The 72,089-nt window shown below is 33.1% G+C and overlaps 4 protein-coding genes across 5 annotated transcripts; 2 read left to right on the top strand and 2 right to left on the bottom strand.

The window, feature by feature from the left end:
- Positions 1-11,238: 11,238 nt before the first annotated feature.
- Positions 11,239-13,608, bottom strand: LOC112695706 (ADP-ribosylation factor). Of its 2 annotated transcripts, XM_025748160.1 has the most exons (7): positions 13,480-13,608; positions 13,079-13,226; positions 12,845-12,915; positions 12,075-12,194; positions 11,831-11,949; positions 11,654-11,735; positions 11,239-11,538 (listed from the first exon to the last, which is right to left on the bottom strand). In XM_025748160.1, exons 2-7 carry the CDS (start codon positions 13,224-13,226, stop codon positions 11,533-11,535), a joined length of 546 nt encoding a protein of 181 aa, XP_025603945.1. In that variant the 5' UTR covers positions 13,480-13,608; the 3' UTR covers positions 11,239-11,532. The 2 variants fall into 2 exon arrangements, with proteins under 2 accessions (XP_025603945.1, XP_025603944.1); XM_025748159.2 differs by lacking the exon at positions 11,239-11,538 and having other exon boundaries at positions 11,642-11,735.
- Positions 13,609-22,402: 8,794 nt separating this feature from the next.
- On the bottom strand, positions 22,403-25,580 carry LOC112695704 (nitrogen regulatory protein P-II homolog). Its single transcript, XM_025748157.3, has 7 exons — positions 25,353-25,580; positions 25,182-25,233; positions 25,019-25,046; positions 23,976-24,063; positions 23,671-23,738; positions 22,903-22,972; positions 22,403-22,736 (listed from the first exon to the last, which is right to left on the bottom strand). The coding sequence occupies exons 1-7, from the start codon at positions 25,540-25,542 to the stop codon at positions 22,636-22,638; spliced, it is 597 nt and encodes a 198-aa protein (XP_025603942.1). The 5' UTR covers positions 25,543-25,580; the 3' UTR covers positions 22,403-22,635.
- Positions 25,581-25,783: 203 nt separating this feature from the next.
- Positions 25,784-26,706, top strand: LOC112695705 (uncharacterized). Its single transcript, XM_025748158.2, has 3 exons — positions 25,784-25,979; positions 26,060-26,134; positions 26,431-26,706. Exons 1-3 carry the CDS (start codon positions 25,851-25,853, stop codon positions 26,590-26,592), a joined length of 366 nt encoding a protein of 121 aa, XP_025603943.1. The 5' UTR covers positions 25,784-25,850; the 3' UTR covers positions 26,593-26,706.
- A 26,019-nt stretch (positions 26,707-52,725) lies between these two features.
- On the top strand, positions 52,726-56,501 carry LOC112695703 (boron transporter 1). The gene is made up of 11 exons (XM_025748156.3): positions 52,726-53,158; positions 53,247-53,329; positions 53,419-53,750; positions 53,864-54,029; positions 54,124-54,290; positions 54,384-54,557; positions 54,656-54,751; positions 54,849-54,986; positions 55,079-55,404; positions 55,480-55,747; positions 55,831-56,501. Exons 1-11 carry the CDS (start codon positions 53,055-53,057, stop codon positions 56,146-56,148), a joined length of 2,172 nt encoding a protein of 723 aa, XP_025603941.1. The 5' UTR covers positions 52,726-53,054; the 3' UTR covers positions 56,149-56,501.
- Positions 56,502-72,089: the final 15,588 nt, after the last annotated feature.

The following is a 72,089-nucleotide window of genomic DNA, read 5'->3' as shown; positions in this document are numbered from 1 at the left end:
TGCTATCAATCTTACATCGTGCAAGATATCAAGCATTTGATTCAAACTCTCAATCTCCCATTGGCGAAGTTCTCTCCTCCATTGGAAGTTCTACACCTACTCTATCCCATCCCAAAACCCACAGTCCCCAATTACGGATCCTTTGTTATTTGAAACCAAGAAAAGTCTCGGAAAGGAGTCTTTCAACTTCTCCGACTGTAGCCATCTATCCTTCCAGAATCTAGTTAGTCTACCATCTCCTACTTCCATAGCAAGTCCATCAATCATCTTCTGTCTGTCATTGTGCTCTTTTATTTGGAGGTTACATATGCCTTTCCACGGGCCCTCTTTTGACGGTAAAACTTGAGTAGATAGCAACTGTCTCGGGTTCAGATTATTGCACGAGCACACAACCTTCTTCCATAATGGGCAGTCTTCCTTAGAGAATCTCCACCACGACTTGAACAATAAGGCGGTGTTGCGAATCATGGCATCTCCCACTCCTAGCCCTCCTAGTTTCTTTGGTGCTTGGATCAACTCCAACTTAACAAGTGCTAACCCAGCTCTTCCATCGTCCTTCCCCCAAAAGAACCTCCGTTGCAATGAAATTAATTTCTCCGCTATCGCAACTGCCATTTTATACAAATTCGGATAGTAGACAGGCAGGCTATTGATAACAGACTTAATGAGGACCAACTTCTCCCTTTGCTGAGAATCTTTGCTTTCCACAAACTAAGTTTCTCCTCTACTTTATCGATAACTGGCATCCATATTTTTACCATTCTTGGATTTGCTCCTAGGTTAATATCTAGATACTTTACCGATAGAGCTGCCGCTTGGCATCCTAGTAATCCGCACATCCGATCCACCTACTCCTGACTGTAATTTACCGGAATCAAGCTGGACTTCTTAAAATTAATACTCAAACCAAACATTACTTCAAAGCACCTCAATAGTCTCTTGTAATTTCTCACTATTTTCTCCTCCGGTGGATAGAACAATATAGTGTCATCAGCAAATTGCAGATGCGATAACTCTATATTATCCTTTTCGACTAGAAGAGGAGAGATTCTCCTATTTCTTACCGCCTCCCTAATCAACCTATTCAATACAACTACAACAAGAACAAATAAGAAGGGTGATAAATGATCACCTTTTCGCAGCCCCCTTTCCATCTTGAATGATTTCGACAGTGACCTGTTTACCATTATGGAGATAGATGCTGTCCTCATACACTCTGTAACTCATGCTCTCCATCTTCTGTCGAACCTTATCTTTTCTAATACAATATCAACAAAGTTCCACTTGATTCAGTCATAGACTTTTTGGAAGTTCAATTTGATGATTGTTAACGCCCTTCATTTCAATTTTAACCACGGTACAGTTTCACATGTTATTAACACTCCATCGTGTATTTTCCTGTTCTTGACAAAAGCACTCTGTGATTCTCCAACTAATTCTGGCATTACACTCTTTATTCTTTTTGCCAACACTTTTGATATCACCTAATAAATGCATCTGTTAAGAGTCAATTAGGATTGACATATTTTTTTGGTTGAGAATCTTGTTTTTTGAAAATTATTATCAAAGTTTTTTTATATTTTATTATTTTTAAATAAATTAGTTAAATTTATTATATTTAAAACTGAGAAATAGTAGTAATTTTAAATTGTTTTTACTTACAAAAATTAAATAAAAAATTTATTAGTGATTAAACGTATTACATAAGTATATTCCGAAGAAAAATCATTAAAGGAGAGATTAATCAGCGTCACAAAATTAAATATCAAGGATAAAAAATGTATATTTTTTATTGGAGACCTCATGATTCTTAAAAAAAAATTATCAACAGCCGCATATTTACGGTTTTTTATTTAAATAAATAAATAAAATGATTAATTTCTAAAATACCCAAAATAAGTAGACAATGAAAATACGTATGACCACCTCACCTAAAACGCATGTAAAATGAAAAAACACATCAATTTAAGAATGGCGCCAGCAAAATGGGGGCTGAGATGGAAGAAGAGTAGATAGAAAACGAAACCTGACTTCTCAATACATTTATTATATTACAGCTTAACTTTAACATTGAATTGAATTAAAATGAATTGAATCGTAGTTGAATTGAAACTGGTGATGACATAACTAGTGTCCAAAGTCCTAGGGCTTTTTCATTGTTGAGATCATCCATAAAGTATTGTTTGAATTAAAAGTAAGTTTGTGTTAACATGATTTATATTTGACAATTTTATACTAAACTTGATTTTGATAAAATAAATATTGTTTAGATAATATTAGTTAAAATAATTTTTAGATAGATAATTATTAAAAAAATATGATATTAAATTATAACGTTATCTTTTGAAGTATATTTAATCTTTTTTTAGTATATCTTTTATATAGTATTTTTTTAGTATTTTATTTTAGTATGTTATAATTTTTTACTATTATAATAAAAATTAATATTTATTTATTAAATTAAAAATAATATGTAAAAATAGACAACTTTTTAAGTATTTTTTATAATAAAAATTAATATTTATTTACTAAATTAAAAATAACATATTGTATTACTCTTTTTAAGTATTCTTAATAATTTTTTTTGTACTGTTTTGGATTCCAATTTTTATTAGTAATGCTTTTATTATTATGTATAGTTAACTTTTTATTTAATTTATCATTTATAATAAGATCAATAATGCATATTATAAAAAATTAGAATACCATTGAAACCAATAAAGACCATATCATAAGTCAAATGACCGTAAAAGTTATAACTTTTTGTTTCAGGTGAACGCACTCTTAAAATGGAGAATCATGTTTGCGTTTTGAGTAGAAGAAGTTACCAAACATAAAAAATAACATTAAAAAAACTTAAACGCATTTTTATTCTTTCTAACAAATTTGTCAAACACACCTAAATTTGACCGAAAAATAAAACACAAAAAATTGAATTGATATATAAGTATACGTTATATTCTAATTTTAATAATAAGTTTTGATTATGGCAAAACTCAAATTCGCTGTATATGCAAAAATATAATGGTCAATAATAAATACTTAAATAGAATTAGATTAACTAATTTTTTTTAGATAAAAAAATATAGAATATGATTTGCAATATAATTAGTTGGCGTCGCCAATGTGTTAGCCCAATTCCTATCTGCCACAGCTAATGTGCTCTAATCTGCAGATGCTGACCAGAAATGGCCATTTTGCGATCGCAAATCTTGTATTGGGAAGTCAAGCTTCATCTTCTATGCGCCGCCTACTCTTTTTTTATGTCAGCCTCCATTTTGCGGTGTTATCCTTTAATTGATGTGTTTCTTTATTTCGTATGCACTGCAAGTGAGGTGGTTATGCGTATTGTTATTCTAATTTTATTTCGTACGTATTTTAGAAATTAATTATTTTTATTTATTACACAAAATCATATGTTGGCATTTAGTAATGATTACTGTGGTTAAGGTTACGAGAGTACAATGAAAGTACGAGAGTACGAGAGGGGGAAAACACTAGGCGGGATAGGTTTAGAGTTTGGCAATCACGTTCAAAGGATCTTAGAGTTTGGAATTGAGAGGAATATCATCGCTTTTTCTGTGAATAATTTATTAGAAGATATTTCGAAGAAGGAATTATATCACTTGTTTAATTGTACAGGAAGGATTAACGATATCTATCTTTTTCGAAAACAAAAAAATGGAAGAATTTATCTGTTTGCGTTTGTGCGGTACATGATAAAAGGGGGGCGCTCTGAAGGAAATTGTGGAGATGAATCACATGAGCCTCTGAAGGAAGATCTTATCCGTAGATGAAGCTAAATTTAGAAGGCATACACAAGAGAATGAACGAGCGGTACTTGGAGAGCCGAGAGTCCAGCATGGGAGTGAGCCTAAGAAATCTCATGGTGGGACAGAAGTGGGTAATGATCAAGGGGCAGGGGTGAAGTTGAGTACGCATGACTCGGACAAACATGGGTGGAAAGGGAGAATTGACGTGCCAGTAGTGGAAGAGAATATGGATTGGTTGGCGAGGAGCTTGATAGGAAGCGCTCAGAAATCCATACATATCCAATCGTTGAAAAGAGCAGTTTGCAAAAATATGCTTCAGATAGTGGAAGTGACATAGGTGCGTTTAAAGTCTCATTGATGTCTGATACTGTGCAGCATGTTGAGGAAGCTTTTACGTTCATATTGGATAGCCTGTTGCAATTTGATCATATGGTCTGGGGGTGGGATGAGTCTCTATGTTGTGCCACCCGAAAAGTTTAGTTGGAGTGCTGTGGGGTGCCTCTACATGCGTGGTCTCCAGAAATATTTAAAACAATAGGTGGGTAATGGGGCAGTGACGGAGCTTAGTTCAGACAAGGGGTGGCCACGGCCTCCAAACTTTTATTAAAAAAATTAGTAATATTATTTCAAAAAATAAAAAATAGTTCAGTTGGCTCAAATATTTTATTATGACTTAAAATACTAAAGTTCAATCTTTATTTCTTGTTTTTATTGCACAATAGTTTTAGTTTTAAACATTCAAAACATATCGAATTTGGACTGAATTGAGTGTATTCGCATTTTGCAGCTCTCTATTCAATAAGCAACACTACTCCTTCTACCTTTGAGTTCAAATATAAAAAATTAGGTATTTTTTATTTATGTAATTTAATATTATTTTATATTTTACTATTTATTTAATTTAATTTTTTTATATGATAAAAAATATTAAAATATTCAATAAGTATTGATATTATTGTATTTGTATAAATTGATAAAAAATTTAATAAATATTATAAATTTTAATATTTGTCCTTCTAATTTTTTTATATATTTTATTGGATATATATTCAAATTTTTATATAAAATAATTATAAAAAATCAAAAAGTTGATGATGCATTTTTTAAGAGGAAGGCTAATATTTAAGAAGGAAAACATATAACTTTTATAATATCAACATCTGTAGATAGTTCTTCTACTTCAATGAATCACGAAAAAAGTAAGATACAACCTTCAAAAGTTTAAAGAGTTACATCTGATGAGTTTGACCTTAATTCTTTGGAACGATACTCTGAAAAACGGCTTCAAATTTGGGAATATCACCCAAATTAGAGAGATGAGGTTAGATGAGCTTATCTTAAACAGGGTCTATATTAAAAGTATCTTGTTCTATCTGGCCCCCCCAAAATTTCGTTTCAAACTCCGCCACTGCAATGGGGTGATGTGATTAATTGTGACGTAATGACGGAAGCAGGTTCATCTTTCACAGCTAGTAGAGTCCTAGTTGAGACGTGTGTTTTTGAAGTCATCAGAGATTGGGTTTACGTCACTGTTGGTAGTCGGGAGTTTCATGTCTTTGTGAAAGAGATCGATTTAGTGCTAGGTGGTGAAATGTTTGCAGAGAGAGGACACAAAGACTATTTTATGATCAGAAATCCTGGTTCATGTAGCAGAGGCATGTTGAACGAAGCAGTGCCGTGGGATCCGGCAGCGGACCTGATGGAACTGGATACAAGGATCACCGATGAAGTGAAGGGTATAATGGTCATTCAGGATGACTTTTTGAATGATTTAAATTCGGATTATTCATTTTTGAATTTTGGAAATAACAACATTGATTCTGTTAGCGGTTCGGAGGTTAATGGTAGGGCGGGTTCTACGGATTTGGGTTTGAATGAGGAAGTGGGGTCCGAAAGAACATTAACGCAAGTATTTGAATTGGGTCAAGGTGGGGGACTAAATAGGGGTTTGAGGTCTTGTGGCTGTAATCAATTGTGCTCCCATTTTCATTACCCATCTAATTGCTATTTTGCTGAGGATGGTGCAGTGGGCTTGAGGACGCAGGGTCTAGTGGGTATGGATGATGGAGTAAATGGTCGTCTATTTGGTGAAAACTACTCGAAGGACAAGGCACAAGTAGATGGGAAGGAAAGTGCCTTGGAACCAGCCAAAAGGGTAGGTACTGGGGTACACCAAAGAGCCAAGGATGCGACAAGGTTGATGGAAGATGCAGGGACGGTATTGGAGACAGACAGTGGGAATACGACAGTTGAAGACAGGCTAACAAAAGAAGAACAGATGAAGGAAAATGAGGCTACTTGGGCTTTGGCGGTGGAGTCGGGTGTTGTTCTACATGATGAAGAAGTGGATATTACGAAAATGTTGCAACCTCAGAATGAAAAATTAGCGGTGAAGAAGAAGATGGCAAAACATAAAGAAAAAGTGCGAAGGAGTCGGCCAAAAAATCACAGTAAGGTGAGTAAAAATTTGTTTAAATGATTGTGAGCTGTTAGAATATTCGGGAGTTGAGGGAGATGGTAAATTGAGCATGGTGAAATCTTTGAAGAGAAATTATAAACTAAACATGTTAGGCTTGATTGAAAAAAAAGGGAGGTGATCTCTAAGTTTGATGTTGCTCGAATTTGGGGGTACAGTACTGTCGGGTGGGAGTATGTGGAGTCCAGAGGGGCTTCGAGGGGCTTGCTCTTAATGTGGGATGATGCGATATTTAAATCTAGCAATTGTTATAAAGGGGAGAGATGGCTCTGCGTTGAAGCTGTGTTGACAAAAAGTAATTTTAATTGTGCATTTTGTTTGGTGTACGGAGCGTTAGGGAGGGAGGATAAGCGGGTGGTATGGGAGGAGTTGAGCTATATTGTGGGTTTGTGTCAGGTCCCCTTCTGCTTGTTTGGGAATTTTAATGAGATATTGCATATCGAAGATCGCAAAGGGGCGATTAATCTACTTGCGTCAGCAGAAGAGTTTAAGGATTGGGTACATGATACGCAATTGGTGGACTTACCTCTTAATGACCGAAAGTTCACGTGGTTTAGGGATCGTTCTTGCAGTAGAATTGATAGGGTTCTGGTCAATATTGAGTGGTTTGAGGAATTTTCTGACATCCGAATTAAAGGTGGACCAAGAGGGTTGTCAGATTACTGCCCGTTGATTGTGGAAGTGTTAAGAGTTAGCAGGGGCCTCTGACCATTCAGAAGTCTGGATTCCTGGTTTACGCATGAGGGCTTTCTGAGGATGGTTAAAAATGAATGGAGAAATTTGAGGGATGCTCAGTTTACTTGTAAGCTGAAGGCCTTGACGGTACCGTTGTGGAAATGGCACAAGGATAACTTTGGTGACATGGATAGGAGATTACTGTTACTGGAGGAGGAGATTAATAGGGTTGATAACCAAGTGAGTGATGGCACGTATGATGGAACAACGGAAGCTAGAAGGAAGACATTGGTGAGCTTTTGTGAGAAGTGGTATGTTCGGAAGGAGATTCACTGGAAGCAGATGTCTAGGTCGCAGCATGCAAGAAACATGGATAGGAATACTAGGTACTTCCATCACATCGTTTCGGCAAGAAGAAGGAACAACAGGATCGACGCTCTAAGGATTAATGGCTGGATTGTGCAGAATCAAGCGAGGATAAAGGTTGCTATTAGAGGGTTCTATAAGGACTTGTATCGGCAAGAATATGCTCCGAGGATTGGGTTTCGGGAGGGTTTGGTGAGGCAGATTGATGGGGCTGAGGTTGAGGCCTTGGAAGCTATGCCGTTAGTGGAGGAAATTAGGGAAGCAGTTTCGGACTGTGAATCTTCTAAAGCCCCAGGTAGTGATGGATACAATATGAACTTCATTAAACAATGTTGGGAAGGGATTGATCAGGAGTTAACTGCAACGGTGATAGGGTTCTTCCAAAATGCGAAGATACCAACTGATGCGAATGTCACGTGGGTGACGCTAGCTCCAAAATTTGTAGGTGCCAATGAGATCAAGGACTTTCGGCCGATTAGTATGGTGGGGTGTGTCTATAAGGTGATTTCTAAGGTATTGGTGTTTGGTGAGGAGGTTGAGAACAGTTATGCCTGGGTTGGTAGTTGAGACACATACTACTTTTGTGAAGGGTAGAAAGATTCATGATGGCGCCCTAATTGCCTGTGAGACGGTGCAATGGCTTAAGACACATAGAAAGAAGGCGGAAATTATAAAACTAGATTTTCAGAAAGCATATGATAGAGTTAGGTTGAGCTTTGTGAATATTGTATTACAGAAGATGGGATTCAGGCAAAGATTGAGGGGTTGGGTAAAGGAGTGTGTTAGTACGGCCACTATGTCAGTCCTAGTGAATGGTTCTCCATCCAAGCCGTTTAAGATGGAGAGGGGCCTAAGACAAGGAGATCCACTATCTCCTCTTTTGTTTGTTCTTGTCGTGGATGTGTTGCACATGATGCTGGGGGAAGCTGTAAGGAATGGGCGTATTAATCCGTTATTGGTTGGGAGAGATCACATTGAACTGTCACATCTCCAATTCACGGATGACACTATCTTGTTTTGCCTTTCGGAGACAGAGACAATTGTGAATTATAAGAGGTTGTTGCGCTGTTTTGAGCTGATGTCGGTTTTGTGCATCAACTTTGATAAGTCGAATCTGATCTCAGTTAACTGTGAGCAGGAGTGAGTGGAGCATGTGTGTGGCCTCCTAGAGTGCAAGCAAGCTGTTTTACCTATCAGATATCTTGGAATTTCTCTAGGAGCAAACCCGTGTTTGGTGAAGACTTGGAAACTGGTCATAGATAAGGTGGAAGAGAAGCTCAGTTTATGGAAAGCGAAGGTTCTAAACAAAGCAGGCAAGCTAGTTCTTATTAATTCGGTGTTGAATAGCCTGCCGGTATTCAATACCTTAGCCTATACAAGATGTCGAAGGCAGTGACTAACAAGTTGATTGCCTTACAGAGGAAGTTCATGTGGTGTAAGGAGGATGGTAACAATAGTATACCTCTAGTGAAGTGGAAAGTGGTTCATGCACCTAAAAAGGCTGGGGGGTTGGGGGTCGGTGATGCAGTGTTCAGGAACACAGCACTGCTGTTTAAGTGGTGGTGGCAGTTTTCCAAGGAAGATTGTCCGTTATGGAAGAAGATTGTCTGTTCGTGTAACAATTGGAATACCAAGGTTATGCTTTCTAGTCAGACTTTACCAGTGAAGGGTGGCCCCTGGAAAGAGATCTGTCAGTTGGATATAAAAGCACAGCAGGTAAAAGAAAAAGTTATTAGTGGGCTGACAATGGAAGTTGGTGATGGGCAAAGGACACTGTTTTGGGAAGATAACTGGGTCCAGGGTGGTCCTCCGAAAGCGTGTTTTCCAAGGCTCTTCTCTATTTCAAACCAGCAAGGATTTGTGATAGGAGATTGTGGATTCTGAGATGGGTTAGAGTGGATTTGGAATTTCCATTGGAGGAGGGAGCTGTTTCAATGGAAGTTGGAACTAGTTCACCAACTTTATGATATGTTAAGACTAGTGAAGCTATCAGCTGACAGAGAAGATAATCTTGTTTAGAAATTTGATAATAAAGGTATTTTTTCTACTAACTCTTTTCTGCAGGTGTTGCAATCGGAGACTCTTTCGGAGGAGATTACGAGTTATAACTTCACAAGTTCGATCTGGAAATGTTTGGTTCCACCTAGAATTGAACTGTTTGGTTGGTTTGTTTTAGTCGGTAGAGTGAATACTAAAGAAAGGTTGAGTAGATTAGGCATAACTCGCCAACATGATAGTATTTGTGTCTTGTGTAAAAAGGAGATCGAATGTGTTCATCATTTGTTTGCGTTCTGTGAGTTTACGTGGCAGGTGTGGTGCGTCTGGTTGAGATGTTTTCATAGAGATTGGGCTGTTCCAGGAAGCATTAAAGGCTTGTTTGAGAGTTGAAATGGAACACCTAATAGAAAAGAGGAGTAAAAGAGGTGGCTGACTGGGTTCTTTGCGGTTATTTGGAACGTCTGGTTGGAACGCAATAACAGAATTTTCAACAATAAAGAAGTAACTATTGATATCATACAGAACAGAACGTTTTTGAGCTACAAGGAGTGAACTGGTATTGATCCTACTGGTTGTTGATGGCAATGCCGGAGATGACATAAGATTGTTAACCTTGTGTTTAGATTTGCTTTTGTATCTGTCTGTTTTATACTCCATCTCATGTGTCGAGCTTCATTTATTTCAAAAAAAAATATTTTTATTTATTTATTTAAATAAAAAGACCAAGTATTCACCCTAAGAAATAATAATGAAAAAATACTAGAATACAAAAAATTGGCTCTTCTAGTGAACAAAAGTGGTTAGAAAATAATTATTTTTAGTGTATTTAAAAAAATCATAAAAATTAAAAATTAAAAAAATAAAAATATATTTTTTAAGAGTTACAATTCATATTTTTTAAAAAAATTAATTAAATATTTTTTAACACAATAAGCAAACAAAAAGTATTTTTATATTATTGTACTTAAATATAATAAAAGATATTTTATATGAGATATTTAAGTATAAAGTTATTTTTATTTTAAAAAAATTGAACTTTTTTTTAAAGACCAACCTAAACAAGTCCTAACAACATCATGCACTTTTAATTTGTGTACGATTATGAATTTGGTGATACTCAAAAAATAGTATAATATTATTATTTAAAATTCGTTCTTCGCGTGTTATATCTTTAAAATAATTTTAAAATAAAAAAATAATCAACCCAGCGAATTGTATTTTTAAAATAGTTTAATTTTGATGTATGTGTAAAACATTTTACACCGTTGTACAATCACAACTCTTCTCTTGAATAACCATTATTGTCGATGTAAAAGATTATTTTTGTTAATATGATTAGATGGACATGTAAAACATTATTTTTGTTAATATGATTAGATGGACATGTAAAACGATTTTACACAATACATCAAAATTAAAGTATTTTTAGAAATCTACAAATCATACAAAATTTATTTTGCCCAGCTTCATGGGCATAGGTCAAAATAGATGGAGTTGCGTTTGTCCGTCATACTAAATGGCAACTCAAGAGTTTGTTATACTGCTTTTTTATAAGCCAAGAACTTAGAAATGTATTCCGAAAGTCGTAATCGGCAGATAAAAATAATGGTTAGGCTTTTAATCATTAATTCATATGGTTAGACTAGACTATGAATTAAGTATTGATCTATACATATGGAGCATAGATATAACAATACTTTTTGAACATATTTTCGGTACCTTCACCCACTCTCACAAACGTAATAACATATTACCCACAACTAAAACTAGATATCACAACTAATCACCTATTTAGGCTATTTTTCATTTTTTCTATTCACAAAAGACTATTGGCATTTAGTCTACGTTGATGAAAGAGGTGCATTCCACAACAAAAAGCAACAACTATTATAGTCACTGCTGGGATTGGTAGTTGGAACTAATAAATATGCATGGTCGAGAGAAGTATCATTGCTCTGGAAAATGCAATTTTCCTTTTTGGTTAACACAGATCGTGTATAAGTGTAAGCTTTCAATAAGGATTGCCTAAACAAATCTGCGGGCAAAATTAATTCGATTATACATGAAAAATAAAATATATAGCAAATTATTCTGAAACTAGTAGTAGACGTCTCTGTTCTTTCTCGAAGCAACAATACATGTAAGAGTAGATAATATTCTGAACAGGGTAACAATATCAATAATCAAGAGCCATAGTCGCTAACACTCAACAACACTCCAAGGAACCATTAACTAATCAAATCTCTAAGCCTGCAATAACAAATAAAAGTAAAGTCAGTTAAGAGTTAAGACTACAAATTGATTTGTAGGGCTAAATATTAATTGACGAGACCCTGAGAATAATTATGCTGTGTTAACTGCTAACCTTGTTTGCAATGTTGTTTGAGAGCCAATCAAGCCCTTCATAAAGTCCTTCACCAGATGTAGCGCAGGTGCTCTGGATATACCTGCATGCCAAGAACATGTCAATGACAATCAGTAGAAGGTTGGAGTCAGGAGTATGGAAATGAATGAGAGGATCCAAATCGATATTTAGGGTTACCAGTGACGTTGACGGAGTGAATGAAGACCAAGCTTATCAGTTATTTCAGCAGCATTCATAGCATTTGGAAGATCTTGTTTGTTTGCAAAAACTAGAAGCACAGCATCTCTCAACTCATCCTGATAAAATATCACACATACAATGAGAATCATGAAACTAAGAGAGAAAATTAAGTTCCCGTAAAAGGAAAAGAAAGAATGCATATTTGGCATATAATCACAGTCACTTCTTCAGAATCTAATACCTCATTCAACATCCTATGGAGCTCATCCCTAGCCTCGACAACACGATCACGATCATTGCTATCTACCACAAAAATAAGTCCTTGTGTATTTTGGAAGTAATGTCTCCACAAAGGACGGATCTAGAAAGAAAATGTTGAGAATATTAACCTCAAAAAATTCAGATATAAACATAGGTAGGCAGATGCCAATGAAAATGCTATTTAAGACGGAGATAGAATGTGACTCGACCAATACAAAAATTGGTGTAAAATAAAATACACATCGATACCAAGCTGAGTCTAAGTCATTACTGAATCCAAGCAACGAACATAAGTTATGAACAACAGATGCCACAGCAATTTAGTGTAAGATCAGATTTGACGTGGTTTTAGAGTAAAGCCAAAAGATTTTCATATTTTTAATTAGCCATAGGATGCCACTAGTATATAAAACCGCTAAGCACGTTTACTTCAAGTACAAAACCATATTCTTAAAATTTAAAATGAGATGACACATTTTAATAAACTGATTACCAGTTATCAAACCTCAGTTCTTGAGTTTAGGAAATTGATAAATCTACAAACAGACACCAGTTCACTATTTATATGAACAAAACATTATGCATTCTCAATCACAAGTTTATATCATAATGGAGAGGAGACATACGAGTTACTATATATCAAACGGATCATTCATCTCCCAACAATACTGGTCTAGGCATTAGGTCACTCAAATGTCATGTGATGAAATCAATGAAATCATTTTGTACTGCGATCTAAAGAAGAGATACCTTGTCCTGGCCACCAACATCCCAGACAGTGAAGCTAATGTTCTTATATTCGACGGTTTCCACATTAAACCCTACATACCAAACGATAAGTCAATTTTGATTATAATTAATTTATTATGAGCATAAATTAGAGTTGATCTGTGGTTTGATAAGAAACAGAGGCATCAAATGCTGAAATTATTGAATTGATCTGAAATGGAAGGGAATTGAAAGGGAGAAGAATGGAAATCATACCAATGGTGGGAATGGTGGTAACGATCTCTCCGAGCTTGAGCTTATAGAGAATGGTGGTCTTACCGGCAGCGTCGAGACCGACCATAAGTATACGCATCTCCTTCTTGGCGAACAGCCTGCTGAATAGCTTCGTGAATGACAGACCCATCTGGAATATTGTGAACGTTCATCAAACAACGCAAACTCAATTAGTTCGATTCCAAATAGCGGATCGGAATGCAATGATGGAAAAAATGAATATACAAGGGGGAAGACGACGGGATCTGAACACAAGCGAGACAGATCCAATCTAAGGACTGAATTTAAATCGTGAATTGCAATACAGATTGAGGAAACGGAAGAAAGGAGGAGAGATTCGGGAGTTAGGGTTTGTTGAGAAAGAAAGAAGTAGATGGGGTTACCTTGGAGAGCCGAGAAAGAGAGCAATTCGTATGAGCTGAGCTGAGATCTGTTCTTTTGTTTGGATTTTGGTGCCTTTGCAAAGATGCAGGATGGAGAAACAGGACCCTACCCCTTGCTATTTCCTTGATTAAAATGGCCCTTGAAACTCCGTTTTGTTTATTTATATCTACATCTAAAATGTCGCATTTGGATTACGGACCAATTAATTAATATTTATTTATAGAATAAAGTGATAATTAGGTTCTAAGGATTTCGCGTTTAAACAATTTAACCCCTAAAAAAAATAACAAATAGATCCTTCAGAAAATGAATTGTGGACAAATTACATCTTTTCGTCAATTCATGTATCAAAATGAAATGGAATTACTTTACTGTTACGTGAACTGACATATCCATTACAGCCACATATGCAATGGGACGATGTCGTTTTTTTGGTTTCCTTCGTTTATATTTGTTTCACTTTGCCCTTAACCTTCAGTTATCCACTGTGATTATCTATTAACTCTAAGAAAAAGCTAAATTGAAAGAGTGTTGGATGTGCAGTAATAAAAGTGATAATCCTTCTTTAACGTACCAGCAAGGAAGAAGACGCCGTTAAGAAAACCGGTGTTAGCGGAGACATCCTCGAGTAAGGTAAAAAATGGTTATGCTTTTATCAGTTAGTGTAACTCTTTGTCAGTTATTTTCATGGTGGTCCTAATTTTTTCAACTTGTTTAGTCTTCTGCAAATAATGACGGTCCCATATTTTTTAACTTGTTTGCATGACACATTTTGCCACTTACTCAAATTTTTATGCATTTGTTGAAACTAATGATTAACAGAAAAAGACATACATGCTCTTGATTCTTGAGTTAACTGTTTGTACTAAACAGATGGAGGAATTCGTTATCCTTGTGTTTTACCATCGGAGAAAATTTGAGGAACAAACGGGAAGAGTTGAGTTATCGGGATGGGTTAGTTGAGAGGTTTCCAGAGATGGATATGGACATTGTGAACTTCTTTGACTTGAAGGAATTGTTCAAGAGTCTGGGATACGATGATTACAAAGCGATGATGTAGTTTTATCCGACAGCTGCTAATTTTGAAGCCGGTTTGCATCCTATTTTTGGAGATTCAGAGATCAATGCTTTAAGGTAGCACAAAATGTAAAACAAAGACTGTAAGGAGTTTTATATATATTTTGAGCATAATATTCTTGGAGGCGAATAAGCTATAGGGTGTGATGAAGTTGGGGATCCTCCTATTTCTTATGATGACAGTAGTGATGATCATGGTTACGAGAGCACTGAAAATGAGTTGTACAAACTTCCACCGGCTGGTGAAAAGGAGTCAGACACTGAAGAGGAGCCTGCAAGAATGACTAAAAAGAAGAAGGTTACGGACAGTAACCGTTCGCCAAATGCCAAGAAAGTGACTTCTCCAAAAGGGAAGAAAGTTACTAACGATGAGACTCATGTAACTAGCAATTCCCCTAAAGATCGAAAGAAGAAGGAATATAACAAAGTGAGGAGGAGTTCAAAACTGCAACAACAGGCCAGAAAACACGTGGGGAACTCCATAACGAGTCAGACTCCAGTTGACATTGGAGATGATGGGGACGAAGACCATCATGAACATCAGATGCATGCACAAGATGCTGAAGAGGTTGGGGATGACCCTTTTATTGGATCCTTTTTGGGAGGAAACACGTGCTCACAAGGAGTCAGATGATGAGAAAATTTTTTACTATGAATCAGAAGACTTGCACACTTCTGTTGGAAGCGATGAAGAGAATGAGGCTAACAGGTCTGGTTTTGATGACTTCTCGGAGGGTGCTGAATTTGGAGAAGTGGAACTAGAAATTAGCATGAAGTTTGACACTTTAAAACAGTTTAAGAGGACGCTAAAGGACTAGATAGTAGCTTAGGGTAGAGAATTACAGTGGCTAAAGAATGACAAGCTGAGGTCAAAAGTCAAGTGTGCTGAGAAAAATTGTCCATTCTTAATTTTTTGCTCATGGAATTCAAGTGAAGATTGTTTTCGAATCAAGACTTTTTTTTTCCAAGCATACATGCAATCGAGACTTTGGAAGCAATAAGGCAAATGTGAGATGGCTTACTGAGAAGCTTGAGAAGCGATTACGGACACAGCCGAAGCACACAAAAGGAGGTATTGGATCACATAAAGAAGGATTGTACAAATTTACTACAAAAGCATGCAAAGGGCACTTAAGAAGGCAAGGGAGTTAGTAATTGGCAAGAAAAGTGAACAATATAGCAAATTAAGAGATTACCTGGCTGAGATATTGAGAAGTAATACTGGTAGCACAGCCTTGTTAGGAGTTGAGCCAATTCCATAATCTCCTCTACTTTTTGACAAGCTTTATATTTGTCTAGATGCATGTAAGCAAGGTTTTAAGGTAGGATGTCGCCCGTTGATTGGGCTAGACGAGTGTTTTCTAAAGGGCTATTACGGGGGACAGTTATTATCTGCTGTGGCTCAGGATTCAAATAACTATTTCTATGTGATAGCTTATGTTGTCGTTGGATTAGAGACCAAGGAAACATGAAAATAATTTCTGACTCTATTGCTAGAAGATTTGGAAGATGTCCAAACACACGAATGGAGCTTCACATCTGACCAACAAAAGGTAAAAACTTAAATGTATTCTTCACTTGTTAGTGTCGCATTGATGTGTATTCGACTTATGGCACTGAATTGTATTCTTCCTGGTTAGGGTCTACTTCCGGCACTTTGTGAGATGATGCCCAATGCACATCACAGAAACTGTGTGATGCACATCTAGAAAAACTTTTTGAAGCAATACAAAAATAAGCAAACCAAGGGTACTATGTGAAAATGTGCTAGATGCAAAATTGCAGTTGAATTCAAAGCAAGCATGGACAAGTTAAAAAAGATAAATGAGAAAGCATGGGCCTATTTAGCTAAGTTTGAGCCCGCTGTGTGGGTCAAAGCATACTTTAGCCACGACCCTAAGGTAGATAACTTGACCAATAACATGTGTGAGGTCTGAAACTCAAGGATTGTGGATTACAGGGCGAAATCGGTATTGACAATGTGTGAAGAACTCAGATGTTATATTATGAGAAGGATGACAAATCACAAGAGACTTTTGAGTGGGTACAAGGGAAAGATTACACCAGTTCAACAAAAGAAGTTGGAGATGCTGAAAAAGGCTAGCGATAAGTGGCAACCACAATGGATTGGTGATGATGATCGAGTCAAATATGAGGTTCGGTGTGATGGGAAGAAGGTGTCAGTAAATCTGGGCCACAACACCTGCACATGTAATGTGTGGCAACTCGCAGGTAGTATCAAACACTTTGGATCCATAGAGCTTTCTGGACAGTAGTTGTATAGATAGTTTGTTATGGATATTTCTAATTTGGTTTGCAATTGTTGTTAACTTGTCTGTGCCAGGAATGCCGTGTGTGCATGTTATATCTGCTATAGCCTGGGGAAGCGAGCAATCTGAGGACTATTGTCACCCATGGCTGCCAATGAGCTCATTCAATGCTATATACCAACATTGTATTCAACCAGTTCTGAGTGAGCAATATTAGGAGAGGGCAGAAGGATCAAGACCTATTCCACCCAAGTTTAAGAGACCCATTGGCCATCCAAAACTACATACAAGAAGAAAGGATCCTATTGAGCTACTGCTGAATGCAAATAAGGTCAGGAGGAGTTTCAGTGTGACTTGCACCAAGTGTGACAAATCTGGCCATTACTCCAAAACATGCAAAACAGCTCCAGTAACTAAGAAAGGAAAAAAAAAAGAGTCAGAGCCTCGTCAAAGAATGGTACACAAAAAGATGCACCACAGGCTGACAGTGCTCCCCAGGTAGAGAACCAAGAAACCATTGTTGCACCCGACCCACAACCACAGGTAATCATAGTTAATTGTATACTCACACTATTATTAATGATTTAGTTATCTGGTATAGTTTGTATTAGGGATCTAAATGTTCTATCACTAACTTATGAGGGGTTTAGTTGTCCTAGACTGAAAAATAGTTAATCGATTATTTATAAGCTTAGTGTGATAGTGGCTCAATTGTATCATTCATGTCTATTTAGGCAAACCTGGTTCAAGAAGAAAATCATAATCCTGCTGTCACTACTCAAAATGTTGCACCAACTGGGTCTGTGACTAATAAGAAAGTTTAACATGGACCTGTAACAACTGGCACTAACACTAATGTAACTGATGAAACTATAAGTTCTTTGTGGATGATGTTATGTCTGCTATATTTGTGTGTTTAATATCATTAGGATGTGGGTTATAATGAATTTTTCTGTCCACATCGTAGGGCCAATTGGAAGGTGATGTAAAGGAGAGAAAAATGAGGATAAGAAGGTCCACAGGGTTCAGGCCTCCAGGTTAAGCCCAAGCCTAGTTCAGGCCTCCAGGTCAAGCTCAAGCCCAGTTCAAGCCTCCTAGTCAAGCCCAACCCCCACTAAGACCTTTTGCTCCAGTCCAGAACTAGCTCAGGTTTCCGGCCCAACCTCAAGGCCATAAGCCCCCTTCAACAACGGCTACCTAAGGAAAAAAGCCAACTCAAGTCTAGTCAAAATTCTCTGCCGTTAGGCCACTGAATCTAGCCTTGTTTAGAAAAAAACAATCAATTATAAGGCCTAAACAACCTCCACCACAACAACCAACAAGCTCCATTGATGGTATCCTTGCAGAAACCCTGGCGGCAACAAGTTCGAGAACAGCTTCAAGAATGTTTCACTTCATTCCCACTCCTAGATTTAATCCTTAGTTGAAGTCTTCAATCTATGAAACTTTAGTCTTTTGGATATAATGGATTAGTAATTTGGTTGTAATCTATTAGTATTTTGGATATACTTTCTTTGGACTTAAATCTTGTTTTGAATTAGGCACAATATATTGTGCAGTTATGATAATGTTGCTATGTAGGTTTCCTTTTGATTTAGCGACATAGACAACAATTCAGCCTCTTTTTAGATCAACCAATGTAACTGGAAACAATCTTTTGGAAGTTAAGATAATACAACAATGCTTTTATGCTCATTATAGTTATTTCATTTCTTCCAGTTCATCAATGTGAACATCAGATTCATTAACACCAACATCTATAATATATCATACAATGATTCAAAAGTAACTATTCATTATCGCATTCATAATAATACAATTACAAATACTATTACATTCATGCTTCAACAATCTCACTTGAATCACCCAGAACCCTTGCTCCACACATTCACAATTATTGCAACTAAGAAACCAGCCATAAAATACAGAACATTTTTATATCTACTGCCAATAATTTTGCTCGAATTTTCCTTATTTCTACAATCCGTTTCCAGTCTCAGAATTCTCTCCTCCAAATCAATTAATCTATCCTCCACTCCCTACTTAGAACTTTGAACCTCGACATCTCCAGCAACATCATCCAACCATCTAAAGAATTTGCAGTATGGCAAATTGTCCTGTAATTGCAACCAAAAACCATACCATGAATAACAGCTATGAATTTCAATTTTGCAGAATACTCAAAACTCACATAATTAAAATCGTTCGAATCTAAACTTACCCTATAGTTTGGGCATCCTAAAAACAATCTATCTAGATTCTCTACTGTTCCAGACTTGTATATTGTTACATATAGCTGACAGTTACACTTGGGCGCGATTTTATTGCTGGAGCATCTTCCATGTGTTGAGTCACCCCTACAATTGCCACCGCTGCCTTTATTCCTTTCCATTCTTTGCCGCCTCATGCTTTTGGAGCTTCCGGTGCTATTCATTATGCATTATGCTAGGGTTTGGTTTCAGAGTGAATAATTGGGAATTTTGAAAAATTAGAGTTTCGAAGCATTTTAAATCCAAACAATACAGAAGGACTAATTTGTCCCCCCCATTCAAAATAATTCCACTGTAGCACTTAACAGATGCCTCAACACATTAACAGTCTACATCAGAGGTGCCGTTAGTCTTACTAACGGAGGGCTGTAACGTGTCCACATTTTATTTTCTGAAGGATCTATTTGTTACTTTTTTTTTGTTCAAGAATTAAATTGTCCAAACACAAAATTCTCATGGACCTAATTGTCACTTTACTCTTATTTATATAAATTCAAAGTAATTACTAACAATATTTTTTTGGTGACATTACTAAAAATATTTGAACCTACCATATTGTAATACTATTGACATAAAAAAAATGGCAATGAGTTATTTGTATAATTGTCCACATTACTTTTTTTTGTCGTTTATTTTGTTTATTAAAAAAAATGATCTTTTGATCTTTTAAATTCACAGCAAGCAATTCGTTTTTTTTTGGATTTTATATGCATTAAAAATTAAAAACTTTTCATTTTTATTCAATTGTCAAATATTTTTAGAACATTTTTTAACTAATTTCTGATAATTAATACTTTTCGCAAGAGATATTTCTTAAACGGATTTGGATCCTCTAAAGTTTGAATTTTATTTTAGAGAGTAAAGTGTGATTTCTCACCGTTGATTTTATAGGTGGGACCAAGAATAAATATGAAAGAGAAACTATAAAAGATCACACTTTACTCTCTAAAATAAAATTCAAAATTTAGAGGATCCAAATCCTTCTTAAACAATACGTACATTAGTTTTTTGGTAGTCACTTAGATAAAAACGCTTAAAACGTCTTTTTTTAAGATATTTTTAAATAATTAAAATTTAATATATATATATATATATAATTCATTATACTATGTTATTTTTATTAAAATTAGATCAGATAAATTAATTTGACCAAAAAATCAATAAATTACACCTTAAATGAGTCTAAATTAATATTTTTTATAAAAAATAATTACAATATTCCTATTATAAAAAATGACTAAACTATTCTTATTATATATATATATATATATATATATATATATATATATATTGAGAACCCCTAAATTTTAATTTTTTCTTTTTTTTCATGTGTTATAGGGTTAGAATTTAGTATTTTCAAAATTAAAAAATATATATAATAAGAATATTTTATTCATTTTCTATAATAAAATTATTGTAGTTATTTTTTATAAAAAAGAATATTAATTTAGATCAGTTTAAGGTTTGGTTTACTGATTTTTCGACCAAATTAATTTGTCTGATCTAATTTTGATAAAAAATAATATAATTTAATCAATTATATGTATTAAATTTTAATTAATAAAAAATATCTTATAAAACAGATGTTTTAAGTGTTTTTATCGGAATGTTCTCCTAATTTTTTTTGGTTCACTTAATTGGTCAATAGAAGCATATCATGTTATAGTACACTGTAGGTAGATTAGCTTTGTCCTCGATTAAGTTTTCCATAGTAATATTGTTGGGTAGTGGATGGCGAGTGATAACCAAGTTGTGGGTTGTACCCACTTTGCTTAAGCTTCTATTCATTAGTCACTAATTATTAGTTTGATCTGCAGGTTTTTTTTAAGATTATTGTAAAACATACTCGACCGAACATAATTATTAGTCACTAATTATTAGTTTAGTAAAGTTTTTACATTTTAAAAATGGCTTATAAAAACTGTCTTTTAAAAAACAGCTTTTTAAGAGCTGCGGCCTTTGTATTTGGTAAAATCAAATTAAAAATTACTTTTAAAAAGCACAAATACCACAATTATGTTTGGTAAAACAGCTTTTAAAAATTAAAAAGATTATAATAAATATATTTTTAACGAAAAATAATATCTTTTTTCAAATTCTTTAAAATTTTATATAATATTTTAAAATAAAAAATTCATAATAAACATAAACATAATAAATAAACTCTTTATTTTTTAACTTTAAAATTTTATATAAGTATCATAAAAATTTATTTTATCTTAATATATGATGAAATGTATTTGTATTAAAATTTGTGAAGATTAGGTTGAAAAAAATATATGAAGATTGTGTTAGAATTGGTGAAGATAAAAATGAGAAGTTAGAAATATATTAGGATTTCAACGATAATATAATGACAAAAAATATATGCATGAAAATAAATAAAATTTGGTACCCATAGCTTTCTTCCTTTAAATTCACTGCTGGCCAAGAATTGAATATCAATGTTTTGTACCATTTGTTTCATACAGTGCGCTTTGTTTTTAATAATCCTTAGTTCCAACTAGTTTCTACTACTAAATTCTTACTGTCAAATGATCACCATAAGTCCATAACCTCCTCTTCCTTCACACTAACTTCCTCAACCAAAAACTGCAGTGATGCTGTCAAATTTGCAACAATTCTTCTGCATTAGATTATCCTTTAATCATATGGCCCATAAGACACTTTTATCTCACCTTGTGAATTCTTAAGATATCTACTCACCATAAAATAATTACTATCAGGGACATAATCAACACATACCCACCAAAATCACTCACCCTCAATTCTAGTTACCTTCCTAGAGATTATCTTTCTTAACTCTTCTTTTTCACCACAGACCATTGGTTAATAAGGGATTTAATGTGCTCCCAACTCTTAGTAAACTCAGGCACCATATTTTCAAAAAATTTTAAGCTCCTACAATTCCAAATAGCCCACACAACAGCAAAAAAAAGTATGCGCCATCTATTCTTAAATCACCTCCTAACTTCCAGTTGCATCCATCCCTCAGACCAAAACCAATCTTTAATATTATCTACACCCTCCCAATATATATCCCCAACATAAGGACAGACCTCACAATTTAGTTGGAAAAGGACAATGCAAGAAAAGGTGGTTTAGTACTCCAAATCACAAAGAGGGTATCTTGGCTCATCTTGATTTATTATTCCTCTCCTTAATAGTTTTCCTTGGTGTTAAGACCTCCAAAGACCGCAAACCAAACAACCATTTCAAATTTTGGTATGACTAGACCTCCCTAAATGTCATCAAAGATGTGTTTCATCATAGTTAAGACTCCATTCATTCTTCCAAGAGCAGCATCATAAAATGACTTTTATTAATTGTCATTTATTTATTATCATTCACAATTGTCATCATTACATAAGTCACAACAACTACAGATGCATTTTCTTATAGCTAATTGTAAATCATCTAAAAGTGAAGACATTGTAATCAGCCCCACAAAGAGAAAATGATAATGGGGACGAGATTAGAAATTATATGAATATAAAGGAATAGCAAATGGCAAATTCTAATATTGATTCCAACCATTTTATATGCCAGAAGACATGTCACTTCGGCCCCCTGCCATCCTCTCTGCATGTTCTCCACGCTCACCTGTACGAACTCTTATAACATCTGAGACAGGAATTACTGCACAAATAATAAATCCAGTTAGCACTTATTTAACTCCAATTGACAAAAAGTTAATGAATTTTGACAAGTTTTTTTCCCTCCTTTTCCTTTTCGGTATATGAACTTTCTTACAACTGTGATTTCGAACATAAAAGTTAAGGAAAGCTACTAGATTCAATCTTACAGAATATTTTTCCATCACCAATCTCTCCTGTCCTTGCCTCTTCAATAATTTTGGCTATTACATCCTCGACCTGCAAACATGCATCATATATAAAAATCAGAGATTGTGCAGAAATGAACATTCTTGTTTGTCCAAGATTATTAATGTGATAAAAAAAATTAAATAATTAACATTTGAAAACTCTTTTGATACGTGCTTTAAATATTCGTGATATGAAGAATTTAAATATTATTTAGAATTTATTAGTTATAATTTTAGTACAATTTGATGTATTTTTATTTCTATTTATTTAGTTAGTATATTGGGCTTCATATTAGTGGGTTCAGGATTTTTATTATTTTATCCTAACAAGAGGTTATAAATACCTCCTAGATTATTGTAGTCGTCACATATTCAAGGATTAGAGGTGTGAAAACCCTCTTTTTGGTTTCGTGATGAAATCATGATATGGACAAGTTGAGTTGAGTGAGTCCCTCTCTTATGGCATCGAGGAATTAAGTAAAAGGTTGATGAGTCCCTTCTAAAAGGTTGATGAGTCCCTTCGATTTAATTCCCAAACTATGGCGTGGACAAGTTAGATGGAGGCCTTTCTATAGTGATTCTCTTTGTATTCAATTTCAATCTATTCCTTTTGTTTCTGTTTCAATTTAATATATCTTTTTATTCCGTTTGAATTCTCGTACCATCTTTCCCCTTTCCCTTCCTACAAAATTCCATTAACAAAAAAAATATATAGTAGATTACAATGCCCGCCAAATGTCTAGATACCTGATCCTTCCTCACCACTATTTCCATCTTAACTTTGGGAATAAAACTGTCTTCAGAAAATTCAGAGCCTGCAGCAAATAACTTTCCATTAAGTGATAGGTGACTTGTATGTAAAAATGCTTAGTACATTGTCCACAATTACAAACATAGAGCACAATTAAAGTATATTGGTCACACAGGTCTAAATGATCACACACAGACATTTTAGTTTAGTAAAGTAACATATACTTAGATATAAAATCAGGGACAACTAAGCTGCAGACATTAGGGACACACATTTTCAGTACAGTCAGCTGCAAACTTACCTCCTTGCCTCTCTTTTGAACCACCCTGAGCACCAAAGCCCCTAGCATCAGACACAGTGACTCCACGAATTCCCATTTTCAACAATGCCTTTCACATTAAGAAGAAAAACACGAACCAACCATGTCATAGCTCAATAAGCTTAGTAAATCTAACAGCAAAATGCCACTGAAATAAAATGCATACAAGCAATATTTGATTAAAACCAATAGTTCGAGAAGGTAGTTGTATTGGCCAAGTCACCACCTTTGGCCCAAGGCAAGACTATGTACTGCTCACCATATCTTTCTAAATCTATCAAATCTCTGAAAATATTCTCAATAATAACAAAATGATCTTCTAATGGTGAGTCATCAAATTCTAGAAGAAAATAAGAAAAACATTTGATAGAATAGAAAAGGAAGAAGAATGTTCATCTTATTTGGCCTTTGTATCATTTGAGCTATTCTTGTCTTAGGCCAAAGGCGGTTACTTGTCCAATAAGTTGCTCTTTTCTATCTATAGTCACCAAAGCATCACGAAAGTATAACCAAGCTGACCCATTATATACATATGAAAACATGGTAAATTGCCGAAGAAAATTGTAGCAGAGAGCTAACTTAAAAAATTTCAAGAGGATTCTTGAGTGTGGAAATGAATTCACAAGTTGAAATTATGCACGTCAGTATGTGCTTTATATACAGGCTGCATGACAAATAAATTAAGCTCAAATTTAAATGTGCATGAAACTTGGAAGTAGGTTTGTTCTAATATTAACATGACAGCAAGAAAAACTTCTAACACAACCAGTAACTAACTATTCCGTATCAATAGGCAGGTACTAAGATATCATGCCAGTATTTTCAATTCTTTATATCCAACACATTTAACAATAATAAATATCGTATACAATGTTTTTTAAGCTCAACATTAAAATGCATCGGTAACAAAGTGAAGAGTTGTGGTGATAATGCATATCTATACAGTAATGCAGCGGAAATAAAAAGATCAACCTCGCATTGCAGAGAAATAAATGGCGATGATGAAAAAGGTGAAGATGTCTCACCGAAGAAACCTTAGGGATCCGCCATGGCCTGTTGCATAGGACAATTGACAGCTTAAAACAAACGCAGCTAAGACATAAACACGTAGCTATAATACAAAACACTCATGCTACACAACTACACCGTAAATCTCTTCCATGAACATGAGAGAGAGAAGGTTATAACCTAAGAATGGCTTCCACTTTGTAGAAATCGGAATCTGGAACATACTGAGGCACTGCCACAGAGAGAAATAGAGAATAAGCAACAAACAGATTTAGCAATAGAACAACAGTTTCATTCTTAGAATTTGTGAATATAGATAACTTTTCTCTCCATTTCTACATGGATTCGTACCTGAGGGAGTCTGAGCCCTGATTATGGGAAGAATCCCGGCGGCATTTCCAGCCCTGCGCGTGAGAACCACGTTCCGATGAGACTCTCGGGAGCGCGTAGGCATAGCACTGTAACCTGCAAAACGCAATTGAGCTTCTCTCAGATGAAAACTCGGAGCGCCAAACAAGTGCGTTCTCGTGATCGCGGCCATCGCTTCTTCTTCTTCTTCTTCTTCTCTCCCTCTCTGTCTCTCTCACTCTCTCACTCTCACTGAGCTTCGACGTTAACGCCTGCCTTTCCAGACCGCGGGCGGTTAAAATGAAAATTGATAAGACACGTCGGATTCCAAGTCCTTACAGTAATTAATGGGCCTGGCCTTGTATTGGTTGGCTGAGAAAGTCAGCCCAACAAGAAGTCAGTTATAAACGGGCCAGGCCCAACTTTAGAGTGGCGAGTTGACTGCTTGAAGAATAACGACCAGACACCAGAGGATTGAGATCGGTGCTTGTAGGTTTGACGATGGAGGATGAATTCGTGTACAGGATAAGCACAGCGAAGGAGTGGGAGTTGTTGCAAAGCAATGGATCCATTTTCGGTGGGGATCTTGACAAGTCTTCGGGTTTCATCCATCTCAGCAAGCTGAACCAGGTTCTCTCTTAAAATTGAGATTAAAAATTTCAAAGTTTGGTTAAGATTCGGTCATATATTATATGATATCAATGTTGCAGGTTCGGTCTACGCTAGAGAACTTTTTCACCAACACCAAATTGGAACTCTACCTGCTTCAGATTGATGCTAAAAAGGTAGTTTTGAACTTGCACCAAAGAATGGAAAGTTAGTTAGCTGTTAGATTTCGTTAGTGATTAGAAGTTGGTTATCATATTATTTCAACTAACACACAGCCAGATGTAACTTGTAGTAGTGAATATTCTGTAAAATGATCCTGATTTCAGTGGTGTGATTAATGGATCTGATGACAATTCTGGTGGAATTATAGTAAGGCATTGCAAAATGAATCTAACTGATATTGGTTTCATTCATAAAATTCGTACTTCTCCAGGGCATAACTGACAAATTCTAGGTCCTCTGGTTGTTGCAGCTTGGCGATGGTTTGATATATGAAGTTGTGGATGGCACAAATAGCTTCCCTCATTTCTATGGACCGTCTCGAAGCTTTGCCCCTCTTCCTCTGGATGCCGTGACAAAAGCAGAGAAGCTGTGTCTCTCAGATGGTAAATTCAGTTGCAGTTTGTTTGATTAACTCTTGTACGAGGGTAATGAAAGCAATTACTTTCCTATGTTACTTGTAAAAGAAAGGATTGTACGCCACTAACGAATAATTGAAAATAAATGAATTGAATCATCTTAAGTGATATATGATGATGTGATTATTATTTATTTGGTATCAAACAATTGAAAATGTCCGATGCCAAGTCGTACATTCTTACTGTACTAATCCTTTCAGCAAGAACCAGAACAAATGTTTTGTCTGTGGTACTGTGCTTCTAAACAACTTGCAACAGATTCCCTATTATCAGTGCAGTGATTAGAAATTTAGAACAATGTAATCGTCTTTCTTATACAGTACTGTATAATAAGGCGATCAATGAGCTTATTAGGTACTATCCTCAACTACAACCCATTTGCCAACAAACATAATTGAAACCTGATATATTTATGTCACTGGATTCTAGTATATACCCGTTTTCATCATTGCTAATTAATAAGGTTGCTTTGGGATTAAGGATACTAAATATAATTACAACGTCAACCCCATCAATATATTTGGATCTACCACCATACTGGTAAAGTAGATGGAGTTCTTCAATTGAAAAACAAAATAAAATTGAATGGAGTCTATTTCATTACAAAGAATCTCGTGGTGGCAAGCAGTGTTGCAAGAAGTATGATTTCTATCTTGTCAGTACTTCACTCAGCAAAGAAAGCATTCTTTCTTTCTTTGTTTGCAATTCAAAGAAATTTCATTTGCTGGTAATTATGGTAACGTACGTAGCAGCACATAAATAATTTGAAAATTCCGAAAAGTCATCACTGTCACTGTCTAATTGCTGGAATATTATTGAGTCAACTATTGCCACAAATAAAAAAACTAGGTCATGTGAATAAGTGAGTGCAATATCACTTCATCTGTAATAGGTGGTACTTTGCATTTCAATGTGATCTTATACAGTGATGAGTCGGTGCTGCTTGTATCATTTGCAGTAAATACTTTTCTTTGCAGAGAAGCACGCATTAGCAGATCAGATAACATTTCACATGGGGTCAATACATAGATAAAGTGATCTTGGAGTGCTTTTATTGTTATTATTATTATTTAGACACATCTTCAACTATAAAAAATTAAAAAGTTAAGAGCTTTACTTGAGTGTCCATATAATAATACATAACACTTACGAAATAGGAAGTCAAAATAAGCGATCATATCAAAGATAATAGAATTGGCAAGGGAGGGTCAGGGTTGATGTATGTGTCACTAGCTAATATGATGTATCACTCTTCTACCTTAGCTTGCTTTCAAATTGATATCATTGTAGGGTATGTATGGCTATGTCTCGAGTTATTTCTATAGGTTTCATCCAATCCCTCTTTGCTTGTGTGGTTGAGGTTCGGACTTAGGGCACAACAAACAGATACGGACAAATAATGTTTTTTTTTTGTTTTCTACGGTATCTTTAATCCGACAAGTCAAAGACTAATCCGTTGAAGTACTGAGTTCCATTTAAGGGTTTGTCGCTGGCCAATAAATTGCTGCATGCACGAGACAAAATTCGAACTTGCTTACACAGACTAATGAACTAACTAATAGACCAACTCAATTTGATTAAATACGGACAAATAATGTTGCTAAAAAAAGTGGAAATCGGTCAACGGTAAGTACTGTAATCTGATTGAGTTCGTCTTCTAGTAGGCCCGTAAAACAATACACGTTTTTTCTTATATTTATATTTGGAAAAGTCTAGGGACCAGCAGTTTTGTTGAATTTTGGTCAGCATGTAACCAGCAGAGGAAGGTGAGCCATTGGATAAAATCTCACACCAATCTCACACCATCAAATCATCATTTATGGCTAATTGATGGCTAACAATCACAAAAATTGTTGGCCCCTAGCATTGCTCTTTATATTTTTTGTGTTATAACTTATAAAAGATTTTTTATTTTTCTTCTTTTCTATCGTTTTTAATATAAAAAAAACAAAATATATCCAAATATGATGCATATAACATTTTTCAATAAAAACAAAAAGGATGATTAGTGTTATAAAAAATAATAATTATATAATTTTTTAATATATTTTTTAAAAATTTTTTACTTTTTTGTTATTAATTTTATTTATTTTATTTTATACTTTTATATATGTGTTTAAATTATGTGAATTATTTTTTAAAATAAATATAATTTTATTGACGGATATTATTTTAAATAATTATTAAATTAAAAATAAAAAATAATTAAAATATTATATAATAATTTGATTATTTTTTATTTATATTTAATTATTTAATTATTAATTTTATATTAATTTTAATTAATTTTATTAATTTTTTAAAAAAATTAAGCAGACTAATCCACGGGTCCACCAAAAAGCAAATTAAATTAACACTTTAAGCTTATTTACTTGGTGGAACGGAATGGATTATCTACTTAGCCACCCATATTTAAAATTTGTAATAATTTTCAATCATCAAATAAGATCTAAAAAATTTTAAATACTATGGTGCCCAATTCTTGGTAGTAAATTCTTGTATGTTCTCATGGCACCATACATTTATTTTATGGTCGTTTATCAAATAACATACATATTTTATGGTCGTTTATTAAATAACATACATATCCCTCTTTTCTTTATAGGTCCTTTTGTTCAAGGAAGGAATATTTTACGGAAATTAATTTACATATGGCTCATGAGGTGGTGAAGTGCGGTGATATGGGGAAAGGGAGTGATGCACAAAATGGTGGTGTCAGGTGGGAACTACTCGGACCCTCCGAGTTCTAATACCAACTCGCACCGTCCGAGTTGCATGCAATCCACTGTAGCCAGGTTGGAACTCGGACCCTCAGAGTTGCAGCACATCACGGACCGTCCGATTTCTGAAGAAGCTAAACGCACGGTCCGAGTTCGTTGTTGCATGTAACACGCGTCGCTCTCCACGTTTCCCCCGAACGGTGCCCCAGTTTGAATAAAGAAAGAGACCCAATTGCTCTTCTCTCACCATCCGAAAACCAAAGACACACACTTCACTCTCAAACCTTCTTCTTCATCTCTGAAACTCATCCTTGCATGGTGGAGAAGAAGCAATCATGCCCAAGAAACATAAAATTAAAGATGTTGATCGATGTGAGCTTCATATTATTCATTATCTCAGTGATCCTGAATATGTAAGTATTTTTTAATTATTTCTAAGATTTAGAAATTTATTTATATTTATAATTATTAATATTAAGAATTTTATTATTATGATGGTGATTGTTGGTTAAAAATGCATGTGATATATAGAAAAATAGATGCAGTTTATATTTCAATATTTCTAAAAAAATTTTAAATTTTTTTTTGCAGATTTTTAATTAAAAATATTATTATTAATAGGAAAATATAATCATTATTAATGATGAAAAGGAAAGATTTCGGTTGGTATAAAAGAAGAAGTAAATAGATATCTTATTCAGTAGAGAAAGTTGATATTTTTTTAATTTTTTATTAATTTCTAGTATAATTATATGTTTTAGTTAATTAAGCATATTTAAATAGTGATTTAAAAAAGTAAGTATAACTGTTAGAGGAGAATTTAAATGTTTATGTTATTGTTATTGGTATTGTGACTGATAAAAATGTTAATGTTTAATGATTAATAGGAATATTTTAATTAAGCCATGCTATTTTTTTAATTATGACAATCTTTATAGTATTAGAATATGAATGTTAATGTTGTGTAGAATTGTTGATGATGGCATATACTGATTGTTAATATTTTTTGTTATTGAGGGAAAAATGTGTTTCACAGATGAGTAATTAGTATTAGATAATATTTAAATTGTTGTAATATTGTTGAGAATATTCGTTAAGAATAAATAAATGTATAGGTCATGACTTTTATTTTTAATTATTAATAATTTTAAGGATTAATTCAATAATTTTAGAAGTTAAAAGAATTAGTTATATATGGATTTACTGAAATGATTGATGATGGTAAGTTAGTAACTGTTAATTATATGACTAGTTATTTGTGATGTTTTTTTGTAGAAATTAAGAATGTTGACATGTAACCACCCAGTTCCTCCGGATCGGTACAACGATAGGGTGGAGGAGCATTTACGGATTACTGGGTTCTATCATGTGTCTCAGATTGGGATAGTTCAGTGTCAGAAAGCATTGGTAAATGCTCTAATCGAACGTTGGCACCCAGACACACATACGTTTCACCTCCCCATTGGTGAATATTCCGTGACTCTTGAAGATGTGGCTCTAATACTTGGTCTTCCCACAGATGGTCTTCCAGTTACAGGGATGACAATGAGTAGTTTTGAAGCCATGGAGGCGGAGTGTCTGCTTCAATTTGGGGTTGCACCTCGTAGAGAGGACTGTAGATCAAGCTGCATAAAACTGACATGGCTCCGGAATCTGAAAGAGAATTTAGAATTAAATGATGAAATCAGTATATAGAGGTATGTGAGGCCTCATATTATGTTGATGAAGTAATTTATGTATTATCCATGTGGACTATGTAATATTGTCTCATAATAGCCTAATATGCTACATTAGATGTTTTTCTATTAATGTATTCACCATCGTATTATATAATGCAACAAACATGTTATAATATTAGATTGTCATTAATTACTAGGTATGTGAGGTGTCACATTATGTTGCTGATTGGGACGATACTATTTGGGGATAAGTCTGGGGCAGGTGTGCACTGGAAATTTCTACCCTTGCTTCGTGATTTTGTCAATATTGGACAATATAGTTGGGGTTCGGCATGCCTAGCACACCTTTACAGGGCATTATGCAGGGCATCTCGTTATAACTGTAAGAAAATAGATGGTCCACTAACACTGCTGCTGGGTTGGGCTTGGATCTGATTGCCATATCTATCGCCGCTTCCTAGAGAACCCCGCAGTTTTCCACTTGCAAACAGGTAATATTATGTTACAATGTATCAATTTCTTTATATTTAAGATTCATTTGCGCTAGTTGATGACATCGTATTAGGTGGCGTAATTGGGAGCGTGGTGACCGACGATATAGATATCTCAAGCTAGCTCACTTTAGGAAGGCCTTTGATGAACTTCAGGAAGGCCAGGTGTGTTTTTAATTAAATAAGCATTAATATATTGAATATTGGGCTTAGACAAAACTATCAGTCATTGTGTTGGAGTTATGTGTTGTGGGTTGTAATCATGATTTTTCTTTAATTTTTCAGTTTGTCTGGGTTGCCTATGCTGTGGATCGTGTGGATCCAAATATAATTCCTGCTGAAATATACATGCAATCGGTTATCTGGAGCGCGACAGTTCCATTGGTGTCGTTTGAATGTGTCGAGTGGCATGCCACGGATAGGTTAAGGCGACAGTTCGGTTTCGTTCAGGGTATACCTTCTCAGGAACAGAATTTGGATAAGGCGCATGGAGAGATTCTTACTGGACCTAAAAATCTCAACTGGGCCACGACACCGACTCATTCAAAATGGGTAATGCATTGGACCAATAGGTATCACTACGTTCTTTCTGAACTTCCCATGCCTTCACAGCATCCGTTGGATACCTACCTGAACTGGTACCGATCAAAATATGGGTCCCGCTTAGCCTTGTCGAATCTTGCGGGTGAAGAGAATAATGAAGGCAACCAGGATCTGGATGTGGGCAATGAGGATATGGATGAGGGTAATGAAGAAACCGATGAGGGTAGTCAGGATATGGATGAGGACAATGAAGAGCAGGAGCAACATATATCACCTGCAATTCCGCCTCCACAAGAACAACCTCAAGCCTCAACCCAGTATCTACCTCAGACACAGTTCAGCCCATCATATCCAGTACAGCAACAACATTGGGGTATGTCACAGTTTGAAATAGGTGCGGGACCTTCTTTTAGCCAGTTGCTTGGGTTCATGTCTGCAGATGGAGCACATTCACAATATGGCGATCAGCCTGAGTTTATGCCTAGCAGGTATTCGTTGGATGCAAGGTATCCAGGCCATACCTCATCCGTTGCTTCTGGAGGCTTTGTTTCTGTTGACTCTAGTAGGAGTGAGGGTGGACGAGGTGTTCTAAATAGTCAAAATCCTAACCGATGTAACATGGGACTCATTGAGGAAGATACTAACGCACTCGATCAAGAAACCGATGCGTATCTAGTAGATGACCCTGATGAAGAGGGCGATGACGACGACGATGAAATTGAAGAGTTCGATGAGGATGAAGAATCTCGCAACGATGGTATTATGTTTACTATTTTACATTGCATATTCCATGAGTTATTTACTTTCTTTGCATATATGGCATTATGTTGTTGGATTTTGCTTCTTTATTTGTGGTATTTATGTTGGTATATGAATATGTAACGTGCTGCACATACTTGTTTGTTGAGAATCCTTTACAGGTCAGGCACGCAGTCCAGATGACAACGTCAAAGGTTACAATCTGAGGATTGATCCGCCACGTCGGAGTGCTAATCGTTTCACCCCTTCTGTCTTCAAAAAGGCGGCCAAGAAATGCAAGAGCTTTGTGAAGGATGTAAAGTGGAAATTGAGAAAATAGTTCTTTTCTTTTGTTTAGAGTTATTTGTATTTGTTAAACTTTATGTATTCATGACTTTATGTAATTTTATGGGTTATATGTATTTGTTAGACATTATGTACTTATATGTATTTGGTAGACATTATGTACTGATGACTTCATGTAGTGTTTATAGTTATTTGTATTGGAGTTGACATTATGTAACGATGAAAATATTTTATCGTTTATACTTATTTGTATGTGTTGGACCTTGTATAGAGTACTTAAAATGTGTTGGACATTATTGATGTATTAGCCATCTGGAGCATGTAATAATGTCTCTTAAAACCTTACTATGATACTACAGATATTTCTCAGTTGATGTATTAACCATCATATTATACAATGCTACAGATATGTCATAATACTAGAGTGTCATTAATGATAAGGTTACATATAGCAGGTCATGTTACCTCAATTTGCTCAGTCAGGTTTTATTATACAATATGATATTAAAACTGTGAACCTAGGGGGCTTCTCTGTTGGTATTTGAACCAACAGACCGACGGCATCTGCTTCGACTATGTCCCTCAGCACCACATAGAGTACATCGCCTAGGACGACGTAACATCCTCGTATCCATCTCATTCAGAAAACGCGTCATCCTGGGCCGACCTTTTGACACCCGTCGCATGTATGGATTCGGTATGAACCGAGGTCCGTTGTAAGCAGGCCATGTAGTGGGATTACCCAGTGGCCTAAACCGTGCTCGGTACACCCGCCGCACTTGCTCCATCTTATACACATCATGAACATAAAGTCGCCAATCAAGTCGCTGGTTGGCACAACATGCAAATACATGTCGACAAGGGATTCGGTCCACTTGGAACTCACCACAGTCACATCGAAGGCTACGTAGATCAACAGCAAACTCTAGCCCACTTGGCATCTCACGAACCTCAAAGACCTCATTCTGGCGGTCAAAGCAACTAACCTGTATGTTTCCTGATGCAAGTTGGTTTGCATGCAACTTCGATGTCACTATCTCAGAAAACACATGGCCAGCATTGATCCGGGCTTCCGCATCCGCTCTTTTACGGGTGACAACTCATTTAGTCTGTAGAATGTTGCCTTCACAAGAGCAGTAATGGGAAGATTGCGGGCACCCTTCAATACTGAGTTGATGCACTCCACTAGATTCGTCGTCATGTGACCCCATCGGTACCCGCCATCAAAGGCCAGTGCGTACTGTTCGCGAGGAATTCGGTCTAACCAGTTTGTGTATGCCTCGCCGCGGTCCCTTAAACGCTGGTAACGCACTTCGTACTCCCGCACCGTCCTCGAATATCCTAGCAGATCAAAGCATGTACAAACCAAAGTAATTAAATTCAATAGATTTATTTAAGGCACATCTATTAATAATTTGCTTAAATTTAGTAAATATTTACCGATGTTAACGACCAATTTTTGTAGGTAAGGTGCCTTGAATTTTCTAAGAAAATTCGACTCTATATGCCTGATGCAAAACATATGAAAAGCTCTAGGAGGTGACCAAGCTCTGTTACTTCGTTCGACAGCTGCATTGATGGACTCGTGCCTGTCAGATATTAGACCCACTCCATCCCGAGTAACAACATGTTGGCGGAGGTTACTGAGGAAAAAATGCCATGCATCAGAAGTCTCTCCCTCAACAATAGCAAACGCAATCGGAACGATATTGTTGTTTCCATCCTGGGACACTGCCACAAGCAGACAACCCTTATACTTTCCGTACAAGTGAGTACCATCCACCTGGACAATTGGTTTACAATGTCTGAATGCCCTAATGCAAGGGTAATAACTCCAGAATACACGATGCAGTACCCGAATATCACCCACCAAGTCATCGCCTTGATATGCAGGCATAGTCTCAAAATGGACAACAGCTGATGGCTCCTTGTGACACATGGCCTCAAACCATATAGGCAAGGCTTCATACGATGCTTCCCAACCTCCAAATATTTTTTCTATAGCCCTCTGCTTAGCCAACCATGCTTTTCGGTAACTGACGGTGTAGTTGAATTTCGATTGCACTTCTGCTATTACCGATTTTACCTTTAAGGAGGGGTCAACTTCAACCAGTGGCTTTATTGCTTCTGCAATTGTGATAGAGTCCAGTTTTGAATGATCCTGTGAAATGGTGGCTGTGGTACAGGTGTGGCTACCATTATACCTCCTTATAACCCAACAGTACTTCCTGCTGATCAAGCTAACCCTGATAAGCCAATCACACCCTGACCCATACTGTGTACACTTGGCATAAAATGTCAACGGCTCAGACTCATAAACCCGGTAGTCTACACTTCGTCGTATGGTATACTCCTTAACCGCCTTAATAACAGCTTCCCTGGAACTGAACTCCATCCCAACAACGAATTCACCATCTGCGACCATAGGAATTTCTGCTGGGGCAAATGCCAAAGATAAATTTCATTAATACGCAGCAAATGTAATAAACCATTATGCTTTAAATAAAAAATTATCAACATTTTAAGATATCACACTAAACAACGTAAGCACATCAGCAGCAAATGTAAAAAACCGGACCGGACCGGCCGGTTTGACCGAAAAACCAAACGAACCGTCCCGGTCCGGTCCGGTTCATGCCATTTGAACCCTACAATAGGTCGAACCTGTGCCGATAATTGTTACAAACTCATGCAATTTGCTACAACCATATCTTATACAACATAAATATTATTTCCTATTAAACAGATGGAGCATATAAACGAAAAGAATAAATGACTTAACGGGTCGAGGACCGCTTAGATCCTGACTACTTCGACACATAACGCATGATTAAATATTGCTAAAAAAATGGTAAAATCTTCACAACTCAATCAATGCCTAACTACAAAAACACTTATACCAGGATTACGTACCTCCAGTCATATATTCCGGAAATTCAGGAACATGCATGGCTTCCAAGTCTAAAACTCGCATGAATGATGGCTCCTCAAACGGCACTTCGTTTGCAAGTGCATTTGCCACTTCTATCACATCTGGGCACATGGTTCTCTCACCTTGATCTTCATCACCATCTGGAACAGCAAATTCATAGTTGCTTTCGAACTCTTCTTCACTGTCACTATTATAATCTTCCTGTAGAATATTCCGGTCAGCCTCAGATTGTTCGAACTCAACATACAACTCGATGAACGAGATCTGAGACCGGTTTTCAATATACATTGAAAACATCTCCTGCATGCTTGCATCGTCCGTCACATATTTGGATTGATATTGTACGAATCCACCAAACACCTGTATGGGATATCTGTATAGAATACATGATATATTTCTTGCCCTCTCAGAACCAATTTTTTCACAGATTACTCCTTTTAGCTCCTCAAATGAAATAATAAAAGGAATAACAATATCTACTGGGCTTTCACAAATAAATTTTACTCCTTCAGCCGTTTCTAACAAAATCTGACCAAAATAAAATATTTTTAGCAATACTCTGTCACTCATTTTTTTCACTCACTATAATAGAAACAGATACTACATTATCAAAATCAAAACTGAAAAAAAAGAGAGAGTTTTGAAGAAGAAGAAAGATGCAGCCGTCGAAGGAGAAGGAATACCCAGCTGCTTTCCCACCTACCACTTCACTTCACCCTTTTATATCACAACCTTTGAGGAACTCGAACCCTACGACTAGGTTAACTTGAACCAAAAAAATTCATATCTGAGACAGAACTCGGACCATCCGATTTCATTGTCTCCTTGCCACAAAACAGAGGGTCCGAGTTCATTGTTCACCATTTCATTCTCTCAGCTAAGAACTCGGACCCTGCGATTTTCATACCCATTCCTTAGATGCCAACTCGTTGGGTCCGATTCCATATACTTAAAGTTCTATGTCGTTGCCCAACAAATCGGACCGTGCGTTTTGTTTATAAAAGTTTCAAGTCCTATGAACTCGCACGGTCCGAGTTCCTTCTTCCCAAACTGACAAAAATCTGTCCCACATTTATGTGTATTCCCCCCTAACTCCATATTCAGGTAATGCACACACATGTCTTCCATAACGATAAAATTGAGCCAATATTTTAGGGTGCTTCTACATGGATGTGAGTTCGCTTTCGCATGCACTTAATCATTTATATTAAGTGGCACTTTCCCTTTAGTCTTAACTTTAATTATAAGTCCAATTTAAGCCACACACAATTGCGTTCAGTCATAATGATTATTACCCGGTTGTAATTGGTATATAATGTAAGGAGGAACTGGGTTTAATTTAGGACCTTGATTTATTTACCACAAAATTTTTGTTGAAACAATGGTAGCCACTCTAGTCGGTAATCACTCTTTATCTGCGTCAAACACTTTGTAAAGTCTAAGAAGTAGAAAACAAAATAAACAGATCCGAATATCCATTTTGTCATTAGTGTCACATGGTGTGAATATCCATCTTCAGAAAGGTTTCATTATTCCCGGTTGCCCGTGTGGGCAACTTGTCTGGAGTACATAAAATGGAACAATTTTATGTAATTTTTTTCTTTTCTATATATAACGAATATTAATGAACCTTGAAAATTTTCTAATTTCTACATTATAACTTATTTATGGACGATATATATAATTGATTATAATTACATTAGTTATTTTATATTGTATAATTTATGTTTATTTATTGTTATAAATATTAATTAAATAGAATACGTCATTATTATTTTTATTTTGATTTAAATGAAAATAAAACCAAATTTACTTTGGCCTTTAGGATTTAATGAGAATTAATAGCCAAATATATAAATAGGATTCCAGAATTTTAGTTCTCAGAATACCAAAATTACTTCACATAATTCTTATCCCATTAGAGAGTTATTATTCAACCTAAAATAAAGATTTGATATATTTTGGTTAAAAAGGATTAAAGAACTACAAGAATCAAACATTTTTATTCATGCTCAAAAATTCAAATATGATTCTTCTCTCATATATCTTTTTTTAATAATTTAACATAAATAGTTTTGGAATTAAAAAATTTTAGAATTCTAACATATATATATATATATATATATATAATTTTGATGTAATGATAATATAAAATATTTTACACAATTATATAGTCATAAGTTTATTCTTTTAAATAATTATTTATATAATTAATATAAAAATTAATTATTTTTGTTAATATAACTTTATGTGATTGGATGTACAATAAATAATTTTTCACTGATAATGGCATTAAAATTAAATTTTATATATATTATAACATTAATTAACGATGAGGGTCAATGAATGACCAAATATTAAGGCAGTGGCGAGAGAAAATTGGAAAGTAGTCTGCAATATTATATAATTAATCCTCAGCTGCTTGTCCATGCAATTATAAACAAAAATAGATAATAGAATTGATCAAAGATCAAGTAGTGATGAATAGAATGTTGAATGAAGCAATAACTTAACATGCGGCCAGCCTGATGGAGCAATGAGAGTGATTATTTATACGAAAATATTTTTATATAAAAATAATAGTTAAAATATTGATGATATGTATTATATTAAAAATTTTAGTCAAATATATTACATTATCCAACGATTTTCGATCATTATTTTTAGGTGAAAACATCTTCAAATGATTAGGTGTTCAAGTTTAATAAATAAATAAATAACTCAAAGGGTTTGGATAGAAGAATTCATTGGACTAAATAATCCTCTGGCGGTGATGAGGTTATAAACTTATTGTGGGAACTAGGAATTGCCAAAGTACACATTATTATATTTTATCAACAGCGCAGCGCACTACTACTACATACCCATGTATTTATATTCTACCTACCAACTAGCTACCAAAACTTAAAGCTTATTATACCAGTTTTTTACATGTTCCATTATTGGGAGATTATAGGTGGGTGGTGGGAATTGCATGCTCAATTGGTTTTTTCCCTCCTTTTAGTACAATTTTGTCTATTTTAAAAAAATAATAAAATTTTGTTTTAAATAATTTAGATTTGCAGAAAAAAAAATTAGCAAAAGTACTTAAATAGAAAGATGAGATAGAAAACGAACAACCTAAAAAGATCATAAAATATTTAAAAAAGATCTACGTACCAACAATTTTTCTGTAGACATGATACATGATATAACACAATAATTCATTTAATTCATATAGTCAACCTCACCTAATAGAATAAAAATTTGTTTTTAGTACAATTTTGTCTGTAATTAATTGTCTTCACTAGCAATGTCCAATGAAACATAAATGAAAACAAGAGAAGAGGACGAACAAGTTGATACTATTATTATTGAAGTGGAAAATATAATGTATGTTCTAAACTTGTAATACCTAATTGATCATCAAATGGTAATTTTTATTATATCTTTCCTTATTATTTTGGGTAATGCTAGGGAGACAAAGATAACAGTCAGAACTTGCCTTATTTAGCATTCATTAATTGTTGCGACAATTAATGAATGTTAAATAAGTCAAGTTATGGCTATTTTTGTTTGATTTTCTTTGGTTACCAAACATTTTCGATTATTTTTTAATTTCAGCGTGACTTCTATTTTGATACAAAGTTCATCTTATTCATTACTGGATTTTATTAAGTAGTATACCAAATAAACATTTACTGTAATATAATATAATATAATGTTTTAAATAGCATCATATATACTTGTATAATTGAATTTTGTTCAAGGCTTTTCTTTTTCGTCCAGTTCTGTGAATGATATTGCATTAATTGGCCCAAAATAGAGCAGATGGGGGCACTTCTTGAGGATAGCATTGATAAATGAGTCTTATAGAGCAATATGGTGACAATTATAGTTTACTTGCTTTTATCACTACATATATACACAACAAAAGAAAATGATCGGCAAAGAAAAATGAAATGGAAACAAGATAATTTTTTTTCTTTTATTCTTTTTGAAAAAAAAAGTCTTGTTGATTAGTGTATATGGCAAATTTCAATCACAAAAGAAGTTTCCCGTTAAGTGAAATAACGATCACACATTGAAATGGACCTACCACTTCGTCAATGGTTGTGAATTTCACATTGAATATATGGTGCTATCGCCTTTTATTGACAGTCTATTGTTTCTAGCTTATTTTCCAAAGAAGCCTTCAATCATGAGAAAGAATAAAGTTTGGTGCTCGACAAAATCATTTCAAGGCTAGCAATAGTTTCAATGATGGAAGAGAATTACTTTATATATAGAGCAAGATTTTGGCTCGTATAAACCTTCCCTTAACACCTCAATTATGGTAGGTGTGAGCAATAATGTATGTTCCATTTGTTTTCTTTATTCAAGAGTTTTTCTTGAACGTGTACCAAAAATCATATTACAAATTGTTATTAATTATTATGGACTAGAAGTTATATGAATTTGCATATAATAATAATGATGATGAACAATAATATACAAGTATTTTTTTCTGCAATGCATCAATTGAGGTTCATGATTGCTTCTATATATTGTGTTTAATATATTAAGTCAGCAATGTTATCATCAATAACAGAATTCTTAGATTCGGAACCATAATGCGCAACGCTTTGAACAAAAGAAACAATAAACAAGACTTAAAGCGATGAGATTACTAGGATAGTGGGGTACAAGGTTTCAATTAAATTTCTAGACACATATATTAGCTAGGTTGTGGCATAAACATTTTCTATCTGATAAGTTTAATTTAAGATTTAATTTTAAGAAGTTTCTAGTTCGCCTTTTTCTTTTAAAACTCTCTTGGTATATTTCTTATTTTTATTTTCTCTTTACCTTTGTCATTCATTTTCGCTTAACGGCTTAACAACATACTGGAGACAGCCCAATGACGATAGGAAACCCAGTTGGGATGATTAAATCAAGATGATCCAACCAACTTAAATTGATCTAATAATTAACTCACTAATTTATTTTAATAAATGTCAAAAGTTATTTGTATGTAATAATTTATTGGTAATGACAAATTTTAAATGTAATTAAAATACGATTATTTTCTTTAAGTGGTGGTGCCGTCGTGGTGATTCTCTAAAAAAAATGGTCCACTTTAAAAAAATTATCTGATTATGTAATAATTTAGATCTCAATATCAACTCAGATAATATCTAGTATAATAGAGTCATAGAAAGACATTTGCAATTACAGATTAAGAAACAATAGGTGCGAGAGAAAATATTAATGGTCCATCTATGAAACTAGGAAATGGTAGTCATAGATTTTTGAAGAATAATTAGCTGCAATGTGGTAGTTTAAAAGCCTCTTTTCCAAGGGGTTTTTTTTTTTTTTTTTTTTTGGTAAATCAGAAAGAATCTATTATAAGGAGATGTGATTTTTAGAGTAGGTTAAAGTGGGTGTAGAAGTTTGAGTAGAAACAAAAGCTATTCCAATAAGAGATGAAATATTTAAATAAACTTTATGGTACCTTACAGTTAGCCAAAATTGACAAGAGATAGAGAGAACACCTTTCATTTTACAAAAAAAATTTACAATATTCTTTTGTATAGATTTTGCAAAAATAAAATAAAATAAAATAAATATTAAAAGATATTACTATCTTTAGTTTTATTAAACCTATCTAAAAAAGTCTAGTCTCACTCTAAATTAGATTATTTATTTGGTTTGTATTAGTATATAGAGTTAGTCCCACATATATATGATATAAATTAGGTGTTATTAAGTCAAATAATAATATTTATGTGCCGTATAAAAAGAATGTTAATAATATATATCGCTTATTTATCGTTTGTAAGTTTACTTATTAAAATGTGGTGTGTTTGAATACATGATACAAGTAGTTTATATATAATCTCAAACACTTTGAAAAAATATTTTAAAAGTTGAATATTTGAAATAATAAAAAAGAAAAATTATAAAAAATAGTTGATGATTTTTTTTGTATTATTTAAAATGTTTGGTTGAAAAAGAATTAAAAAATCTTTTAAAATAAATCATTAACTATTAAAAAAGTTGTTGCTTTATTGATAAAAAATTTTAAAAAGAGAAATATTATCCATTTTAATTATTATTGATAATAATATCAGAGATAATAAAAGAATTGATCATACATATGTTTTACGTATTTTTTTTGTTTGTCTTTTTTTTCTTCACCTGATGTGTCGAATTCTTTTTCTACTTTTTCATTTAGCTTTTTTTTTTCATCTAACTCAATCAAACATATTTCTGAAAATTCTGTAAAATTTAGAATTCATTGTTCTTTCTAAAAAGAAGCCATAACTCTATTTCTTAGCCTCTAAATAAGGCTATTTTTAAATTTATCCCAGACTTTAGTAATCTTGAGCCGTGCATTAGAATTACTTAATCTGCGCTAAATTTTAGGTATGATACCTTCGCCACAACTATACTTTGCCCGCATAATCTTGACTCAGAGCACTTCTCTATTGTGGATGAGGGCTCAAGCAAGCTTCATTAGAAATAGAAAATTAGAATAGCGTGCCTTTCAAATGCGCAACCCACCCTTTTCTTCCAGTTTACACGTGCTGTCCCAACAAAAAAGATATATTTTCTTTTTTTCATCACTGCTTTTCTATAAGAAATCTCTATAGATTTTGTCTATCTTGTTCACACTGCTACTGGAATATAATCTTTATGGTTTGCATGCAGTAGTTAGGAATAGTTGATAGAACTGATTGTATAAGTGTGCACTTTTCGGCTAAGGAGAGAATCTTTCTATTCCACTTAGATAACTTTCTTTGCATCTTGTCAATAACAAATTGAAAGTATTGTTGATTGCATCTTTTATGAATGAGAGGAACTCTCAAGTATTTTTCCAAGTTAGCTGTGAGGTTGATTCCTAATTCTTGGCTCAACATTTGTCTCATAATATAATTAACATTATTAGAGAAGTACACACAAGACTTGTCAAAGTTGATTTTCTGTTCCGAACACTCACAAAGGTGATTTAAAGCCTTATTGATAATCTGAACCTGTTTTTTATCCGCTTTTGCAAAGAGAATTAGGTCATCTGCAAAATAGAAGTGAAAAATTTTAGGCTCTCGCTTGATAGAGTTATAGGTTCCCATTTCTTATCATGGACTAACTTATTTATCGAATGGGATAAACGTTCAATGCACAAAACAAAGAGGGATGGAAAAAGGGAATTTTTCTGTCTAATTCTTCTATTTGGGGAGAAGCTTTCTGATGAAGAGTCATTCCATACAAAATTCATGAATGTTGTCGATATACAAAAGCTAATAACACTTTGGATTTGATCGGGATCCCTGCATCTTTGAGGGAGTCTGACACAAAGAGCTAATTAGGTCTGTCATAGGCCTTTTCTAGGTCTATTTTAATTGCCATCAAATTTTTTTCATATTTTATATTCTTCATGGTGTGAACCATTTCTTTTGCTACTAGGATATTATCTGCACTAACTCTGGCAGGCACAAAAATTGATTGAGTATTAGAAATAAGAGAAGACATATATTTTTTCAATATAGATGCAATGAATTAGTCACAATTTTATAGCAAACATTACAGAGATTAATACGTCTAAAATGTTCAAAATTTTCTAGTGAAAAAAATTTGGGAATAATAGCTATCAAAGTCTTATTCACTTCTGTTATGTTGTGCGGCTCATTAAAAATTTCTTTCACCTAAGTCATCAGGAAATTTGCCACCACATTCCAGACTTCTTGATAGAATTTGGCTAGGAAACTATTGCTTTTAGGAGCCTTCCAGCTTCCCATAGAAAAAATCGCATTCTTATTCTCTTCGCTTAATACCTTCTTAACCATATCTTGATACTCCATATCCTATAACTTAGGAAACTTATTAGAAATAACAAAGTCATTATAATCTGATTCTGAACAATAGAGATTCTTAAAAAAATTAACACCCTAAACTTTAAGAGTGTCCATTGTCCATCCATTCGCCTTTCTCACTCTTTAAAGTTGTGATTTTGTTTCTCTTATGTCTTCCATTTACTTTTGAGTGAAAATATTTCGAATTTTTATCACCAAATTTAATGGTATCACATCTAGACATCTGTTGTCAATAAATCTCCTCTTGAATTGCTATTTTCTCATTTTTTTTTCACAAATCGTTTTAAAATTTATCCAAGAAGGGATTATTATTGAAAGAGTTCTTTTTTTTTATCCCTTCAAGTCTTAGAAGAATGTGTTGTATTTTTTTTTAAAATATGTCCAAAAACTTCTTTCCTCTAACTCTTAGCTGTGTTGACAAAGTTGTTAATATTCTGTATCAAACTATTTATTCCAGCCAGCTACTTTTAACCATATTATTATAATCCTCATACAAAATCCAAAGAGCAAGGAATTTAAAAGGCTTAATTCCTTCTTTCCTTTGAGTTAATTGAAAATCCAGTGAAATAGAGAGATGATCAGACTTTAATTTGAGTAAATGTTTGATACCCCAACATCTAAAAAAATATCAGAAAAGTTAAAATTACTAATAAAATGATCTAGTCTTCTCTTTGTAGTCCCCTTTGTCAAGTAAAAGGGTTCAGAGAATCTTAAATCTTTAAACTCACGTTTTAGTAAAACATCATTAAAAATATTAGTGTCAAGAGAAAGATTAGAAGAACTCCTTGTGTCATTCAACGAAAGAATGGAGTTAATCTCCTCCTAAATACTAAGGTTCATTAATATTCTTAGCTGAATCCTTTATTCTGGTCCAAAGCTCTCTTCTATTTCTGACCATAGGGCTGGCGTAAATAGTAACAAAAAATCAAGGAGCATTATTTTATCACTGTACTTTTATATGATCAAATTGTTTGTGAATGATGAGTAACTTTATATTCCATGAATTTGACCTCTAAAAACACCAAATGCCACCTGAAAAACCTTCGGCATCACTAATACACCACAAGTCAAATCCCATTTTCCTAATAATATTCTCAACCTTAGTATCTGAGACATGAATTTCCAACAAGATACAAAAATTAGTTTTATATCTAAACATAAGATCATTTAAAATAGATTTGAAGTTTTTAGAAGAAGTTTCTGTATAATTCTAAGATAAGATATTCATAAACACTAATGTAAACGAAAAAGTCTACTCGAAGATAAGAAACTCCTTGGTGCAAAAGAAGCCCCTCTAGGCTTTTTGAGCTTTAGGATCCTCTTCAATATCTGTTGCATTTCTGTTTGGAACAATTTCTTCTATACTATCAAAGTCACTGGCCATCTTATGCGCTTCTCCACCATAGTTACTCGCTCCTAGAGGGTTCTCTTTATAATACTCGTTATTTTACTCTATATTTTCCCTTTCCATAACCTTTGCTATGTGAGCATGTAAGATAGGGTCATTAGTATACTATTTGTAGGGATATAATGATCTTTTTTATGGCTTGAAGACACTATTTTTGAAAGTCTGCTAATTTATCTCCAATATTCCCTGTGTATTTGATTCTTCTCTTTGTTTTGTTCTCCTTAAAAAGGTTGACTCGGTTCAACAATAACAATTATCTTTTTTGTTCTAAGATGTACTTGTCAATTTCAACTATTTTTCATTAAGTTTTTTGTTTATCTCTCAACTTTTTTCTTTTGTGTTTCAGTTAGCATAGTTGACATTTTGGCTTCTTTTATAATTTCGATTATGTGTAATCAGCTTGTCAATTTGTTTACTTGTTTTGGCATTTATCTTTCTCTTTTTTATCTGTTTGGGCTGACTTTTCTAGTACTTTCTTTTTTTTTATCTTCTCTCTACTAAGCTTCTTTTTCATTTTGAAGAGCATCAAACCTATTATTAGAACTTCTATTTTTGATATCCTCATAATTACTCCCTGATTCTTGCCTATTTTTTTCTGGGGCTTTTTAACAACTATCCAGGGACCATATAAACTTTTCTCACTTACAACAGTTAAATCTGATTTTTTCTCCCCAAATTAATCCTCGTGACTTTCCGTAGTTGTACCAACGTCTACTTCCATCACCCCCAGATTTTTCGTTACGATTAGATCTTTTCTAACATAATTTTCTGTATTCACTGATGTTGGTTGGCCTTGGACCGTGACGGTGTTTTTTCCCTTGCGGTGGTTCTATTCTTCAATAGTTGCTTGAGATTGTTGTCTGTCCTTTGCTTCCTTCATCTTTTCCAGGCATCCATCATGTTTATATCGGTATCTACCATAATTGAAATATATTAGATGAAAATATTCGTATTCTAGCTTGAATTCTTTTCCCAAGACTGAGAAGGATGGTACCAGCTTTTTTCTTAAGTCGATTTCCACGCAAATGTGTGCAAATTTACCTCTTGAGTAGGGACGGATCCAGAAATCTAAGAGTGGAGGGGTCGAAAATTAAAATCTTGTATAATCAAATATAATGCTATATATTTAATAATATATATAATTATAATTAATTTTTTAATTAAAAAATTAATAAATACTTGTCAAATAAAAGAATTATCTCAGTTTTTATAATTTTTTAATAATTTTTTATGGTTTTACATCTAATAAAATATAAAATTATAAATTTTTAAATATTTTGTTAATTAATTTACTTTATTAAATATTTATGTGACAGTAAGTTATTTTTATGTTTTATATCATTAAAAAATATGTTTAATTAATTTGTTAGTTCTTATAGTTTCGCAAAATTTTTAATTTTTTTTTAATTTAGTCCCTACACTTTTTTTCCTTTTATTTGGGTCCCTACACCAATTTTTTTTTTAGTTAGATCCCTATAAAATTAAGCCAATTACTGCTAATAGGGACCTAATTGAAAAAAAGAATTGGTACAGGGACTCAATTAAAAGGAAAAAAGTATAGAGACCTTTGCAAAACTATAGAGATCAACATAGTAATTAAACCTAAAAAATATAACATAAAATAATATAAGTTAATTGCACTAACAATTTTGTTACGTGAATTTAAAATATATTAAAGTATTTTCATATAATAATAGGGATAAAAATTAATTAAAAAATAATAAAAAAACAACTAAATAAAATTAAAAAAATAATATTATCATAAATAATATTAAAATTTTTATATAATTATAAATGTTAAATAAAAAGTACACAAAGAATAGTAACTTTTTTTATTATTACTACATTATTAAATTTTACTCTATACAATATATCTATTATAATAGTATATGAGCTTTTAGAATTTGTTGGGGGCCAAGGCCACTATTTGCCCCCCTTAAATCCGTCCCTGTTCTTGAGTAAATAGACGTATATTCATCCATTTTGAGCATAGTTCCAATAGATTTTCCAACCTTCCATAAGAAATATCTATTATATAATTTGGCTGGGAGATTAAAAATCCTGATCCAAACAACAACATTTTTAATCTCACTCTCTTGGGGTATGAATAAAGGCACCTTTGAACCAAGAGGTAATGATCAGTAGTGATCATCCAGAAAACCTCAAACAGAGCATGTGAATAATCTTCTTGACTCAAGAATCTCAGTAGGAAGTACACTCTCATAAGGACCATCACTCAAACTGCTTCTTTCTTTGTATATCTCCTATTTATCCACCGTTCTATAGTATGTAAATTCAGACTCTTCCCTAAGGGCTTAACGATGAGTGCTTGTTTCTACGACCTGCACCATTCATCATATTTTTTCAAAGACACCTCTATAATAGGATTTAGATTAAAAGGAGTATGTGATTCCTTCATATATTCCATTAGATCTTCATTGGAGATGTAGTTTTCTGTGACCATTTCAATGATTTCATATAGATTCAGTTTTTCAAGTTTGTCATTCATCAGCCTATCCTTGTAAGAAGGCTTGGAACCTTCGGATGCACCATTGACAAGGGTAACAAAATTCTCCAGCGAGTTTTTAGATTTTGTTACAGACTTTGACTTTTTTCTTTTCTGTGTGATCTCTATATGTTCTTCTACTTAGTCTTTTCCATTCATTTTGATTTTTTTTTGTGTTTCTCATCACTAGATTTTCCTCTTCTGATGATCATTTATCAGTTTTAACGATAGTGATTAATTAACGAGTTTATTCAGAAATAAAAATGTTCTATACACATCCCTAAGTCTTTTCTTTCACTTAATGTGTCGAATTCTTTGTTTAAAAAAATGAGTTTTTGAACAAGTAAACATTAATATATTTAACGCGTTCTAAAAAATTTGTGTAATTGTTTATTTTTAAAATTTTTTTCAAAAAACCTTTATTTCTCAACAAATATTCTAAAAATATTCATTAATATAACACTAAAATAATTATGACTGGGTAATCCTAATTAGATGACGTCTTGGCTAGGTCCACTCTCCACTCTACTCTGCATACAGGTGGGTTGTGAGCCCTACCAAATACAAAGTAAACAATAATAGGAAGAATTACTTATTAAATAAAGTTAAAAGAATAAATTAACCAGCAACAACTCCTCCTTTTTTTTTTTTATAAAAGGCAGCAACTTCTTTACTGTACCGCCGGACTATTTTATTAGTATGATTATAATTAATTAATTAATTAATTATTAATATTATTTTAATTTTTATTGGATTGTAGAATTCCAAAAATGGAAATTATTGATGATTTTTAAAAATATGGGAGAATAAAATTGGATTTTGACAAATATTAAAAATTTTAAAATTTTAAAAGTGAATTCGTCGATGTCGAATTGTCTTTTTTTTTTTTTGAAAAATAAATTTGTGGACGACAAATTGTCTTTTTTTACTTTTTAATATTTCAAAAAAACAATTCACCAAAAACGAATTATCTTTTCTATTTTTTATTTTAAAAGATGCAATATACCAAAAATAATACGTATTTTAAATGTTTGTGATATAAAAAGTTCAAATATTATCTAATAATTATTAATTTATATTTTTAAATATTAAAATATTTAATTTTTGTTTATTTAGTTATTAGATTGAGATTTATGTTAATGGGTTTAAAATTTTTTTTTAAAATATTTTGACTTAATAAAAAATTATAAATACTTCCTAAATTATTATAATCACCATAGAGTGATTAAAGTAGTGCCAAAATATTTTTGATTTCATAATGAAACTATAGTGTAAATAAGTGACGTTGAGTAAATCTTTCTCTTGTTGCATTGAAAAATTGGATAAAAGATGAAGTGATTTCTTTTGATTTAATTCTTAAATTATAGTATGAACAAATTAGGTGGAAATACAGTGGGATGACTATCAAAATGACAATTTTACAATTAAATAAGCTTATGAAGCATATTTCACAAAAAGAAAAAATAACGGTAGATTACATAAATTGCTTTGAAAAATACGGTAGATTACATAAATTGCGTTGTGATGCTAATTCAGAAGGTGTCATCACATATGACAACTCCTCCCTCATTTGATTCATCAAGGAGCTTTTGGTGAAGTTAGAAGATGTAGAAATTACACATATTTACAGAAAGACTAATTTTGTGCTAATATTCTTGTAAAGCTCAATCAAAAAGAAGAATCGGAAATTAAACTTTGAGAGCAGCCACCTTCACGTTTATTTTATTACCTTTTTGCTTATGTAAATGGTGTTAAATTTAATATTATTGTAGTATTGTAATCTTTTTTTTTTTTTTAGGTCTTGGATTCTATAACATAAAAAAAATTAAATAATTTTTTTTGTTGTATCAAAAAATTAAATAAAAAATATAATAATTTTTAATTTTTATATTTAATATATTTTTTATTTTAATTTTAATTTTAATATATTTTTATTCGATTTCAATAATTCTCTTTTTTAATTTATTTATCGTTATTTTGTATCAAATAACAAATTCTAATCATCATATTATTTCAATAAATAATAATATTACACAACTCTTTTAAAAATGAGAGACCTCTTAATAATCATATACAAATTAAAAAGTGGCAGAACATCACCATCGGCATTGAATACCGAAAATGTAATTAGGCCCCAAAGATCACCGCCATATGCATAAAAAGTCACTAAGTTTGACATATTTAGGGAAGAAGAACATCATACATGCATGATAATATAATATAATATAATATAATAATTATGAGATATTGTCAAGTTGCAAATTATTTGTGGATGAATGAATCTGTCTTTAGAACTATAGTAGTATTGGACTATTGGTTGGTGACTGAGAATCCGCGGGTTAAGAGGCCATGTATGTTATCGTGCATGAGGCTTTTCGTCATATAACCTAATACTAATATAATTAATAATAGGGTATATTAATAAATAAATGAATTATAATGCTCCTACTTTATTCATAAAAAGCAGTTATTGGTCCATGCCTTACCATGATGCGACATTCTGAAACATTATATATGTGTGTGCGATGTACCTTCCTACGTATGATGATGATAATAATACAATACAACAATATTATATGCTCATCCACGTAGTTGTGTCATTATCATATTTCTCAAACTTCGAAGCATACTATAATGCACGTCCAAAGAAAAAAAAAAAGGGTAAAAGAAAAGTACACTGCAATTCATTTTTTTATGCATGCAATTTGTGTACATTTAATTAATCTTTTTATGAATATAATTACTATTAAATAAATTAATTATCGATAATATGATTTATTATTTTTCAAAAAGAAACTTGAAATCAGTGTAGATCAGAAATTACCACTGGATGATGTAAGAGTTGTTTACTTATCGATAATACTCGTAACATTTTTTGTAATCGCGATGTTATGGTGTTATGTTAATTACTATTTTGACAATGTTCTGCATAAAAAAAATGAGAAAAATCAAATTAGAGAGTGATAAAAATTTATTATTTTTTATTATCAGTTAATTATTAATATCTAAAAAATATAAGATAAAATATATTATTAAATTAGTAAATTAAATAAATTAAATTTTAAAAATTGAGTTAATGATTAAGTGATGATTAAAAATAATAAATTTTAATAATTTTTAATATTTTTTAAAAGAATATTATTAAATATATAATGATTTTAAATTAAGATAAAGTTTCATAATTATAGGTAAAAAAACCAGCGTAGAAATTACCATTGGATGATGTAAGAGATGTTTGCTTATATATTATACCGCGTGTAGTGTCTTCTACAAATGTTTTAGGTTGGAATACGTATAGAAATTAGAAAATTAATTTTTAATTATTTAATATTAATTAAATTTTATTGTAAAATTATTATTTTAGCTTTCATATTTTAGAGAGTTTAAGATTTATTAGGATAGACTTTAAAGTTTAAACTTTAAGATATAAAATTTAGAATAAAAAATGATTTTAAAAATTAATTGATATTAACTAAAAATAATTAATTTTCTAATCTAATTCTATAGATTGCATTAAAATTTTTTTATAAGTTTTATAATTCATGCAATAGCATATCCATGCTCTATATATTTTGGACCTACTAATAATAGGCCGTTGACTTGTTTTTTTTTTTTAACACATTGTAAATGCATATGCAGCAGAAATGACATATATTTTTGTCCTTATTTTAAATATCTTTATTTTTTGCCATTTTTCTTGATAAGCAAGATGTATAATTTGAAGTCAATGGTTTCATCATATACGATCAAAACAGATTGATGTTAATTGTTAAATCTTGTCTCTTGAATCAATTATGAAAGGAACAGTTAGGAGCTATACATACGTAAGACGAAACATTAAATTAATTAATTAAGTAGCACTGAACAGTTTGCTTCGCCTGATAATAAGGCTAATACCCCAGTATGAAATAAATATCTCTCTCTTATATAAATATAAATATAATAAATATAAATATAAATATAAATATATGAGTTGTCAATCGTTAGAATCACATGGGCTAATGTAATATGGGCTTCAGCAATAATCACTATATATATAAGCTTGAATTCATTTACACTTGTTGACCAAAAACATCTTTTATATATTTTAGAGGATTAAATAAATTATTCAAAGGTTTACTTTTAGGCTTTAGCACTTAACTACTTTTATATATATCTTTTTGTGGGTGCATAATAATAATAATCTTTAATAATGGTGCGTGGTTGCGTTCTCTAGTAAATGAAATGAGATGGACCCTCCAAGGTAGTAGTAGTGGATAGAATATAATATCGGATTAAATAAGATAGTCTTTAATATGGGTTGCTATTTACTCAACGAGTGGGTGGATTTTCCCATTTATTCGCTGTATACCATATGCATCATCATATTAGTTCTTATTTCGCATAGAGATTATACAATTATTGTACTATAGAATTCCACACTTTATATATTATAATTAAGGAATTACTAATTAATAACTTGACATGTGCTACTTCTTTGCAACTTAAAAATCACTGGTATGTTATGGTAAAGGTGAAACTCGCATATAGTGATCTTTGAAGTTGATAGTTTAAAATTTTTAAACAGATATGTTAAAATAAAATAAAGGATTGTTTAATACGAGTTACCATAACATATATTAAAACATTATCTTAATCTTAGTGAAATTGACAACATGGCTCGAGTAACATTGTGTAAAAAGACCCAAATTTTGTTTTATATGTTGTATAAAATAGAGGAATGTGAATTGAGAATCCCAATTGGCACATACATAGTGGGACCAGGCTAGTGCCTTTATTTTCTTTATGGCAAAAAAAGATTGAAAATTTGGAATGGGCATTGATTATTGAAGGTGATATACAATTGACAATTTTGAGACATATTTAATAATATATAATATTATTTTTATATAAAAATGATAGTAAATACTTAAATAGTAATGAGTAATGACGTTTACAGTGCATAGTATAACTTTTACATGAAAATGTATTGTTGAGAGTAATGAGCTTTTACAATTACCAGAGCCTCTTTAAAAAAGCTTATAAATAGTGATCCACCGCAAACATTGTTTGTTGTGAGATGAGAAAATAAAGAGTCCAATTCCCAGGAAGTACAGCTGGCTGCTTTCTTGGCTTATTTACAACATTCATTCAATCTCTCACTGCACTGCCAGCCTGCACTTCTTCACCCCCTCTCTCCTCTCTTCTTCAATGGCATCCAAGAAGCAAGATAGATGCTGATGATAAGTTGATAACATAGACAATATCATCTCATATTGGTGGTGGACAAGTTCATAAGACTCAACTCAAGAAGCTATTAAGCAATGGAAGAAACATTTGTACCATTGGAAGGTATCAAGAATGATCTCAGAGGAAGATTGATGTGTTATAAGCAAGATTGGACTGGTGGAATCAAAGCTGGTTTGAGGTATACATATACATTAATACATATATCTATATGCTCATTATTATTATTTTATAAATGTCTTATAGGCTCTATGTTTTAATTCTCTCAGGATTTGGGCCCCCACTACATACATATTCTTTGCATCTGCAATCCCTGTCATTTCATTTGGTGAACAACTAGAGCGAGACACAGGTACTATACATACATATGTACTATACTCATTACTATTAAATTCAAAGACTGATGATATTGATATGATTATGTATGTACCTTACTTGCAGATGGTGTTCTAACTGCGGTTCAAACACTGGCTTCAACTTCAATATGTGGCATGATACATTCAATCATTGGTGGTCAACCTTTGCTGATATTGGGTGTGGCAGAGCCTACTGTAATCATGTACACATTCATGTTCAATTTTGCAAAGGAGAGAGCAGAGTTGGGTAGGGAACTCTTTCTGGCATGGACTGGTTGGGTGTGTGTATGGACGGCACTCTTGCTCTTCTTGTTGGCCATTCTTGGCGCTTGCTCCATAATCAATAGGTTTACAAGAATTGCAGGAGAGTTGTTTGGCCTTCTCATTGCAATGCTCTTCATGCAACAAGCTATCAAAGTAATTAATATTAGTATATCTAAAATTCTCAATTCACACATACTTTCTTTGCAACCCATGTTTATGTTATCTTAACATAACATAACATTCTAGTGTCATCATCATTGTCACAGGGTCTGGTGGATGAGTTTCGCATACCGGAACGACAGAATCCGAAAGCAATCGAATTCTTACCTTCATGGAGATTTGCTAATGGCATGTTTGCATTAGTCCTTTCATTTGGCCTTCTTCTCACTGCATTGAGAAGCAGAAAGGCCAGGTCATGGCGCTATGGTAGTGGTAAGTACTTACCAGATGAAGTGATTCGAATATCATTTCTCTAATTAGTAATTACTATGCATTATGAAGTTAATTTTGTTAAGTGTTGCTACAGGTTGGCTTAGGAGCTTAATAGCAGATTATGGTGTGCCACTTATGGTGTTAGTTTGGACTGGTGTGTCCTACATACCATCTTCAAGTGTTCCAAGTGGTATACCAAGGCGCCTCTTCAGCCCAAATCCATGGTCTCCAGGTGCATATGAGAATTGGACTGTCATTAAGGCATGTATTCCACATTAGTAGAACTCTAAAGTCTAAAGAACACAAGATATATGAATCTGTTTAAGTTATAAATAGATTGATTTCTTATGACAGGATATGCTTCAAGTTCCTGTGGTGTACATAATTGGAGCATTTATCCCAGCAACCATGATTGCAGTGCTTTATTACTTTGATCATAGTGTGGCATCCCAGCTTGCACAGCAGAACGAGTTCAATTTGAGAAAACCATCTTCTTACCATTATGATTTGCTTCTTTTGGGGTTCTTGGTATGCAACTTTTATTTTCATGTGAAATTATTTTGTTAATTGTTTCTCTAGTAATGGTAAATCATCTTCTTTTATTGTTTTTTCTTTCTGGATGGAAGACCTTAATGTGTGGCCTTATTGGAATACCTCCTGCAAACGGAGTCATACCACAATCACCAATGCACACAAAGAGTCTTGCAACTCTTAAACATCAGGTAATAAAATCAGCTCATAGGTGTATGATCATTGTTAATAATATGAAACCATGAATCGTGATTTATGAACATATAACTCACCAAGAAAGTTATGCAGCTGCTTCGCAACAGACTCGTGGCAACGGCGCGAAAAAGTATAGGAAAAAATGCTAGTTTAGGACAGTTGTATGGTAATATGCAAGAAGCCTATCATCAGATGCAGACACCTCTTGTTTACCAAGACCCTTCTGCTAGAGTAAGTGTTTATTTAAGTTTCAATAAAACATATATATGCTTAAATAATTTGTACCATACTATATATTATATATGTGAACATCTTGTGACCAGACACAAGGACTAAAGGAGCTCAAAGAATCAACAATAATAGCAGCTACAAGCATGGGAAACATGGATGCACCAGTGGATGAGACTCTATTTGATGTTGAGAAAGAGATAGATGACTTGCTTCCTGTTGAGGTAAAAGAACAACGTCTAAGCAATTTACTTCAGTCAACCATGGTGGGAGGATGTGTTGCAGCCATGCCTTTACTCAAGAAGATTCCAACCTCAGTCCTATGGGGCTACTTTGCATTCATGGCCATCGAAAGTTTGCCCGGAAACCAGTTCTGGGAGAGGATCCTTCTTCTCTTCACTGCACCTAGCAGAAGATACAAGTATGTTCTATTTCTTATGTTAAACTTTAGTACATTAATGATTGCAAAATCTGAAATTTCGTCTTGTTTTTGCAGGGTGCTTGAGGATTACCATGCTACATTTGTGGAAACAGTACCATTCAAGACAATTGCAACATTCACAATCTTCCAAACGCTTTATCTTCTTGTATGCTTTGGGCTAACTTGGGTTCCAATTGCTGGTGTCATGTTTCCAATGATGATCATGCTCTTAGTTCCTGTAAGACAGTACTTTCTCCCAAGATTTTTCAAAGGGCCACACCTTCAAGACTTGGATGCAGCATCATATGAAGAACAAACTGCTTTACCATATAACATTGCAACAGTAAGATGATCCAAAATTGTCACATTTTCATGCATAGTTTATACTTAATAGTTACTCATTTTGTATGTGTTTTTTGTTAACAGCAATCAGAGTTTGGAGCTGGTGCCTCTCAAGTTGGTGAAGGTGAAATCTTAGATGAAGTTATAACTAGAAGCCGTGGAGAGTTTAGGCGCACTAACAGTCCTAAGGTCACAAGCTCAACTCCAACTCCAGGAAATGATCTCAAAGGCCTTCAGAGCCCAAGACTGTCGTTCAATTCTCGCCGTGGCGAGCTTTCGGCCGAGCACAGTCCTCGGTCCGGCACAAGAGGTCCTCACAGTCCAATGGCCAGAGAAGTAAGGTTGGCAAACTTGGGAAGGAGTCCTCTTAGCTCTGATTCAAAACAGCACAACAACAAATAGTTAACTAAACGCTACCGTTTGATAAGTGTTTCAAGACATAAAATTCAGATATATTAAGATAACAGAGACATTTTACTTACTTTTATATTTTTTAAAATAGTTCTGTGTCCTTAAATATATCTGTATTTTGATTCTGAACTAATACCAAACGGAGCTACAAAGTTTGCAGTGATGATCATATTCATATCCCTTGGAAGGAGTTAGGTGACTTAATTTTTATTGCTTGTTTTATTAATATTGCTTGGCTTTGTTGTAACTTGTAAAGTCATTTCCTTATAATATACGGCAGATATGAATGTAACCATATAGTGTGGCCTTGGCGATTTTCCGAATGTTATTATTCTATTTGTTCATATATATGTGTAATCATGATCACGTGTTTGATTTATTAAATTAATTCTGACTAGTTTTGAATCTGTCGTATAAGCTTCAAATTGCACTTCAGATCAGATGCGTTTATGCAGGGTCAGAGCAACTAAGTACATGAGCCATCCTTGTATAATGAAAAGAAAAATATAAGTAGACAATGAAATATAAATTGGATAAACATGAAATGTAATAACAATAAACTAATAATCAGTTAAAATAAATTTCAGATGTCTATTTTTTGGGTGGAGTAATTAGTCTTGATTCTAAAGTCAAAATACAATTTTATTTAAATATTAGGGGTTGAAAATGAGTTAAGATCACTTATGAATCAATTTAAACTTAACTCCTTTAACAATTCAATAAGATGAGCTTATAAGTTTGTCAGTCAAGTTTCAATTTAAATTTGAGCTCATTTATTAAATAAACCAAACTTAAATTTAAGTGAACTCTGCTCATTTACTCATAAAATGACTTAATTATATATTATTTATTATAATTATTTATATTAATAATATATTATAAATTTTATACTCATATAATTTTATATATATTTATGAGAGAAGTATAAAATAAGTCATCTTATTTATATAGAATTATAATAAGTGTTAATTTATTTATATAAGTGTTAATTTTTTTTATATATAAGTGTTAATTTATTTATATAAAATTATTGATTATATTTAGTTTATTTGAACTGATTCATGAGTTTGAGTCGACTAACAAATACACTTGATTGCTAATGAGTTAAGTCATGAATCAAGTTTAATGTTTGCGAGTCAAACTTAAACTTGATCTGGCACGACTCAATTCGATTATTTTTAATCTTGGACAACACAAAACATACCATCTTTATTTTAATAAGAAAATACACATACCTATATGCTCATGTTTTTCAATATTAAAAAAAAAAGAAATAAAGACTCAATAGAGTTTCTTTTCTTTTGCTTTTACATAAATGGTAGAGAGAGTTATTCAGGGGAACTTCTTATATCCTATGTGTAGAAAGTGAAATTATTTCCTTCCAGAAAACACAAAAAACTTTCTTGCCTTCTGGCTAATAATCTCCATTCTCCATAAATAGTTTGTCAGCAAAGGCAACCATAGCATTTAATTTCTTAAGGAACTATTATCATTTGCTGGAACCATTTGATTTGCTTATGAATGGTCTTTTTCTTTATGAATTATTATCATTTAATTTGTCGTGTGGATAAAAATAAAACCTTTTGCAGAACCTTTTTGGTGATAGTGTGGTGGTGATTAATGTCTTACATACATATTGGTGGTCAAAAATTGACGATATAATTGCAACATGAAAACAATACCGCACTTGCTAGATGATGTGTATACTTGAAAAGGAGGAAAAAAAAAAAAAAGAAACGCATGAGTGAATATATATATTAAAAAAAATACTAAAAACTATCAGAATTTGTTGTCTTGTATTATTATTTAATTATTAATTTATTTTTTTTAATTTAATTCAACGATATATTTTATACTATATTTTTAAATATTAATAATCAACTTATCATTAAAAACAATAAATTTCAATGACTTTAATATTTTTTTATTAAAAATTCTATTCCCACCATCCACCTCCATATCCAAAACAAAAAGAAGAGGTGCGGCTCCCACATTCTCAATCAAATCAATTGCACCAAGCAAGCATGGAAGATGAGTAGTGATAATGTTGCATGCCATTCTACTGTTCCCTCCTACTCCTAGCTTAGTGGCTTGATAAGGTTCATCCTCCATCCATTCATAATAATGTTAATATGTTTCTTTTTTATTTTCGAGAAATTCTTGTATAATCATAAAATAAGTACAATCAAAATAATATCTTATTAATTTTAGATATTTTAATATTAAAAATTCATAAATGATCATTTTTAATTAATTTTAAAAATAGGATAATTACTGATGGTGATGTGAAAATACTTTCATGTGATGATAAGTCAATAAACAAGTCAATACATTTATCAACTTAACTATTATTTTAATATAAAAATATTTTTATGTGAATAATAATCATTGTAATTTTAGAATTATTTTAGGTGACTACCTAAAACTATATTATTATTCAATTTGATATTCCGTGGCCATACGAAAATTCCTATATTTGAAGAGCTTACGTCTCCAATGATGCCAAAATCTGTGTCTTTGAAGTGCAAGTTGAATCCATAAAAAGACTTCAAATAAAGTAGTACTATGCATTGTAGCTTCATTCGTGTTATAAAGACAAAACCAAGTAGGTTTATAATCTTGCCATCGATTGGGTGAAGAGTTTGAACTTTGAACCACAACGACATAAACATTATTTAAGAAGTGACACGACAGTTGACCATGCCACCACTACTATAGGTTTATTATTTGTGAGGTTTTTCAACAATCATTTGAAAATGTCCCTCTTCAGAAGTTATGGCCACCCAACGATTTCTCCCTTTTAGGCACTAGTTGCATCTTCATCTTCAACTCAGTACGCATAATATCATAAAAAAATGCATGGTGGATTCTAAGATGAAAATTAGACTAGTAAATTTGTTTCATGATAAATTAGTATGATTTGACCAATGAAAAGAGTGATATTTAATTTGACAAATATTTGAATAATTTTAATTAATTTAACCAATGAGAAGAGTGATATTAATTTATGATCATATTTCATCATGAAGTATAAAAATATGATTTTATGATAACAAAACTGGGAAAAAAAAAAAAACACTGCACCACCTAACCATGACATCAATTATTTGTATCTGAAAAATGGTTCCAAGGTGTCCTAATTAATAAGTAACTATAATAGTGAGCCCAACTCAAAGCAAGACGGTAAGTTGGTCAAATATATACTTTAGGTTTAATTATTTCTTTATAATTTTACTAAATTTTTAATTAGATTCTTATATATATATATTTTAATGAGATCATTATATCATATCAAATTTTATAATTAAATTTTTATTATGATAAAAAGGTTGAAATTAACAGAATATTTTATTAAACTATATAGAATATTTAGTCAAGTGTTAGATATATTCATTTTGTTGAGCAGAATATTTCATTAATTTTAGAATTTTTGTCACGACAAAAATTTAATTACAAAATCTAATATGATACAGAGGCTCAATTGAAAAAAGGATCCCGCTAGGGAGACGAAAAATTAAACTAACTTTGGGGTTCACCAAGAATCAAACTCTTGATTTTTTGGATCTAGTACTCTAATACCATGTCATGATACCACTCATCCCAAAAGCTTCAACTGATAGGAAAAGGTAATATTAATGATTATATCTCTAATAATACTCCATAAACCTCCATTGTACATATTGTATAAATATTTCATTGACTCCTCATACTTTTCCTTGAAAAAAATATATACACTTAATTAAAAATTTAATAAAACTATATAGATTGACGAATAATTGAATCTATAATTTATGACAATATTAAAAGCTGATACTTTATTTAGGTCTTTATGACTTCAAGAAATTATTATTACACAAGTGCTACACATACAAGCCATTTTGATTTACAAGTCATACAAATTGGGCCAAATCCAACTAAAAGGACGCTCACCTATACGAGCGTGTTAACATGCCCGCTACTCAACGATTTTCATAGCGCGCTTCGCGTTTCTCCTCCTCTTCCTCCTTCTCTTCCTTCTTTGCGTTTTTCCTCTTTTTTCTTCGCGTGTTTCATCTTCATCATCTTTTTTTTATTATTGTTATTATTACTGCATTTTTTTCTCTTTCTATTTCTATTGATTTTGGAATATTTTGTATTTTTTTTGTTTGATTTTTTCCTCCTAAAAAAAATAATGAGAATATGAAATAAGAAGATGAAGAAGAAAAAGCAGCAAAAGATGAGGAGTAGGAAGAGGAAGAGTTTTGAATTATATAGAACTTATAAGCACACATAAACCAAAAATTCTTAAAATAATACACCCAAATATCTTCGTGTTACACCTAAATTTACTGCAAATATAGAAAAATGTTTTCTCTAATGCTGCATTTTTTTTGTTCTTCTTTTTGTTCTTATTTCTTTCTTTCTTTCTTTTAGTTGAACGAATATATGTTTATACTATTTCAAGTAATTTTTTATCATTATGTGTTTCTTCTTCTTTATTTAATTTTTTTATTTTTATTCTTGTTAAAAGAGTAAACAATAAGAAACTTGAGAAGATAAAATAAGAAAACAAAAGATGAATAAGAAAAAAAATGATGATGATAATGAAAAACAAGAAGAAGAAGTAGCAGAAGCAGAAGATGAGGAGGAGGGAGAAGAAGAGTTTTGAATTATGCAGAACTTATCAGCATACATACACTGAAAATTCTTAAATAATACACCCAAACATCTTCGTATTACACCCAAATACAGAAAAATATTTTCTTTAGTGCAGAACTTTTACATTTTATTCAATTCAAACCATCAACGATGAACAACCATTTTCACAAACAAAAACAATATTATTCACCTACAAAATCATAAACTACTACGAAAACATTAACTAGAATCGAACCACACCTCAACCACTTGATTGGATTCAAAATAATTAATTTCGTTCTAGTTCAATTGATAATCTGAACTTGAATTATTTATTATCTTTAATAACGAGATAACTGATGATGGAGGAGAATGAGAAAAAGGAAGGAGGAGAAGAAATTACAATAAAAAAAGAAAGAGAAAAAAGAGGAGGAGGAGGAGGAGGTGTTGGTGATAGAGTAAAATAAGAAAAAACTTCAGAAGGTAAAATAAAATGAAAAAGATGAAGAATAAAAAAAGAAGAAGATGGTGATGATGATGAAAAAAAAGAAGAAGCAATAGCAGAAAATGAGAAGGAGGAAGAGGAAGAGTTTTGAATTATGCAGAACTTATCAGCACACATACACCGAAAATTCTTAAACAATATACCCAAATATTTTCGTGTTACACCCAAATTTGCTGCAAATACAGAAAAATGTTTACTCTAATACTGCATTTTTTCCATCTTTCTTTCTTTCTTTTAGTTCAACGAATGTATGTTCATCCTCTTTCAAGTAATTTTGTACCATTATATGTTTCTTCTTTTTTGTTTGATTTTTTTTATTCTTATTAAAATAGTAAAACAAGAAAAAACTTGAAAAGATAAAATAAAGAAAAAAAGACGAATAAGAAAAAAATAAGATGATGATGAAAAAGAAGAAGAAGAAGGAGCAGAAGACGAGGAGGACGGAGAAAAAGAATTTTGAATTATGCAGAATTTATCAGCACACATATACCGAAAATTCTTAAACAATATACCCAAATATCTTCGTGTTACACTCAAATTTACTGCGAATACATAAAAATATTTTCTTTAATATATAATTTTTACATTACATTCAATTCAAACTATCAATGATGAAACATTATTCACCTACAGATTCATAAACTACTAACAAAAAGTTAACTAGAATTGAACCACATCTCAACTATTTGATTGGATTCAAAATAATAATCAATTTCATTTTGGTTCAATTGATAATCTGAACTTTAATTATTTATTATTTTTAATAACGAGACAAGGAGAAAAAGGAAGAAAAGGAAGAAGGGGAAAAAATTCTAATGAAAAGAGGAGGAGGAGGAGGAGGAGGAACGTGCAGTAACGGCACGAAGAAGAACGTGTGCGCATTGATTGAAAAATCTATTAAATTAGGAGGCGCGTAAAATGGGTGTTAGAAAAAGAGCATTTTACGTGAAATAGAATATATGGACTTGTATAACTTGTATGGGTAAAACACTTGTATGTGGAGAATAATTATTATTATCATATATATTTTTCTTAAAACAACATTTACATTTAAGTTCCATTATTAGAGTACAATAGAGTCTATCTTACAATAAAAATTGAGAATTCCATCTATGGAAACCGTTATTTTAACGAGAACCACACATATATAATAAAGGATATGACCAGAAAGTGTGAGAAATTTCTCTACACTAACATAATTTCTTCCATCAAAATGTCTTTAAAGTAGTATTTATTTTTAAAAATTAGAATTATTAAAATAATAAGACTAAAATTTAATATTATATTTAGTAGTCAAAAATTAAAATTAAAAATTTTAGTCTTGGATATAAAATTTTAATCTCTTTAATACTTTTAAAAGATAAAGATATAAGAGACTGAAATATTAATAATATTTTTTTAATACTTAAAAATATTTTAATAAATATTTTCACTTTATATTTATATTTATCTTAAATAAAATAAAATACTAAGACATAACTCAATTTTATATATTTTACATTAAATATAATATAAAAATTTAATTTAATATCAATTTCTGTCTTCTAATTTTAATATCTCTTTAAAACGCAACCTAAAGTATCCCACTGTATATCACTATGAATGTTGACCTATTCATATTCAAGCTAATATAGTTCCAAGTTTATAGACATATAGATAAGTGATAGTATGAAACCGAAAGTTACAATACTTTTCTGGGTATAGATATAGATGAAATAAAGAAAGAGATAAAAGAAAGAAAATATAGCAAGCTAGCTAGATTCCTTGTGTCATCTTTGATCAAGTTTATTTCTTATCAGCAATAATAAGACCAATGCTTTTGTGGCATTTCAAATTAAAAAAAAGTATTTGGGTACAATACAAATCACTCCAACTCAACCTGAATTTATCATATTTTTATTATTGTCTTTCTAATATTACTCTTTAAATATTCTATTAATGATATCATTATTGTGTGCAACTACCCAATACAAACTACACTAGAAACTATATATATATTTTTTACTTTGTTTTAGAACATAAATAAATTAATAAATAATATATACGAATGATTTAAAAAAAAAGTTATATTTATTAAGATAAATCTTTTAGTAACCTACTGTTATATCTTTAAAGTTTGAACTTTAAGGTTGTTTTTGGAATATAATAAACAATAATAAACTGAAAATTCATATATAATTAATTTTATATAAAATTAATAAATAAAAATTATTAGATAAATTAATAAATTTTATTAAATTATTATCTAATAATTTTTACTATCAACTTCACATAATAACAAAATTTTCATCTAATAAAATAATAATAAATAAAATTATTAATAAATTTCTCCTCTTAGACCATGTGACATAATCGGTTATGAAAGATCTCAGAATTTTGAGATCGAATAAATGGAAGTTTTTTTAGAAAGAAAGTGTTAGACTCGTTTTTACGAGATTTTTTTTGAAAATATCTTATTTAGATTATTTTTTATTAGTCTAACGTTAATGATAATTAATTATAGTAGAAATACATAAAGAATACATAAAATTAATCACAAAATATTTTTTTAATTTTTTATTTTTATTTAAAATTTTTAAAATGAGAAGAATCAATTTTTCTCTATTTCTACCAAAAAATTATTTTGTGATTAACCTTATGCACTCTTTATATACTCCTTTAATCACATGGTCCATAAAGCACTTTATCTCACCTGTAAATTCTTAAGATATCAACCTACTATAAAATAATTACCATCAAGATATAATCAATACATACCCACCAAAATCACTCACCCTCAATTCTAGTTGCCTTCCTATATGAATATCAAAGGGCAAATAGCAAATGGCAAATTCTGATATTAAGTCCAACCAGTTTATACGCCAGAACACATAAGTTAATGAATCTTGACAAGTTTTTTATCTCCTTTTCAGTATAAGAACTTTCATGCAATTGTGATTCGAACATATAAGTTAAAGAAAGCTACTAAATTTAATCTTACAGAATATTTTTCCATTACCAATCTCTTCTGTCCTTCCTTCCTTAATAATTTTGGCTATGACATCCTCAACCTACGAACATACATCATATATAAATTAATATATTTTATTAAATTATCATCTAATAATTTTTAATTATTAACTTTATGTAATAACAAAATTTTCATCTAACAGAATAACAATAAATGAAACTATTAACAAATTTTTCCTCCTAGATCATGTGACATAATCGGTTATGAAGGATTTCAAAATTTTTTATATATCATTCGGGCCTGCTACAGATACAAGCTTACAAGTTGGCCCAGCCCAAATACAACTCACGCGCATGAAGAGAGATTACATGGAACGTCACATTCACGCGCTCAACACTCAAACGGTTACGTATGCTACGAGTTATGGCAGACTCTTCCACTTCTTTCACTTCCCAAAGCGATTCGAAAACAAGGAAACCCTTCCATTTTCGAGCGAAAATCGAAGTTCAAAATATACAACTCGTTGTTCGAAACCTCCATCAAAACACCATCAAACTCTCCATCAAAAATCTGAAGAGAAAACAAAGCAACAAAACTCAACGTAAGTTCATTAAGATTCATGTATATTTTCCAGATTACAAACTACGTTTTACCTTTCTTCTACGTCGTTGTTCTAGGGTTTACTGTTATTCTTGCTTCTTTGTTACACTGTTCTTCTACGTTGTTGTTCTAGATTTTTTGGGCTATATTCCGTAGATTGGGGGGTGTATACTGCTTGACCTTGTAATGTGGCTTGATATTGAAGCATGTTTGAGTGATATCTGACTAATATATATGGATGTATCTGAATAATATCTATGGGTGTATCTCACTGTTATCAATGGGTGTATCTTGTTGATATCTTTGGGTGTATTTGACTCATATATATGGGTGTATCTTACTGTTATCAATGGGTGTACCTTATTGTTATTAATGGGTGTATCTGACTCATATATATATGGGTGTATCTTACTGATATCTTTGGGTGTATTTTTCGTTTCAGAGAAAATGGCAGCAAGAAACCAAACAAAAGACCTTAAGTGTGCCACACATCTCCTGAGTGATAAGTTCAGAAACATGACTGAGGAGAAGAAGGCAATTGTGAGGGATCTCGGATTCGGTGGGTTGATGCACATCCCACCACTAAGGGTGGATCACCAACTCTTAAGGGAGCTGGCAAACAACTTCAAACTTGGGGAGAACAGACTGAAGACAGGATATGGTTCTTTCCAAATAACACCAAAAAAAAAGGTCATGCACTTGGCATCAATGCAACAGGTAACTAGCTTAAAATTATAGGTGTATATTAAGTTGTTGCTTGGGTCTATTTAAGTTGATGCTTGGGTGTTTTTGAACTGACTTGGATACTTTGTTGTCTTCCTTTTTGTAGGAGATCTATTTCCTGAGAAAGTTGAGTATAAGAAACTTTCTGATGATGACAAAATAATTTATAGAAGATTCTAGGGTAAGACCCTCAAAAGTCTTACCGATGAAATGATGGAAATCGGCGTTGGCAACGAAGAGGAACGCCTGATGTTCAAGAGGATATTCATCCTCTACATACAGATGGCGTTCCTTTTGCCAACGACGATAAACAAAATATCGCCCGTGCACCTGGCCCCAATTTTTAAGATAGACGGCATATCGGAGAGAAACTGGGGGGGCATGTTTTGAACTTCATGGTCAAGGGCATCACAGACTACCAGGAGAAGAAGAAGAAATCAATTAATGGCTGCCTCTTCGCCCTCATGATAATCTACTTTCATCTTTCAAAAAACAAAGGCAAGAACAGGACTGAAAGACCACCAAAGCCCTGGATTGCCAACTGGACTAAGGAGCAGTTGGTGGAAAGAATGTCTGCAGAAAGAGAGGAAATTTTGGTAAGTAAACATAATAAGTTGGGTGTATTTTATTTACCTGAATGCTGCTAACTAAAATATCTCATGTTTCAGGGGATTGTGAAGATGGCAGAGACAAGAGAAAAAATGAAAAAAAAAAGAAAAAAAAGAAAAAAAAAACAAGAAATAAAAAAAAACAAAAAAAGGAAGGCGAGTCCAACATCGTCTTCGAAGACAAAAACTACTGATAGTGACACTTCTACCTCTGAGTCTGAGGCTCAAGAAGACTCAGAGGATTCGGGAAGAAAATACCCCGGCAAAAAGGGGAAAAAGTAAGTACCATACTTGGGTGTAATTTCTTTTTCGAGTTGGGTGTATTTTGTTTGATCACGTTGGGTGTATGTAGTTTATTAAGCAGGGTGTGTTTCGTTTGCTGCGTTGGGTGTATATTTAATATTCAGTTGGGTGTATCTCGTGAATTCATTTGGGTGTATTTTTAGTATATTCTAAATGATGATTGTTTGCCTTCCAGAATGGACTCCAGAAAAAGAAAGCAGAGGCAAGAGGAGTCAGATTCTGATTCAGAATCTGAATCTGAACCAAGTGATGAGTAATGTCCTGAAATTATTACTCCTTTCTTTTGGCTTCATTATAAAGATTTCGTGTATTAATTGAAGTGTCTATTATTAACTTACAGGAGCAAAAAATCATCACCTGCGGAGAAGGAGAAGAAAAAGAAAAAAAACAAAAACAACACCAAAAGAGTAAGCACTTCTTTAATTAATATTCTGTGATAAAATTAATTTTTTATTTCTGATTGGTACTCTTTTTTTTTTCCACCCAGAACACAACAAGAAAATAAAAAAGTTGTTGTGGAGGATTCACCTCCTGAAGAAGATCAATACTTTGACGGGTACAGTACCTCGTAAGCTATATTACGGTCTATCATCGTAATTATTTTTGTTAACATCTTATTTTATAAATGTAGTGAGAGATATGAAATATCAAGTGACGAACTCGATGAATTGCTAAGGGAAAACGTTGATAAATCTGCTGCAGAGGGGTATGTCTTGCTGGGTTGTGTATTTGAGATTTTGGTGTGTTTTGTTTGCTAATAATTGTATCCTGTTTCGCAGGGAGAACCAAGCTAACCTGCGATCGACAAAAGGTCGCTATGTGTCCTCTGAAATGTAAGAAGCTTTATTATTTAATAAAATCTTGTTATCATGATTTGGATGTATTTTGTGGAACCATTTGGGTGTATTTTGTGGATCAAGTTGGGTGTATGTTGTTTACTAAGTTTGGATATTTCGTTTGTTTTGTTGAGTGTATATTGTCCATTCGGTTGATTGTATCTTGTGCATTCATTTGGGTGTATTTTATACCTGTATCTTATTTGGTCTGAATAACATGAAATCTGTTTAGACTACCGGCTGTGAACTTGGGAAGTGATGATCCTTCCTCTCAAGGACGCACAGAACAGAGTAGTGTAAACCAGCCATCACAGAGCATGTAATTTCTATTTCAAATAACCGTTACTTTTGTTCTTCTATTACCTTCTACTTCTAATTCTGTATATATTTTTTTTAGAAAAAAAGCCCTTTATTATTTTATTCAAGAAAAAAAAGGCAGCAAAAAAAAGCAAAAATTGCAAGTATGTAAGTTCTCAAAAAACAAAGCCTGTCTTCTTTTTGAATCGTTCGGGTGTATTTTTTGACCTTCTTTGGGTGTATTTTAGGTTGAGTCCGACTGATTCGAATATGATGGTTGTGAGGGAACAATCACCGTCGGAAGCGCTTGCAATGTGAGTTTTCCAAGAATATTTCAACCTTATAACCTTATTATTTTCAAAGGCGTTGTTAACCTTTCATTTTTCTTCTTGTTTAGAGTCCCGATCCAGGTTTTTGTGCCGGCATCCCAAACAACCCCTGAGACAGATTTCGAACCAACCCCTATGCTACGGATTGAAGGGACTACAGAAACGTAAGAAATAGTATTGGGTGTATATTTGTTTAGGGTTTGGGTGTATATTTGCTAACAGTTTGGGTGTATATTGTTCCTGATCAATTTTTTTTACGCCATGATTAATTTTGTGTAACTGTGCAACACTCCTGAATCCCCCAAACAACTTCAAGAAACCACACCCACGCTTCCCCCAGCTCCAACTAAAATGTAAGTTCATCAGACTAAAATCAATCTTTGCTTATCATCCGTATATTCTTATTCTTACTCTTATTCTTATACGTCATGACGCAGTCATCCAGCCGCAGAAGACGCTGCTGCCCTGTTGATGATGGCACGGACAGCAACCTATGTTCCTAAAACAGATCCAGGGATGCCATCATTCAGCCTTGGATTGACTGATTCAAGCCAGGAGGGGGCGTCAATGCAGGAGACAGAAAGGGAAAAATCTCCAGAAACTGCAAGTATGCTAGAACAATTAGACAGTTTGGTCCAAAAATTAGCAAGCAATGCGGCGAAGGAAAAAGACGAAAGTCCACAAATTCAGAGGGAGATTGGGGGAGAAAGTTCTGCAAAGTTTGAAACTCCTGGGGTAATAAATCAAATTCCATATGATATGAAACAAAAGTGCTACATCTGGGGGACGAGACTGAAGGAAGACGCAGATGGCAATACTAACGAGTACGAGGAGATGTATACTCTGATTGGCTAAGGATAATACATTTTGATGAGAATGCACCTTGCATCCCTCCAGCCAAAAAGTGATATAGAATCTCAGGTAATATTAGAATAACGTTAATGTTTTTACACCAAAATTCAACTGCAATGTTTATTAATGTAAAATTGATTTCGGCATATATTTCTAGATTGTATCTGCCATCTGCCTCATCCTGAACCAGAAAAATGAAAAGAGGTTTCAGGAACAAATATACTGTCTCCCCCTCGATATTGTGGTAAGTGTTACTTCTACGAACTTTGGGTGTATTTTCGGTATTGATTTGGGTGTATTTTTTAGGTTCGATTGGGTGTAAGTTGTGTATTTTCAGTATTTCATTTCTTCTTTCCCAATTCTTGCAGAGCATGGCACTTTTGGATCACCCAAAGGGGAAATTCATATCACCGAAAACGAAAAAGGAATTCAGGGTGGAAGCCTACCCGAGTTTCATTCCCTTCATAGATAGAAAAAAATTAACTTCGCATCCATATGTAAGTTTTCGTTTGCTAAATTTGTTAGTACGCTTATTTACTTATATGCCAAATAAAATAACACACTGTTGAAATGTGGCAATCCTTCAGATTTTTGCTCCTGTTTGCCACTCGGGGCATTGGTGGTTATGGCTGATAAATACAACAAAGCGAAAATGTCAAATATTTGACCCGCTACACAAAAAAGCTCCAAGCGATGAGAGAAAGGACATTAATAAATTCACTGTAAGTTGCATCTGTCTTCTTTACTTTAATAGATAGGTCTATTTCGTTAGTTGTGTTGGGTGTATATTGTGCATTCAGTTGGGTGTATCTTGTCCATTCATTCGGGTGTATTTTCTGATTTATTTTGGTATTTAAGGGATATGTATTTTCAAGATTGATAACATATGCCGGCGGAGAACCTCTGCAGAAAGGGGAGAACGAGAAGAAAATTAAAGCATCATATGTTAAAATATCAGGCCAAAAAACAAGGTATAAATTTGTGACTCTGAACATTAAACTTTCCTAAATGAGATTTGTAATTTATTTTCTTCGTTTTCAGCTATGACTGCGCTATCTACGTTATGAAGTGGCTTGAGTTAATTGAGCCGGAAAACATCAAAAAGGGGAAGTATGAATGGGATAATTGGCCGCAGGTAACTGTCTTTAGAACTATATAACTCTGTATTACTTTACTGAATTAATATTGCTGTTTAAACAGAATATACTTTTTAATTGTAGGAGGAGGTGGACCACTATAGAGTGGAGTATGCTTCCCGGATACTATTCAGTGAGATGAATAAGCAGAGAGATTGGGCAATTAGAGAGAGTAGTGCTATAAGGCTGTCGAAGCCATCCTCTGTATTATTGAGTCCGTTTTGTCAGATTAATTCTGCTGATATAGGAACTGCTAGGTAGTATGTAAATTGAACAAATGATGTAAATATTTGCCATTTATCAACAACTTCTATTCCATGTATATTTTTTCCCATAGTTAAACTATCTGTGCTGGTAAACTGTCTGTGATGTATTCAAAAATTGTATTACAGGTTGTAAAATATGAAGCAAAAAATCAAGGCATGTATAAAAGCAAATTATAAACTGTTACACCCAACGCAAGTCTAATAATACACCCAAGATTGCATAAAATATACACCCAACTGTCTGTGCTGTATTCAAAATGTATGAATTACATGTACTAAAATATGAAGAAAAACATCAAATGAAATATACACCCATAACCTGCGAATTTTTACAGCTTTTGTTATATATGTATCTATATATGGGTCTATATGTAAATTGTGAATTAACAAAAATACACCCAAAATAAACAGTGCTTTTACACCCATATTCTATAAAACTATACACCTAAAGAGTTATCCCCTGCTGCTGGTACCCTGAACCGATAATTCATAACGTGTCATTGATATTGACTGGAATTTGAATGCACCGCTGATGTAGCATCAAACAGGTTTATCTGAATATAACACTCACACATTAGCTAAACTATTAACGAGAAAAATAAACTCAATCGCCACAAATTTAAAGAACATTACTTTTACCTCGCTTAAAACTTTCGTCTTCTTCTTCTTTGTGGCATTTGCAATCTGTTTCTCCAGCTTTGAACCTAGCCTGTTTTTTGGACGTCCTTTTGTTCGAATCCTTGGCGGGCTTTGAAGCTCGTTAACGGATTTCAAGTTGGCGTCTTCGTGGGATAAAGAAGATGTCCCCTTCCTTTTGGCTTTTAATGCTTCCATCTCGGCCATGACGTTATCGTACGCACGGTGCAGAATTGCAGTCAGCTCCTCCGATTCGGAGGCAAATTCGCAAATATTTTGCGAACGAAAAACCAATTGGTCGAACCTCTTGCTTCTTGGCTCCATTACTGACTCGTCGTGGCTGCTCTTGATGTGTGTGTGTCGCCTCTTTACCTTCTTGCTCCATCGTTCCAGTATGTATCTAGGGCACACTTGGCTTACTTGTTCGAAGCTTAACACGCTTAGTGCGTGACGGCACAGTATCCCTCTCGACTCGAATAATAAGCATTGGCATTTTACCTCGGCTGCAACTGAGTCGTAGGTAACAGCGAACTTGTTGAATATTGAGCTGGAAACTTGTTCTCCGACTTCGTATATTGAATAGCCTAGAGCAAAATTCTTTAATCTGGTGATGCAATTCGCCTTTCCTCTGAATTGCACTTGGACTTCCCTAAACTTTGCATGAGTGTACGCATCTTGAAACTGAGCTTCAATGGAGGATTTGGTTGCACACGGTATGACCGTATGAAAATCTGCAGCGTCTGATTCTCTCTCTGCTTGCTCCCTGCTTCCGAGGAAATTATCGTATTGTTTGACGAACTGAATACGCGAGCTATTTCGGGTGATGTACTTGTTAAAAAATGAATGCATGCTTTCGCTCCTTTGTGTGCTTCTCATCCCTGCCCAGAAGTGGTGATCCAGATAGATAGGAACCCATATGTGACGGTCTTCGTACAGATCTGCATAATACACCCAAACACAGACTGTAAAATACACCCGAGAGGACATACAATTTACACCTCTACTGCAGATTTTAAAAACACATTACCTGAAAGCCACTTGTTGTCCGCAAGACCAAAATTCAGCAGAAAATCGTTCCAATTCCTATCGAATGAGTCTTTGCTATGAGAGTTCCAAACAACATGGCTCATTTCTTGTTCGATATCGGCATGTCCCTTGTACCCGTTTAATTTGCTTGGAATCTTCTTCATGATGTGCCAAATACACCAGCGGTGAACTGTTGTTGGCATACAGGCCTCTAAAGCCCTTTTCATTGATGCGCACTGATCGGTGAG

The sequence above is a fragment of the Arachis hypogaea genome, chromosome 6, assembly GCF_003086295.3.
Source record: "Arachis hypogaea cultivar Tifrunner chromosome 6, arahy.Tifrunner.gnm2.J5K5, whole genome shotgun sequence".
NCBI classification, from domain to species: domain Eukaryota; kingdom Viridiplantae; phylum Streptophyta; class Magnoliopsida; order Fabales; family Fabaceae; genus Arachis; species Arachis hypogaea.
The sequence above is the reverse complement of the archived record's forward strand: the minus strand, read 5'-3'. Positions and strand labels throughout refer to the sequence as shown.

Bases quoted from the DNA above. Each gene is read 5' to 3' on its own strand.
- LOC112695706 (XM_025748159.2), bottom strand. From the start codon at position 13,226: ATGGGTCTGTCATTCACGAAGCTATTCAGCAGGCTGTTCGCCAAGAAG. The intron at 12,195-12,844 runs GTATCTCTTCTT...TTTTCTTTCTAG, and splicing joins ATGTTGGTGGCCAGGACAAG to ATCCGTCCTTTGTGGAGACA. The intron at 11,950-12,074 runs GTATTAGATTCT...ATATTTTATCAG, and splicing joins TCCATAGGATGTTGAATGAG to GATGAGTTGAGAGATGCTGT.
- LOC112695704 (XM_025748157.3), bottom strand. From the start codon at position 25,542: ATGGCCGCGATCACGAGAACGCACTTGTTTGGCGCTCCGAGTTTTCAT. The intron at 25,234-25,352 runs GTACGAATCCAT...TCTCTGTGGCAG, and splicing joins CAGGGCTCAGACTCCCTCAG to TGCCTCAGTATGTTCCAGAT. The intron at 25,047-25,181 runs GTTATAACCTTC...CCTATGCAACAG, and splicing joins AAAGTGGAAGCCATTCTTAG to GCCATGGCGGATCCCTAAGG.
- LOC112695703 (XM_025748156.3), top strand. From the start codon at position 53,055: ATGGAAGAAACATTTGTACCATTGGAAGGTATCAAGAATGATCTCAGA. The intron at 54,558-54,655 runs GTATGCAACTTT...TCTGGATGGAAG, and splicing joins TGCTTCTTTTGGGGTTCTTG to ACCTTAATGTGTGGCCTTAT. The intron at 55,405-55,479 runs GTATGTTCTATT...TTGTTTTTGCAG, and splicing joins GCACCTAGCAGAAGATACAA to GGTGCTTGAGGATTACCATG.
- LOC112695705 (XM_025748158.2), top strand. From the start codon at position 25,851: ATGGAGGATGAATTCGTGTACAGGATAAGCACAGCGAAGGAGTGGGAG. The intron at 25,980-26,059 runs GTTCTCTCTTAA...TCAATGTTGCAG, and splicing joins ATCTCAGCAAGCTGAACCAG to GTTCGGTCTACGCTAGAGAA. The intron at 26,135-26,430 runs GTAGTTTTGAAC...TGGTTGTTGCAG, and splicing joins TTCAGATTGATGCTAAAAAG to CTTGGCGATGGTTTGATATA.